The following is a 72,089-nucleotide window of genomic DNA, read 5'->3' on the forward strand; positions in this document are numbered from 1 at the left end:
TTCTTCTGCCTCTTCTATTTCCAAATTTTGTTTGCAAGTACCCTCCCTTTTTTGCAAGTTAATTTGCATCATATGCTGCCATGAAGCACCAAGAAAACTGAAAAATTATATACTCGCCTTTTCCGTAATTTTCCATTCCTGGTGTATTCTTTTGGCAGCATACAGAATACCAACCCTTTTGGTGACAGCTAAAGAGAATGGTGTGTGGCCTGATGGTCTCCAAAATGATAGATAACTGGTCCTCTGAGGTTGAGGGAGCAGAGCCACAATCCATTGTATGCTGTCACGAAGAAGCACCAGGGAAAGAACATTTCAGATGAGTATACAATTTTCCAGTACTCACTAGAACAGGTTTACCTAGTGGAAGATTTCCTCTGATCTCCTGCTTCGATAAAACTCAAACATTTTGAATTTCCTTTTAGTTTCAGTGTCACCAGGGCCAAGAGTGAGAGTGAATCTCCATAGCAGGGAAACAGACAGCAATAAAAACCCAGAAGGGGTTCTATCCAAAATGAAAAAAAAAATGTTTTGGCTTTACACATATGATAAATAATGTGCATTAGAAATGTAACTGGATATTTTGGCCAACTAGCAAAAGAAGAATACTTATACACCGCACTGGTTGGATTAGTTAGTGGGAGTGCATTTGTAATACTTGGTATCTAATTATTAATAATAACGCTATTTAAAAGCTAGAATAGAAATATACCACCAAAATCTAAACCTGCCTAGACTTTTTTTTTATCCTTTCAACTTTCCAAGATATGCCTAAAATGTAGCAGTGTTTTTAGTTTTGTGTAGAATTTTACTTCATCAAGTAAAGTGATTCTGTTCACTATTAAAAAAAAGTCCATGTCCATGTGGCTATGCAGTTTATCTTTATTTGACTTTACTCAAAGAGCTGACTCAATATTTTTTTACAGATTAATAAAATGGATTTGCATTTTCTTTTCATGGATAAAATGACTGAGGCAAACATCATATTGCTGCCAAAGGAAAAGATTTAACTTCACTTGAGAGATACTGCAATATAGCCTTGATAAACATGGATTTAAATATTTACTCCAAAATCCTGGCTCTTAGACTGGAAAAGTATATAACAGTGAAACTCAAGCAAAGTTTAGAAGTGATTGACGCACATTAAACAAAATGATTACCACTCTAAATACATGATAAGTCAAAAGTCTGAAACTTCCCAGTTTTAAGATACTTTGGTCCTTGCAAGCAGATCAATGGCTATGGAATACTTCACCATCCTAAAGGGTCATCCTGAAGTGTATGTCGAGGTGTTACCCTAATTTACCACCAACCTTCCTCTGCCCCTCTAGAGCATGTACTGGGATTTGTTTTTTTCTTTTACCTTGTTCTAGTAGTGAGAAAATGTTTGCTTACTCTATGTGACATTATAACCAGGTTTGAAAAATTCTTGCAGAGACAGCTGTTGAGAGCCCAGTTCCTATTGACATAGGCATGCCCCCCTTCCCCAGAGCTAGATGTCCAAAGAACCCCTTTCATGCACAAAGGCATGGGCAGACTCTTAGGAGTCAAGGCAGTAGCACTATTTTGCTGGTAAAGAAATCAGAGTATGCATGTGGAGTGGGACAGAGTTCTATAGTCCAGCAGGCAGGGCTAACAATGCTGGTTGGGATTTCAATGCAGAAAAGATGTAGGAACACACTGGTTTTCTGGAAGTTTTTAAATTTTTCTGACACACATGTATCCACTCTCACAATTTTCACATTTTTAAATAATTTTAGTAGCAAAGTATTTTTTTTATAAAAATCCTTTGCAATAAAGACCCAGAATGTGAGAGCATAATTAAGGCTTTTGCCAGCAACCAACATCTACACCTGTGCAAAAGTCATGAACAAAATTATTGGCACCCCTACATTTTTTTTAGAAATTTCACCCCTTCACCCAGAAAACTGTTGCAATTACAAATGTTTAGGTATTCTCATTTTTATTTATTTTGTTTGTATTGATATGACACACAAAAAAAGACAAATTTCACACATTCCATGCAAAACTCCAAACAATGGGCTAGACAAAATTATTGGCACCTTCTCAAAAGTGTAAGAAATAATTGCATTCCAAGTCTGTGATTTTATGATGCTCCTGTAATTTGTAATTAAACTCACATGTATCAGTTAAAAGGTGCTGACAATAGGGAAATCACACCAGCAACCAGGTGAAATGGTGAAAAATTGACTCACCCTTTCTGTTGTGTGTCTCCGTGTACCACACGGAGCATGGAGAAGAGAAAGAGCAGCAAAGAATTGTCTGAGGATTTGAGAACAAAAATTGTGGAAAAGCATGGACAATCTCAAGGTTACAAGTCTAACTCCAGAGGTCTTAATGTTTCTGTGTCCACTGTGTGCAACAATGTCAAGAAGTTTACACCTCATGGCACTGTAGCTAATCTCCCTGGACAAAGGAGAAGAAATGATCAAAGAGTCTGCCAAAACTTACTTGAGGGAGCCAAAATCCTTTTAGGAGAATGTACCGTGGACAGACGAAACAAAATTACAGCTTTTTGGTAAAGCCCATGATTCTACTATTTTCAGAAAAATAAATTAGGCCTTTAAAAAGAAATTAGGCCTTTAAAGAAAAGAACACTCAAAAGTCCCTACAGTCAAACATGGTGGAGGTTCACTGATGTTTCGGGGTTGCTGCCTCAGGTACTAGATGTCTCGATCATGTGGATGGCATTATGAGATCTGAAGACTACCAAAGAATTCTGGGGTGCAATGTAGGGCCCAGTGTCAGAAAGTTGGGTCCCCGTCGGAGGTCATGGGTCCTACAGCAGGACAATGACCCAAAACAAATGTCAAAGAGCACCCAGAAATGGTTTACGACAAAGTCCTGGAGAGTACTGAACTGGCCAGCAATGAGTTCAGCTCTAAATTCCATAGAGCACCTGTGGAGTGATCTCAAAACAGCAGTTGGGAAAAGGAGCCCTTCCAATCTGAGAGACCTGGTGCAGTTGGTGAAAAAAGAGTAGTCTGAAATACCAATAGAGAGGTATAAGAATCTTTTTGATGATTACAGGAAGTGATTGCTTTCAGTTATTTTTTCCAAGGTGTGGGCTACCAAAAATTAACTTGAGGTCGCCAATAATTTTGTTCAGTCCATTTTTGGAGTTTTGCATGGAATGTGTCAAATTTGGCTTTTTGTTTCTCCACTTTATGGTGTCATACCAATAACAAACCAAATAAATAAACATGGGAATGCTTAAACATTTGTAATTGCAACAATTTTCTGGTCAAATTGGTGCATTATCTGACAGAAATGCAGGGGTACCAATATTTTTGGCCATGACTGTATGCCTTAACCACTTGCCTACTGGCACTTTCACCCAGGCCAATTATCAGCTTTCAGCGCTGTTTCACTTTGAATGACACTTGCACGCTCATGCAACACTGTACCCAAACTACATACTTTTTTTGGTGGTATTTAATTACCACTGGGTTTTGTATTTTTTGCTAAACAAATGAAAAAAGACTGAAAATTATGAAAAAAAAACGTTTTTCTTAGTTTCTGTTATAAAATGTTGTAAACGGGTAATTGTTCTTCTTTACTGATGTGTGCTGATGAGGCTTTACTGATGGGTGGCACTGATGGGGCTGCACTGATATTCAGGGCACTGATGATCAGTGCCCTGATTATTAATTTAGATGCCCCTGTGTGGATTGCTGCCTACCAGCTCTCCTCACACGGTTAGCATGAGGAGAGGAATTCCGATAACGGGTTGTGATTGGACACAGCTAATCATATGGTAAAGGCCTACTGTGATTGGCCCTTTACACTGATCACAAAGGGCTCCCAAAGCACACTTCCGGGGCGCACAGGGAGGCAGGGTTCTGGGAATGAGGGTAATGAACCAATGTGCTAACCAAAAAAAGGGGTGTAAAGTGTAAACTGTGTATGAAAAACAACAAGAGGTAACAGCAGCCAATTTAAGTAGTGTCACTACATACAACAATTCATTAAAGCATAAAAAATCGGCGCTTAAAAATAAAACAAATAATAAAAATCACAGTTATTCAAAGATCATAAATATGAATCAGCATGAATAATAAAAATCAAGCAAAGTGCATAAAACATGCTAATTGAAGAAATTCACATAATAAAGTGAAATATTCCATAAAGGGGGTAAAAAACCCCCCAAAAAACAGGTGATAGTCCAAATAAGTGAAGAAAGGTGTCACACTTGCTCAAAGTCCACAATGAATCGGTGACAATAAACAGTATTCAAACATTTGTCTTCTGTGCACAATCCCAAGTGTCAAACATACACCAATCCAGCTATAGATGCAATGGCCGCTCACCTTAATGAAGGTGAATAAATCACATTGATAATAATCCCAAGCTGGAAAATGGTTTCTTCACCACAGCAGATCAGCTCATGGAAGGCAAATAAATAACTCTATAGTGTAATAAGTCTCATAAGATATTTAATAAAAATAAGGTAACTTATAATTAAAACACATTAGCAGATGTAAGAGAGGTAAGACCACGGGGTCCCCAGATGCTGTAGGATGAACAGAAATAGAACTTCCGGTCTCGGCCGAAAACCGGAAGTGACATCACCCGGCTCCTTCCGACGCGTTGCGTGACTCACAACGTGACTTTATCAAGGGATCTTTGAATATCTGTAATTTTTATTATTTGTTTCAATTTTTTAGCGCAGATTTTTTATGCTTTAATGAAGGGTTCTGGGAGGACGTCAATAGACAACTTCAAGAGAATATGTGCGACCGCGCTGTAGCTGTCATTCAGCTATAGCGCGGTCAGCAAAAGGTTATAGCGTAGTTCCACCCAAAAGTGAAACTTCTGCTCATTTGCTTCCTCCCACCCTCCGGTGCCACATTTGGTACCCTTCCCCACTTCTGGGAGACAGCGCTGCTGCTCTGTCCCTCGGAAGTTCCATCCAGTTTCTCCTTCCCTCGCCGCAGAGCCAATCAGAATGTGCAGCATGCTGAGTGCATACGCAGTAGGGAGCCAGCTGTGAAGCCGAAAGGCTTCATTGCCGGTTTGAATGGCGGCAGCAGCACCCAGCAGCCGATCCAAAAATCATCTGGGGTGCTGACATCGCGGGCTCCCTGGACAAGTAAGTGTCTATATATAAAATGTCAGCAGCTACAGTATTTAGACTTCTATTTTTTTTTTCCACAGCTGGAACTACTCTTTAAGCTGGCCATACTTTATACAATTTTCTTAATCTATTTTTTTCAGATGTACCTTAAATTATGCAGTGGAGGGGCCTGCCTGATTGCATACAAATTGATTTTGTTTAGGTTTGGCTTCATATTATATGGTTTTGGTAAATCTAAAAGAAAATTGTGTTAGAAAATTGTATAATGTATGGCCAGCCTTACTCAAATTATTTACCATTAGCGCTACCCCCTGTAAAATTAGCTCATTCTATGCCTCTTTCAGTCTTAACACGCATTGTGATGGGCCTGATTTTCATGTAATTTAATTTCATTAAAAAATATTTAAAAAATGTAAAATAACGATGTTATTACTCATGCACTGTATTGTCTCAACAACCCAAATTCATGGCTTATTAAAACATCCATTTCCTTATGATGTTTTCGAAAATGTTTTATTTAATAAAAATTATTAAAAAAAAGAAAAAAAAAACTTAAGATAGGGCAGTGTAGGCTTTTTTTTTTTTTTTTTTTTCTTAGTTTCAATTATGGGATATCTTTAGAAAATACCAGCTAAGTTTTTTTGTTGCCATTTGAAAGGCCCTATGAAAGTGTTAAAACCCATCCTATCAAAATGCCACAAGACAGAGTTGCCTAATTTCACCACCTCCACGTAACCTGTATTGTATTGCAATGTAACATAAAAATGGTATAGTGATAATTAGAGTAGAAATAATAGTTACCTCCTGACTGTTTTTTTTTTTTTTTGTCATGAGAAAGCTATTGAAATTAGTAAAATTGACCTATCATGCCAGTGTTAAAAGTGAAATCAGCACACCCTGAAATCAGCATTATACAAGTGCATCTCATAAAATTAGAATATGATCAAAAAGTTAACTTATTTCACTAATTCAATTCAAAAAGTGAAACTCTTATATTTTATATAGATGCGTTACACACAGAGAGATATATTTCAAGCATTTATTTCTTTTAATTTTCATAATTATGGCTTACAGCTAGTGAAAACCCAAAGTTCAGTATCTCAGAAAATTAGAATATTACATAAGACCAATAAAAAAACGGAAAATTGATATCAAATACTTACCGTAATTTTCCTTTCCTGATGGACTCCATGGCAGCATACGTTTGGGTAGGCCCCGCCTCCTCTCCTACCTCATAGGACCCCACTCCCATAAATCTTTGCTCCCTTTCAGCATCAGTGTTCTGTAACTAGCCTACTCAGGAATCGGGAGGGGACTCCTGCTGCCATGGAGTCCATCAGGAAAGGAAAATTACGGTAAGTATTTGATATCAATTTTCCGTTTTCCTGACAGACTCCATGGCAGCATACGTTTGGGAAATAACTCGCAATACACTCCCGGGTGGGAAGATGCTGAACAAAGAAACTTTAATTGGCACTGTCAACTGACAAGACTTGAACGCCAAAATTAACGGAAGATAAAGCAGCAGGCTCAAAACAATAATGGGAAAGAAAGGTATTAACAGATGACCAAGATGCTGCCTTGCAGATCACGTCAGGTGCGACGTGCTTGGAAGCTGCCCAGGACGTAGCGACGCTTCTAGTAGAGTGAGCTGTAATCGCCTCTGGAGGAGCCAAGCCCTTTGCTCTATACGCCCATTGGATAGCCTGAACGATCCACGCAGCCACTGCTCTGGAAGATGCACGCATTCCCTTCTTTTTGCCATGTAGCAGAACGAAAAGGAAATCCGATTGGCGGAAGGAGGATGTGGCCTCCAAATATTGACTTAGAGTGTTGCCCACGTCTAGAGGATGGATTGAAGAATTCTCATCAGTTCTGAAGGTGGGAAGAACTATCTCAGCATTTTCGTGGAAGACAGAGGTCACTTTTGGATTTGACCCGAGCATAGGGATAAGGACCACCCTGTCTTGAAAAAAGGTCAAAAAAGGTTCTTTGTGACCCAGATTGTGTATCTCGGAGACCCTCTTAGCAGAGGAAATGGCCACCAAAAATGCTGTCTTCAACGTAAGATCCTTGATAGACATGGAAGCAACATCCTTTGAAAAAAAAAAAGTCCAAAACTAAAGGAAGATCCCATTTTGGGAATCTTGGCCTTCTCTGAGGCCTAAGCCTGACTGCTCCCCTAAAAAAATGCTGGATCAGATGATGACTTGCCCACTGAATTCCGATAAAGGCTGAAATGGCGGATACTTGCACCCGGAGAGAACTAACCGAGAGGGGCAGATCCAGACCAGACTGCAAAAAACTTAAAATCTGCTGAACAGTAGGCGTACCTACTGGACCTGACCCCTGGGCCTGATGACTCATGAACCTGGCCCATATCCTTTCATATACCCTGTTGGTGCTGGGCCTTCTTGAACTCATGAGAGTCGGAATCACCTCCTCTGGACATCCGAGAGCTTCCAACCTCCCCCTCTCAAAAACCAAGCCCTGAGGTGCAGCCGTGCAGGGCAAGGGTGCAGAGTAGGACCCTGAGACAGAAGGTCCGACCTGAGAGGTAGAGGGATTGGATCCCTGAAGCTCAGAAGGGACAGCAGGGGAAACCATGGCCTGTTGGGCCAGAAGGGGATTATTGCCACGATCTCTACTTCCTCCATCTTCAGTCTCCGCAGGAATTGGAGTACTATTGGCACTGGTGGAAAGGCATAAGCAGACTGGAAGTTCCACCTGTCCGTGAGGGCATCCACTCCGAAAGCTTGAGGATCTCTGAATCTCGTGTAGTACTTCCGAAGCTTCCTGTTGCGTGGACTCGCAAACAGATCCACTTCGGGTGAAATCCCCAGAGATGACACCCAGTTGAACACCTCTTGGTGGAGGGACCACTCGTTGTTGTCTAGTTGGAAACGAGATAGGAAGTCTGCCTCCACATTCAACACTCCCGGGACAAAGACCGCTGAGAGATTGGCCAGATGATGCTGAGCCCATGTCATGATCGGTTCTGTTTCTTGGAGGAGAGACATACTGCGTGTTCCTCCCTGCCTCTTGACATAAGCCACTGCCGTGGTGTTGTCCATCCTTAACAGCACAGAAGCCCCCTGTGTTAGATGGTGAAAAGCCTGGAGTGCTTTGAGGGCTGCCCGAAGCTCTAGAACGTTGGACACTACTCCGTGACCTGGGAAGTTCCATCTGCCTTGTGCCACTTCGGTCAGACAGTGGGCTCCCCAACCGGTATTGCTGGCATCGGAGGTTATCGTTACCCAGGAAATCGGAGCGATTGAGTGGCAGTTGGTCAGATTTGTACGGCGTAACCCCCAGGGAAGGCATCCCTTCATGAATGGAGTCAGGTGAATAACCTGTGACAAATTCTCCGTCGTCCACTGTTGGAGAAACCCCTTCTGGAAGGGTCTCAGCTTCCACATAGCCCACTTCACCATAGGCGAGGTGGCAACAAGCGTCCCTACTACCTTTAGACACTGGCGAGCAGTGAGACGAGAGGCAGCGAGAGCGTGAGACACCCTGCTCTGGACTACAGGAATTTTCTCTTCTGGCAGGGAAATGGTGCACTCCACCGTGTTGAACAGTGCCCCGAGAAACACCAACGACTGCGTAGGCACCAGATGGCTCTTTTCTAAATTCAGAATCCAACCGAATTCCTGAAGCGTAGATGTCACTTGCTCCAGATGTAAGAGTAACTGATGCTTGTCCTGGGACAGAAGGAGGAGATCGTCCAGATAATGATGCAATCTGATGCCTCTGGTCCTGATGAGAGCAACAACTGCCAGCAAGGTCTTCGAGAACGTGCGAGGCGAAGTTGAGAGCCCGAAGGGAAGACACGTAAATTGCATGTGGGCATGACCTACAGCAAACCGGAGAAACTGATGGTACTCTTTTGCCACAGGAACGTGGAAGTATGCGTCTTTTAGATCGATCGATGCCAACCAATCTCCTGGAAGGATCGAATGTTGAATGGTGACTAGGGACTCCATTTTGAACCTCTCTTGACGGATAGACCTGTTGAGATATGTGAGGTCTATTACCGGACGCCAGGTGCCGTTCTTCTTCTGAACGAGAAACAGAGGTGAATAGACTCCCAACCCTCATTCTGCCTCGGGAACCGGCACAACAGCTTGCTGAACCAGTAAGGAGTCCACGTAGGCGAGAAGAATCTTCTTTTTCTCTGCCGAAAGAGGAAGTGAGGTTGCGACAAACCTGGGTTTGGGAACGTTGTCGAACGCCCACGAATGTCCCTGAGACACGATGTTTAACACCCAGGGATCCTGGATCGAGGCCGCCCAGACCTCCCGAAATTGGAGCAGCCTGGCCCCTACCAGGAAGGCCTGGACGGGCCCAACCTCAAAAGGATTTGGTGGCCTCTCGGTCACCAGACGAAGAGCCTTTAGAGCCTTTCTGGAATGTGGATTGCCTTGACTTCCAACCTCTTCCGTAGGACTTGCCTGGTTTGTAGCTGCGTGCTTCCCTGGCACGATTGGCAGTTTGTCTTCTCGGGAAAGAGCGCTTCTAAGCGCCTGGGCGTTTATCCTGGGGGAGGAAACCAGATTTTCCACCCGTGGCCCGGGTTATGGCTGCATCCAATTTGTTCCCAAAGAGGGAAGAACCCTCAAAGGGAATTCGGCACCATGCCTGTTTGGAAGCAGCATCAGCCACCCAAGGCCTAAGCCAAAGGGCGCGTTAAGCTGTAACTGAAGCCAGCATAACTCGGGCCAAAAGGCGAATAGTGTCTAGAGATGCCTCCCCCAGAAAACCCGCAGCCATCTTCAGCTCCCGGATTGGGGAGCTCTGGAGCACTTCTTCCGAAACTCCTCCAAGCGTGCCCTCGAGGGCATTAATCCAGACTTCCATGGCCTTTGAAATTGTAGCCAAAGTCAAAGCTGGCTTACAGGCCATGCCGGCCGAAAGATACGCTCGTTTAAGATCAGCGTCGATCCTCCTGTCCAACGGATCTCTAAAAGAGGCTGTATCCTCCATTGGAAGGGTGACATGCTTGACCAAACGCATCACAGCTGCATCCACACTTGGGGAAGATTCCAGGTACTTCACCTTTTCTTGTTTGAATGGATACAGCTTCGCCATTTTTGTGGTCAGAGAATTCTTCCTTTCCACTTTACTCCACTCCTCCGTAATTATGTCTCCCAACTCCCCCAAAAATGGAAAGTCTTTACATAGCTGCTTGAAATATTTTCGTTGTTTTGGGGAGGAGACAGCCGGATCTTCCCATTCAAGGGCTTCTCTCACCGCCTTCACTAGAGGGGAGACAAGGCCGAACTCAAATCCTGAACCGGAGTCATCTGAATCAGATTCGGACTCTGACGGAAGGATAGAAGGATGGCTGGGTTGAGAGGATTCAAAAGGATCCTGAACCAAAAGATCTCTTTCCGGAGAGCGGGATGGTCCTGCAGAAGTACTTGGTTTTTGTAATTCAGCCAAAGAGTCTTTGAGGACTCTGCGCACCACCTCCTCAATATGATGATCCGACTTCTCCCTTTCACCCGTGGCTTGGGTATAACAGGGTTTACACAGAGAAGAGCCGTCAGTTACTATGGTACTACAACCCCAGCATTTCTTTCCATGCGGGTGCTCTGAACGGCCATGATGTGTGGAACCAGAAGCATTGCCATCACGTCCCCTATTATGGGGGGAACTGCGCCTGGACCTAGACGAGGAGTGCCGGTGATGCGACTTTGAATGTCTGTCTTCGCTGCGTGCGCTAGGCTGGTGGTCAGACCTGGAAGAGCTGGAGACAGACACATGTAGATATATAAAAGAGAAACACACAAAACCTCCCTCCCCCCCCCTAAATGCCCAGCACATACCTGGTATGAGCGGGCTGGCCACTAGGGGGCGGAGATGTGTCCATAATTGCTAAACAGATGGGCAAAGAAACTCTTCACAGCTGAGTAAAAAGGATACAATATCACTTAGACCTTACCCCAAGTCAAACACAATGCAGAAGAAACGCCTTTAAAAGATAAAACATACCTTCAGAATGCCAGTCAGAGTCTGGGGGAGGCTGTACAACGTGCCGACCTTCCCACCAGCTCTGACACACTAAGGAGTTTAAATACGCCGCCTCGCGGCCGCCGATCGCTACTGCGCATGCGCGAGTGACGTCACGCGTCACCCCCGCGCATGCGCACCGAGTCCAGAGACCGGCAGCAACTGCGCATGCGCAGAAGAACCGCGCAACCCGGAAGTAACGGCCGCAATCGCGGTCGTGACCGTGAGTCACCGGACAGACACACAAGGAGGAACAAATACATGAGAGCCGCAGATAGTAAGTAAAACAGCCCAACAACAAAACTCAGCATTAGTTTGCACAGGAAATAGAAAATGAAAGAAAAAGGTCCCATTACAGGGCTTACCACCCTGCCCAAGCAGAGAAAGGGTCCCAGAGGCACATCACCGGACTGTGTCTCCGGGCAAAATTAGGCCACCCGCGGCAGCAGGGCTCTCTCGGCCAGACCACAGCGATCCTGCTGCGGGTCTCTTCCATTGCCCCTCCATACCCTGCTAATAGCCAGGGCTTATCGGAGTCTCCACGACCCAATCTGCTTCAGGTATAGGACTTGAAAATAGTAGGAACATAACACCGTATGTATAAGGAGGACGAAAAAAGAACACTGATGCTGAAAGGGAGCAAAGATTTATGGGAGTGGGGTCCTATGAGGAAGGAGAGGAGGCGGGGCCTACCCAAACGTATGCTGCCATGGAGTCTGTCAGGAAAAAGGATTTTTAATGCAGAAATGTTGGTTTACTGAAAAGTATGTCCATATACAGTATAGTATGCACTCAATACTTTGTCAGGGCTCCTTTTGCATGAATTACTGCATTAATGTGGCGTGGCATGGAGGCGACCAGCCTGTGGCACTGCTGAGGTGTTATGGAAGCCCAGGTTGCTTTGATAGTGGCCTTCAGCTCATCTGGATTGTTGGGTCTGGTGTCTCATCTTCCTCTTGACAATACCCAAAGATTCTCTATGGGGTTTAGGTCAGGCGAGTTTTTTGGCCAATTAAGCACAGTGATACCATGATCATTAAACCAGGTATTGATACTTTTGGCAGTGTGGGCAGGTGCCAAGTCCTGCTGGGAAATGAAATCAGCATCTCTATAAAGCTGGTCAGCAGAGGGAAGCATGAAGTGCTCTAGAATTCCCTGGTAGAGGGCTGCGCTGACTTTGGACTTGATAAAACACAGTGGACCAACACCAGATGACATTGCTCCCCAAATCATCATGGACTGTGGAAAAATCTGCATTTCATTTGTAAATGAAGGTCCCAGAGTCTGGAGGAAGAGTGGCGAGGCACAGAATCCAAGTTGCATGAGGTCCAGTGTGAAGTTTCCACACTCAGTGATGATTTGATATTTTTTTCAATGAGCCTAATTTACACCATAGTGGTGCTTTCATGTGCATTTATAAAAAGTACAGCATGTAAATGTACTGGCACTTATGTGAATGTACATGAAAGCACTGCAAATGCATGTAAATGCATTTCAGTAAAAAAAATCATAAAAAATGCTAACACACTGCAAATGCGAAACAATTAATTGCAAATGCATTACAACTTATTACCACACATTTTGTTCCTCTTTAATGGCACCCCAACACACCTTGTTAATGCATGGAAGTAAACTTCCATTGATTCTTTGTACCTATAGGTAAGCCTATGATAAGGCTTACCTATAGGTACTGTAAATATCTCCTAAATGTGCAACGTTTAGGAGATATGTACTGTATATGCAGCCAATAATGTCATTGGCACATGAGTTCTAAAGGAATGCCACCCGTGCAGTTTCTTCAGAGCCCTGTGCCGTGACCAGCAGCTCCCGCGTGCATGTGTGGCAGTGACGTCATGTGGCTCCGGCCGGTCACACAACCGGAGTCCGCGGACCCGGACAGAAGACAGGTGAAGATGGATGCAGCCTCCAGCAGTGAATACGAGGGCTTCGTTTGTAGGTAAGTTTCACATGTGATGCATACTAGCACATTATGCCTTTACTTTGAAGATCAGAAAAAAAATAAAAAATTTAAGCCATTTACTTCCTCTTTAAGGCCTCAAGCACACTGGACGTTTTTACAGCGGCTGTTTTTGGCTTCAGGTTTTTTTTCTGCAGCCAGTAAACTCCCCAGCATGTTATCCTATATGTCCATGCGCACATAAGCTTTGATCTGCATTTTTTGGCAGGGGCGTTTTCTGGCTGGAAAAACCTCAGAACTAGTGGGTTTAAAGAGGAGTTTTTCAGCTGTTAAAAAACGCTCCAACTCTAAAAAACTTTATGAGTGTTTTTGAGCCATAAGCTTTTGTGAGAGTATAGTTTTGCTAAAAAAAAGCTAAAGAAAACGCAAAGGCTAAAAAAAAAAAACACTACTGCAAAATTCATTCTACAGCTACAGCTTTCTACAGTAACGCTAATAGCGTTTTCATAATGTCCAGTGTGCATGAGGCCATGCGCCTGCAAAAGGATGCGTGTTTTTTGTGCACTGTAGGAACACACGCGTTGCACAAATGTTAACCACTTGCCGACCGCCCGCCAGCTTTTTACTGCGGCAGGGTGGCTCAGCTGCGTCCAGTCACGTAGTACTACGTGACTGGCGTGCATGTGGTTTAGACACAGCGGGAGGCGGGCCACGGGAGGAGAGGCGGCGATCGCCTTCCTCCCTCGATCGACTGGGAAATGGAGAGAAGACCCACCTGCTTATGAAACTGCGATCTGTCTGTGCCTGTCACAGAACCCCCCCCCACACACACACACACACACACACACACACACACACACACACACACACACACACACAGTCAGTAAGCACAGAGGCATACATTTAACCTCTTTGATCAACCCCCAGTATTAACCCCTTCCCTGCCAGTGTCATTTATACAGTAACAGTGCATATTATTTAGCACTGATTACTGTATTAGTGTCACTGGTCCCCAAAAAGTGTCAAAAATGTCAGTTAGGGGTCCGATCTGTTCGCCGCAAAAATCGCAGATCGCCGTCATTACTAATAAAAAAAATAAATAAATAAAAAGTCCAAAAATCTATCCCGTAGTTTGTAAACGCTATAACTTTTGCGCAAACCAATTAAAATACGCTTTTTGGGATTTTTTTTACCAAAAATATGTAGTAGAATACAAACTAAACTGACCTAAACTGATAGAATAATGACATTTTAAAAAAAAAAATATTGGGAATGTTTTATAGCAGAAAGTAAAAATATAGTGGTTTTTTTTTTGTTTATACCGCAAAAACCGCAGAGGTGATCAAATACCACTAAAAAAATGCTCTATTTGTGGGGAAAAAAAGACATACATTTTATTTGGGTACAGCGTCGCACAATTATCCGTTGGCCTGGTCATTAAGGGGGCACATCCTTCCGGGGCTGAAGTGGTTAACCTAGTCTAAAAGAGCTGTGGTATAAATGCCCTTTCAGTACATAACTCTTGTTCTTACTTGTCCCTGCGTCTTGAGTAAAATAAAGTCATTTCCAGTGGGTATGTGGTTTTGTGGAAAAACATGAGTTTTCAACATTCACTGGGACTGCCTGCCTAAAAGCTTTGTGCAGCTTGCTCAGTTCCACCACTAGATGGAGCCAACAAAAATTCCCTTAAACTCCCTCTAGTGGCTGTTAGGAGTAGCAGCTGTGAGCAGATATAAATATTCTGCTTCTACAGTAGATTGCTGGTCCCTACGTTTGACAGACCCGGTGAATGTTTTAAAAGTCATGCTGATTTGTATAGTTTGTACATGTCATGATTCATTACTACATATGAAGGCTCGGCTTCTTACTTTGCAGTGTCAAACAGCTGTGCTTTACTGCGTCTTCCCATAATGCAAATTTATGCATCAGTTGGTTGTTTGCCTCAGGCAGTTGGGAAAGCAAAACCTGCTAAAAGAAAACAAAAGTCCATCATCATAGACCTCAATTGCACCGAGCCACTGAAAGCTCCATCAAGTGATCTACAAATCCCTCTATCTAAAGAGGAGCTCCACCCAAGAGGGAAAGCTCCACTTGTCTGCCTCCTCCTCCCCCCTGCTGCCACACTTGGCACCTTTGGGGGGGATCGGGTACCTGTTTTGGACAGGTACCCACTCCTACTTCCAGCTCAGTTCGCTGTGGTGAAGTGAGCCGGAAGTTCAAGCCCCCACCCCTATCCACCGCAGCTGGGCCATTAACAAAGCGGTGTGCGATTAGCGCATGCGCAGTAGGAAACCAGCCGTGAAGCTGGTTTCCCTTAGCCAAGAAGGCGGCACCAGCACCCGAGAGCTGATTAAAGAATAGGCTTGGGTGATGACACCGCTGGATGCCTGGACAGCTAAGTTCCCTAATAGTAAAAGTCAGCAGCTACAGTATTTTTAGCTGCTGACTTTTATTTATTTATTTATTTTGGGGGGGGGGGGGGGTGGAACTCCTCTTTAAATTAATAAAAACATAGAAGAGCAAGCTTGTTAAAGTGTGAAAATAAGAAAAAAAAAATGACTTCAGATCAAATATTTTTCAAATTAATTAATTCCTAACAATGCACTCTTAGGGCTCTTTCAGACGGCCGGACCAATGTCCGCCGGTCACTCGCGATCGTTGGTTAAAGCGGGAGAAAGGCAGGCGGCTAATGTAAACAAAGCCGCCTGTCATTCTCCCCTGTGTAAGAACAGAGATCATACGGTCCTGCTATGCAGGATCGTATTTCTCTGTTGTTACACAAACAGCCACATCCCTGCACAGTTAGAAGCACGTCTCCAATAAAGTTAACCCCTTCCCTGCCAGTGTAATTTTTACAGTAACAGTGCACATGTATAGCACTGATTACTGTAGTAATGTCACTGGTACTCAAGTGTCAAAAATGTCAGTCAAGGGTCCGATCTGTCCGTCGCAATGTCGCAGTCCCGCAAAATAAATTGCAGATCGCCGCCATTACTCGTTAAAAAAAAAAATAAAAATGACAAAAATCTTTCCCTTAGTTAGTAAACGCAATAACTTTTGCGCAAACCAATCAAAATACGCTTATTGCGATTTTTTTTTTTACCAAACATATGTAGCAGAAAACAAATTGGCCTAAAAGGTTAAAAAATTTTGATTTTTACATTTACATTTTTTTTGGGGAATTTCATATATAAAAATGTGAAAAATATTGTTATTTTTGCAAAATTGTCGCTCTTTTTTTGTTTATAGCGCATGATCAAAAAATCGCACAGGTGATCAAATACCACCAGAAGAAATCCCTGTTTGTGGGGAAAAAAAAGGACATCAATTCCATTTGGGTACGGTGTCGCACGACTCCGCAATTGTCCGTTAAATTCACGCAGTGCCGAATCGCAAAATAGGCCCTGGTCAGGAAGGGGGTAAAATCTTTCGGGGCTTAAGTGGTTAAATTACCCGTTAAAGGGGAGTTCCACCCTAAAATTATACTTACCTCCATCTTCTCGCTCCGGGTCACCTGAAAAACAAATGGATAATCGCAATTTTTTTTTTTTTTTTTTTTTTTACTTACCTGGTTCAGAAGAAAATATACTTACATTACTTCCTCTTCCTCCCCTCGGCGGCCATGGCGATTCGTCACTTCCTGGCTTGCATTGATTCCTGGGAGCTGAACGTCATCGCTCCCAGGAATCAATGCGCCTGCACCGGCCCCGACGTCAGTTCCGCTGCAGGCGCCGTCATACCTTGCCAAACAGCTTCTGGGCATGCCCAGAAGCTGTGCAGGGATGACGCTGCAGCACCGGAAGTGACGGCGGGGCCGGTGCAGTGCATCGTGGGACCGAAGAAGACGGAAGAGGACACAGAAGAGGATCGCGCTGGCTTCAAGCTGCCCACACCTGATGGAGCGCTGGACAATACATTTTCAAGGTAAGTATTTCTTCTAAAAGGCAAGTGCAACCTGGGACAGATCAGAGGCTAGCCATTGTGGAATGTACTAGCCCTGACTGTCCCGGGGGTATTTTTATTAAAAAAGAATTTCCCAGGGTGGAACTCCGCTTTAAATACACTGCAGCTTCAATTTAATATAATTAGAGATTTTTTTTATAATTACCTGAATGTTAACATAAATATAGCTAAATACATTTTTAAATTAAAACTGTGATCTTTAATATTTAGGCTGGCCATAGACAAGACGAAAACTGAACATTCTGTTGATCAAAAAATGAAAATAGTGCATACGATTGTGCCACCATCTGTTTAGTTCTTCTTATAAAAAAAAAAAATCCAGCATGTTGGATCAGGCACGTTCGATTCCAGCATGAAAATCACATCGCATCTGGCACACTAATGATGCGAAAGCCAAATGACCTAGTGATCTACAAGAATTTTCGGTTTCGACTAGTTTATGGCCTGCTTTAATCCACATGGTAGAATCAGAATAATTAAAAGGTTATTGCTATCTATATATTTAAATACAAATCCTTCTGATGATTGTCCTTGAGGAATTTTTAAACAGCTGAATACCATGAAAGGATTTATACGAGTGGGGAAACAACCAAGAATAATAAAAAAAAAAAAAAAAAAAAAAAAAAAAAAGAAAACAGTATTTGTGAAGACTAAAGGAGAGGGGCAGCTTAGCCATTCCTGACTTTTGAATATATTATCTCTGAGTACAGATCTGCAAAGACTTTCTTTGAAGACGAAAGACCCTTCTTGTGGAATATTAATGGGTTCATTAACGTGTATAAAAACCTTGGATCAATCCTGGCTAACTTTATTAAGCTAGTACAAAATAAATCTATCGCGGATACATGTTAATCTTTAAATTTTACTTATCAGGATTTATTTCTGTATTACTGGATCTTAAATTTAGAATCTGATTCATAAAGAGGGAATTTAGAAGTGCTACATGCATTAAAGCAGAAATTCATTTATTTATTTATTTTTTTAAGCAAACCCTCTTATGAGGTATGGATGCATGCACTATTTTTAACTTGCAATTTAAATTATTAGCACCACTCAATAAGGCTTTTGCAGGTGGACTGAGATCAGAGCTGAGTCTGGACCTGAATAGAGAAAATGTTCACATCAAAGCTGCTCACACTTGTCCTCGTTGTCCAGCCCAAGAATTCTGTTGGGCATGAAGAAACATGGTTTTGGTGTTGGCCGATGGAATGGGTTTGGTGGAAAAGTGCAGACTGGAGAGATAATTAAACAAGCTGCAAAAATAGAACTCTGGGAAGAAAGCGGTCTAACTGTTGACACACTACAGATAATTGGTGAGATAAAATTTGAATTTGTAGGCAGCACTGAGATTTTGGATGTCCGTGTGTTTTTCTTTCAAATCTTTTTTATTGGATTTTTATAAATGCATACATGTAAATAACATATATCGAACTTTGGCTACATAAAGCCGAATACAATTTAAACAAGTAACATAGTCATATAACAAAAAAGGGCATATAAAGTACGACTATTGCAATAAGGAAGTGGGAATCGTACCCTTTGAATGTTTGAAGAACGTACTATAGACCTATTGCGGTTACAAAAATAAAAGGCGAATTTCAACAAGTTTTACCATGTTCATAGGGAGTCAATCCGTGCCGCGGACACCCCCTGGGGGATCAAGCTGTATCCGCATCACAGATCCTCCCCCCGGCATGGGGATAGATCTTTTTCTTAATTAACAGGGTGTTAGAGGGGGGGGGGAACCCGTGTGTTTTTCGAGCAGATTATTTTAAAGGAGAACCAGTTGAAAGTGAAGAAATGAGCCCCCAGTGGTTTCCCCTGGAGAAGATCCCTTTAGAGAGTATGTTTGCCAGATGATATCATTTGGTTATCCCTTTTGCTATAGAAGAAAACATTTCAAGGATACTTCAAGTTTGAGGGTCATAACAAAATCCTAAGCTACACCCTACAACAAGTGGAAGATATATGAAGACAAGAAGAATACAAAACTTTTCAGTAGACTTTGCACTATTAGTTTGATACCTTTTCTAGGTTTAGTGATGTGCAGACATTTTATTTGTTAATAATTTCGTCTTTATCATTTTTTTTTTTAATCATGATGGTGTTCTTCATTGGTTTTACCAGTGCTGGAGTGATTTGACCAAATCTTTTCTTCTCAAACCGGTTTATATTTTTTTCTTATTTATCACTGACTGTTTACATGTTCTGGTAACAAATACCTAGTCTTGTGTCTGCCTTTGTCATTGTATCTATTTTTTATGGCTTAAAAGTTGTGCATGCAAGAGGAGGCATTTCTGATCATAAAGCAGGTGACAGAGTAACCAATCCTTAAAAGACTTGGTGTAAAAACATCGTTCACAACACAGCAGGTAACTGAAATCTGTGCTAAAGTTTTTCAGTGTTAATCATTTTGTTGCCAAAAGCTGAAACCTAATTAAAAGCTGCATTTTATAATTCTAAAAAATAAAAATAAGGTGTCCATGTAGTTGAAAGCCTTGTGCCAAACTCATAAAAAAACACTGCCAACAGTTTCATTTTTTGTACTGACTCGTAAAACAAATTTAATGGTTGCTTTTTTTGCAACACTTTTCCTGTATGGCATCATTGTTTCAACAAATTCATAAAGAAATAGCCATCAGGAGGTTAGACCATTTCCATGTTGGTGTAAATTGTTGAACATGTATTGCTGTGATGCATCTTTCACTGCTCTATGCTCTGCCCCTCTAGAGCTCACCGGAGTGCTGAGCTGGAGAGGGGGTGAGAGTGGCTGGCTCAGGCTTTCAGCGGCATGCCGAGAGGTTGAGTCTGCTACTGAACAGTCATTTAGGTGGATTCAGACATTATTGTCTGGATCTTTCCAGAGCCTGGAGCTGCTCTTTGACATCAGCCTGGAGCTGCTTTGTGATGTCAGCTGTGAGCGGATGGGGTAACATGTGATTGTTATGACCAATCATAGTGATCACATGATTAAATGTAAGCAAAATTGTCATGAACGGCTTCCATTCATGATTGCATGCTTACCATTGTGATGTTGTGATTGGCCCACAGCTATCACATGGTACCTAAGCTAATCACAGCACCTTGTACGAAGTAATTAGCTCTAGCCGATCGCAGCATCACAATAATATGCAAGCCATCATGAATGAAAGCCATTAATTTCAGGTAAAATTATTGCTTATAACAGTGATCACTGTTATAAAGAATAAGAGTGTAAAAAAATGGATCACCCCCTCTAGTAGTACAGTGTCGCTGTGGTGAAAAAAAGTTAGTGAAAAAAAACAAATTGTATTTCAATTTCTTCATAGAAAAAAAAATAATTATGACAAAAACAAAGACAACGTCAAATACCTTGGACTGTCTACTTTCAAAAAAGGGGTCATTTGGGGGTATTTGTACTGTCCTGACATTTTAGGGTTTCAAGAAATGAGATAGGCAGTCAGTACAACAGGATTGATCAATTTTCAAATAAATATATTATATATACATATACACATACAGTGCCTTGCGAAAGTATTCGGTCCCCTTGAACTTTTCGACCTTTTGCCACATTTCAGGCTTCAAACATAAAGATATAAATATGTAATTTTTTGTGAAGTATCAACAAGTGGGACACAATCATGAAGTGGAACGAAATTTATTGGATATTTTAAACTTTTTTAACAAATAAAAAACTGAAAAATTGGGCGTGCAAAATTATTCAGCCCCCTTAAGTTAATACTTTGTAGCGCCACCTTTTTCTGCGATTACAGCTGTAAGTCGCTTGGGGTATGTCTCTATCAGTTTTGCACATCGAGAGACTGACATTTTTGCCCATTCCTCCTTGCAAAACAGCTCAAGCTCAGTGGAGATGGAGAGCGTTTGTGAACAGCAGTTTTCAGTTCTTTCCACAGATTCTCGATTGGATTCAGGTCTGGACTTTGACTTGGCCATTCTAACACCTGGATATGTTTATTTGTGAACCATCCCATTGTAGATTTTGCTTTATGTTTTGGATCATTGTCTTATTGGAAGACAAAGCTCTGTCCCAGTCTCTGGTCTTTTGCAGACTACATCAGGTTTTCCTCCAGAATGGTCCTGTATTTGGCTCCATCCATCTTCCCATCAATTTTAACCATCTTCCCTGTCAAAGCTGAAGAAAAGCAGGCCCAAACCATGATGCTGCCACCACCATGTTTGACAGTGGGGATGGTGTGTTCAGGGTGATGAGCTGTGTTGCTTTTACGCCAAACATAACATTTTGCATTGTTGCCAAAAAGTTTGATTTTGGTTTCATCTGACCAGAGCACCTTCTTCCACATGTTTAGTGTGTCTCCCAGGTGGCTTGTGGCAAACTTTAAACGACACTTTTTATGGATATCTTTAAGAAATGGCTTTCTTCTTGCCACTCTTCCATAAAGGCCAGATTTGTGCAGTATACGACTGATTGTTGTCCTATGGACAGAGTCTCCCACCTCAGCTGTAGATCTCTGCAGTTCATCCAGAGTGATCATGGGCCTCCTTGTATGAGCTGAAAGTTTAGAGGGACGGCCAGGTCTTCGTAGATTTGCATTGGTCTGATACTCCTTCCATTTCAATATTATCGCTTGCACAGTGCTCCTTGGGATGTTTAAAGCTTGGGAAATCTTTTTGTATCCAAATCCGGCTTTAAACTTCTCCACAACAGTATCTCGGACCTGCCTGGTGTGTTCCTTGTTCTTCATGATGCTCTCTGCGCTTTAAACGGACCTCTGAGACTATCACAGTGCAGGTGCATTTATACGGAGACTTGATTACACACAGGTGGATTCTATTTATCATCATTAGTCATTTAGGTCAACATTGGATCATCCAGAGATCCTCACTGAGCTTCTGGAGAGAGTTTGCTGCACTGAAAGTAAAGGGGCTGAATAATTTTGCACGCCCAATTTTTCAGTTTTTTATTTGTTAAAAAAGTTTGAAATATCCAATAAATTTCGTTCCACTTCATGATTGTGTCCCACTTGTTGTTGATTCTTTACAAAAAATTACAGTTTTATATCTTTATGTTTGAAGCCTGAAATGTGGCAAAAGGTCGCAAAGTTCAAGGGGGCCGAATACTTTTGCAAGGCACATATATATATATATTTATTTATTTATTACACACACACACACACACACACACACACACACACACACACACATATATATATATATATATCATAGTTTGTAGCCTCTAATTTGACACAGACTATTTACACTATATTTGGGTTATTTTTTTACAAAAGAAATGTAGCAGACTAAATTTTGGCTTCAATTTATAAAGAATAATTATTTGTTAGCAAAATGATATTACAGAGACTAAGAGAAAAAGATTTTTTCAACCTTTTCGGTTATATAGCAAAAAAAAAAAAAAAAACGCCCTGTGGCGATTAAATGCCACCAAAAGAAAGCTCTATTTGTGTAAAAAAATTATATAAAATTAGTTTGCATACATTGTTGCATGACCAAGTAATTGCCAGTTAAAATAGCACAGTGCTGAATAACAAAAAATGCCCTGGTCACGAAGGAGCAAGTGGTCCTGGAGGTCAAGTGGTTAATTAGGAATACATTTTATTTAAAAACGTTTTGCTGGTAAGGTTTTAATAACTTTTGCAGATTAAAGATCACATTCTAAATATGAATCAAATAGTAAATAAAATGTAACACTGCATTGTTACACTGCATTGCTCAGGGTACCTACAAGTGTTATTTTACATAGGAGCTGTCACATTTGATTACTGTTCATGCTATGTAATACAGTACATAACAATTCCCAGCTGTCACTTTCACAGCTAATAATTGCCAGTAATGGTGGCGGGGAACCATAACAGGGAGAGGGAGGGGATACACCATACCAACTTTGTTGGAAGTTTTTATGGAGTACTGTATATCTTATGATTAAAGTTCTAAAATTGTTAATTGGTTTAAAAATTACAATTCATCTGCCCAATATAGTAATAAGAATAGATTAAATTATGTACAGCTATGAGAATAGAGTGAGTGTAATTGTGTAGATTGAGTTTCCAAGGGTTATGGTAAAATCCCCATTGGTTGAAATAAGCTAAATTTAATTTACATTTTTGTGTCTATATTTTTTGTAGATTTTGAGCTGTTTTATAACTCTTTTTTTTTTTTTAACTATGTAATATTTGTTTTACAAATAAACATTTAATCTGCAACTATGAATTTTCAGAGCAATATAGGATAACTAAAGAGACAGCAGAGCAGATGGTGCCCACTTTGAGGCTGTGGTTTGTCTGGCTAAAACTCTGGACTGGCCAACCAAAATGGAATGGGTAAATGTGATAAATTACTGCTCTAATTGATGTTTGTAAAATGTTTCTGAGCTACTGAGCTCTATAAACAGTGAGCTTTATATCAGATTATGAAAATGTGAACTCTATTTACATTTCAATTTGTATTCCTTGAATATAGTATAGAAATTATGGACAAAATGTTGCTTATCAACTGGTACATGGGTAACTTGTGTTGGAAATGACAATTTGAGCTAGTGCCCTGGTCATTGTGAAAGTTTATACAATGAGATAACCATAACCTCATAATACAGTACCTGTGATTACATTATAAGTGCTTTGTGAAGTAATGCCACTGCACAGTGAAAATATTAGGGATCGACCGATTATCGGTGGGGCGATATTAATTTGCAGCTACAGGCATCATCCTGGTACCGTTTTTTTTTAGAGCCGACAGTCGGCTTTTTTTATAATGACAACCAATGCGGATAAGCAGCTGCAAAGCTGTTATTACAAGCAGTGGGAGGGCATGTCCCCTGCTCCGCTCGGGTCTTCCTTCCATTCAGGAGGCCCGAACGACCATGTCCACCGGCTGGCAGAAGACCCAAACCAAGCCGTCATGACATCACTTCCGGTTACTGGAGCAGATTAAAAAAAAAAATCAGTTTTCAAAACAGCCAAACTTGGCATTTTGAATGCTTTTAAGTTCAGAAGAGGGGTTTGGGGTCTTATAGACCCCAAGTCTCTCCATAAAGAGTACCTGTCACTGCCTATTACTGTCACAAGGGATGTTTACATTCCTTGTGACAGCAATAAAAGTAATCCAAAAAAAAAAAAAAAAAACTTTAAATGTACAGAATATGGGCACCTAATATCGGCTCTTGGCCTGAAGGGTAGCCAGAAAAACAGTATCAGCACTGAAAAATCAATATTGGTTGATCCCTAGAAAATATGCACAGTCAATGGTAACTGCTTGACATAAAACTAAAATCTGCTTAGCTTTGTAAGGTGTTTGAAAGAGACCCTGTCACTGACGGCCAGTAATAACTCAGAAAAATAAAATATTTTAATTTCTTACTTGCAGGGTTTTCCTTCACATAAATTATTTTTGTTTTTCCTTGTAATGTGCCTTTGAACTTGCTAGAAAGTTTTACTATTCCAGAAGGGTCAATTGCCTAGCACAGCTCATTCCGTCCTCCTCATCTTGGTCCTCTCACTTTCTGGGAGTGTAATCAAATTTATAACTTCCCCTTTAGTTTGTACACGCCAGCTCTTAGACCTGAAGAAGGGGTTTTACCCTGAAACATGTAGTCGGCATTATCTTGTTCTTCTACAGCAGCTGGCTGCCCTTTGCCCTTACTTCTTACACACTTGTCAGTGCCTTGCCCATCCGGTAACGTCATTTCCGGGCGCCGACATGGGCTCCCCTGCAGGAGGAAGCGGTCGATACTGTGCCCCTTGTGGCCGCTGCTGGGATATCCTTTTGACGTGGCCAGTGCCTCTTCACCATAGTGGGGGACTACTCTCTTGGCGCCCCCCCCCCTTCTTCCATTGCGGAACCTTCCCATCTGGTTCACTACCTTCCATCTGGCTGTCCTGCCCATCCACCATCACATCCCCATCCCGGGATTTTGGAGCTGTCTTTCACCTGCACTGGCTCCACTCAAGGTACTCTTTCCTTCCATTTGTGCTATTATACATGGGGGCCAGCATCCATTATGTTTTAGATCATCTACTATGAAGTTTTCACTTGCCAATAAACTAAGACTTTTGTATTTTATTCATGCAACTAATTTTTTTAATTATTATTTTTTGTTTGGCTTGGGTTTGCGCTTTTTATCCTACTTTGTTGCTTATGTAATTACATTCTGTGATGACCCACCATCTCCTTCGCCCCTCCTCTCTGCTGACATGACATCCAAAATAGAGTGCCAGCAGTAGTCTCACGGCTTTTGGATGTCTACACAAGGGAGGCTTTTGCGCCGAAAAAAAAATAAATGTGCATAAAATACTTTGAATGCACACATTTAATTATTTTATGTGAAGATTTTTGATGAACTGAATGGCACAGTCTCTTTACGCTCATCTCTTTCGATCTGAAAATGTTTGCCCTCAATGGAGAGCAGTATAGCTGGCCATAAATGACCCACTAAATAACAGCATTAACTAATATCACTACCCTGCAAATATAAAAATAGGATTTAGAGATTATATCCATGAGATTTGTGTATGGACTACAAGGAAACAGACAGTCTGACACACAGAATGTTCCATAGAGCTTTCATTTATTTTACGTATCACAGCTGTACAATCTTCATACATACAGAGAAAAATGCACACTGCTTATACAGTGGCATTTGTCAGCATTTCCAATTATAATACATCAAGTGCAAATCCACTTATGAAATGTACATTTATACAAATTAGGATTGCTTTACTATTACCTGTGACTGTATAAAGCTGGATTTGTGTGTTGAAATTACTAAACCACTGGCCAGATAAATAAAAATAAAAAAAAAAAGTTTTAAAATGGTCCCCTTATTATGGACCAAGAAACCGTATAAAACGTCTGCCATGTAAAATGCATTCATTTGAATCGCTATAAAATAAGCTACAAAATTTAAACTGCTGGAATAATAATGTTATGGGCAAACAACAGGATTCTTCTTTATCCAGGGTCAATATGTTTGAACTGAAAAACATAGCAGTGGTTACTAAGTCAAATACAGGATTTAAAATAATCTGATATAACAATAAGCCATGGAGAGTGAAAAATATTGATGAGTTCAAAGTGACAAAATGTATGAGAACTAGTGGATGGACACAGTGCTTTAAGAAGTTTAGAAGTGCCTTAAATATCCACCACAAGTACTAGGTTTTCAGTTCTTTTATGCTATTGGTGGGGCCTGGAACACTGAGCTTTAGAAGACATACATGGCATGGATGTTTAACCAGCTCACTAGGTAGGGTTATAGACAATCAACGCTATATAAAAAGTGATGTTATTGCTGTCTCTACAAAGGAAATAGATACATTCCTAAACTTACTGAAAAATATACAAATTGCAATCCATATTACCTTCATTAAGTGTGCTGGGACAATAAATACAACATATTACCCTCCCCCCATCCCCCCAAGGTAAGTTTATGTAAACTACCTATTATATGCCCTGTCTTTTTTAGATTTTTCAAGTGCTTTGCCCATGGTTTTCTCATTTTCACCTCTGCATTCGGGACAGTACCATTTACCTTTTGGTTTATGATTGAGTCCCACACAAGAAAAGTGAAACCACTCTATTGGGCATTCCTCGTTATCACAGCCAATCATTTCCCCATAGGACACTTGATTACATAGGCAATAGGTGGGCTCATTGGGGTCTATAGGAAGATCTGCAGGAGAGGCTTCTCTCTCAGCCTTAGCTTTGGATCGCTTTTTCTTCTTTGATGTTTTTGGCTTCTTCTCTTTGGGGGTTCCTGTAGTAAGGTCATCATGGTCATGATTAATAGTTGAATTTTCACGATTCTCATTGTTCCTCTGCCTTCTCGATCTCTTATTGCTGGATTTTTCAGTCTGAGAGATTGTTTCACTTTTTGACTTATCCTGGTTACTCTTGCTGCTATTACTTGTACTGTCATTTAAATCTTGGCATGTTTCAAAAAGTTCTACATGACTGTCTACTTGCCTTGTTCTGTTTTCAACCAACTCCACCATCTGGCTTACTATTTGGATCTTGTCATCACCCAGCTCTTGACTCCGAATAAGAGCTCTCTGGATGAACTGCAAAAGTCGTCTCTTTTGTATTGCATCGGATTCACGTCTGAACTTTTCGTAATAGTCATCCAATTCCTTCAGGATCTCTGCAATGATATCAAAAGGATAAGTCAAAGGGAAAAACAAAAGGATCTAGAATGAACTCTAGCTTCAAAAAAATTATCTATACAGCAATCGTCATGACATGGCATGAGAAAAATAATAAATAGGATAGTGTTTTAAAAGTATGTACTAGGATCATAAAGCTGCAATAAGAATTGAATTAGTATAGTTTTAAAGAAGCTAGATGCTCCTATAGAAAGTTAAACAAGCGTATTCTATCCTGGCAAATGGTATTGGTAAAATAATTTACAAATAAGCCAAAGTCACAAGAATATGTGAAAAAACTAAAATAAAACAAAAAAATAAGTAATTGACAAGCCAAGTGGTCAAATAAACTTTTATAATACAGTTGAAGTAGATAAAATTTTAAACTGTAGAAGAGAGAAACATCAAAGTATTACGCCTCTATGTTGATATTTAAAGTGCTGTGATACTGATTAAGTAGAGCAACCCAACATAGTGCTGCTTCTTTTTGTTATTTCACTGCAGTAAGAAGGACTTTGTCTATGAGGGTAAAAATGGCCCTATTGAAGTTCAAGAGGTAGAGTATAGACAAATTGCTACAAACATATGAAAAGTAGCAACATTTCTGCATGTTAATTTACACCAGGCAAGCTCTTTACAGGGGATGCTCAGCGCAGAAATGTGAACTCTTTTCTACGAAGAAGTATATTCTTTCAGCAAATGCCAGGCGCCTCTCGGTAGAGAAGCTTATGACATTGCTTTTACCACTGGCCAGGCCACCAAATGCAAATCCAACAGAAAACTAGCTCTCACTGTCAATATTTCTGAAGTTCAGATAAATAAGTTTGTACAGTATATGCTTATATTTAGGTTTAGTGATCAAAAATTCATATTAGATATTTTTTTGTTAAAAAAACAGGTTTAGCTAATCAGAAAGATTTTGGTTAAACCATAGTAGAGACAAAGTGAAGCCTTTCATAACCTTTATACCCCAGAGAAATTCATTCTTATGTCCCAGGGAAACCTTACTAAAACCACTTCATTGTGGGTCAATGGCAAAAATGCCCCATACATAGGTGGTCAGAAGAAAGAATGCAACCCTGATGAGGCTACATTCACAACACATTTTCAAGTGTTTTTTTAAGTTTTTTTTGCTTCTTTTGGAGCAGACTTACATGTTTTTTGCCGCTTTTGTCTGGCATTTTTCAAGGCATGGGATGGGGGGGGGGGGATGTTGAAAAAGGGGCAGAGAGTTGCTGTTTGAGCAGAAAACACGCAACAAAATGCTTGAAAAAGGCTCACGTCACACTTCTCAGGCATTTCTATTGAAGTCCATGGGGACATAAATGCTCCATTCTGCCTGAAAAGTAGCCCATGTACTTTTTTGAGCATTAGGCGTTTTGCTACAAGTGTCAGGACGCTCAGATGTGAACAGGTTTTTTCTTGTTTAGCCTTTTTGAGATTTTGAGCTTCGAGCTACAAAACACTCAAGTGTGAACAGGGCCTTAAAGTGGTTCACATTAGAGGATACATAGTAGAGACAGGGCTTTTTTTCAGCAGGAATGTGGGGGAACTCAGTTCCGGCACCTCCAGCACTGAATGTATGTAATGAGAAGGAGTGTTTGTGTATGCTGAAGGGTCTATTCGTGCTGGCTGCTGTTGGATCTATTGTCACTTAGGGCATCTACTGATGCTGGTGGGGGGGATCATTTTTTTGTGGGGTCAATTTTTGATGGAAGAGATCTACTGTTGAGGGAGGGGTCTATTGTTGTTGACCAGATGGTCAAGGGACTCGTGGACATCGATGGGGCTGGGGTAAGTATTAGGGTGTGCTGGGGAGGCTGCTTTTCACAGAAGGCTTTTTATCTTAATGCAGGACTTTACAACTCCTTTAAACTTTTTTTTTTTTTTTTTTACATTTCAGTGAATTCCTGGTTTCTTGCCAAGGCAAATGATGTCTTATGTCCCAGGGGTCTTCAGGAGGGAAGGAGAGGAGGAGGGGTTTTCTCAGCTAAGCACACTCTCCTGCATGCACGCTTAAGCTAATGGCAGATGTATTCCAGGAAGTAAAAGCTACATGAATCAGCCGCCCTTACTCAAGATGACCACAGCCCAAAATGCTAGGGGGTTTTTCTCAACAAAATAAAGCATGGAGACATAGATGGATGGGGGAGTTTTCTTTGAACATTAAAAACAAATTAAAATTCTGTTTTTGGTTTGTGGTGCTCAGATACAGTGAAGATCCGCTTTAACTCTACCTGTTAAATTAATCAAACAAAACTACTGCTTACTTTCGAGAGCTGGTACCTCCTGATGCCTGCACGTCTGTCCCCCTTTCCACAGTGCCCTAAGAGCCTCAAACCCAGTGGGCTTAATTTAAAAAACAGCAAATTAATATAAGAAGCTGGTGTTTTGTGTCTCTCCCTCCTGCCTCCAAAGCCTCCTCTTTGGTCTGTGAGGGAGCCCATCATGTTACTGGATGAACAGTGAGGTTCAGGAAGCAGGGACAAGCTTCCTAAATAATATCTGCATTACTGAGTGCTCCTGCAGCAGTCATTCATTAAAGAAGCATATCACCCTGACATATAAAGGAGTTACCAGGAGAGTACAGTCTGGATGTAAAATTCTATCAAAGTATGGCATGGCAAGAAAGAATTATAATGAAAAAAATACTTTCAGATCTATAAATTCCAAAGGAATACATAATAAAAAAAAAACAGCCGCATTGTTACACTGCTTGCATTATTATTTCCTGATCAGCACAACATGACTTGCTATACAGTGATCAGGTTAGTTGCTGCTGCTTTGGTCTACACTTGAATGGCAAAAAAAAAAAAACAAATGGGTGAAAGAAAAGGGGTATTAAACCCAAAAATGTTATATTTTGCAGCTTACCAATCATTGGCTGCGGTGGTTACATTAGATTGTTTTTTAGGTTTTTTCCCTCTGTTTTTACCTGGTGATCTAGCTAGCAACACACCTCCTGTATTAGAGTGCCCCCACTTTGGAGGAAGAAGCACAGGGGGCACACCTTTAGACATGCATCCTTGTCAGTCTGGGGGGGAAGGTTTGTTGGACTTGCAGATCACTTTATAATCAGTTACAGCAAACAGTGTTTTTCCTTTTGGGATTAAGGATTTATATAAAGAAAAAAGAAGCCAATCATAGTAAACACTGTCTGTGGTAACTGGTTTGTCTCAACCCTGTAACTGCTACATTCTCTGCTGGGGAACTTGTTCTGTTAAAAAATAACAGACTTACATGCCAGATCATCATGTGAAAATAAAAGAGAGAAGACCCAACAAAAAAAACTAAAGCTGCAAATAAATGAATTATTGCTTTGGAGTTTAAAACTGCTTTAAGCTGCAATCAGTTGTAGGGGATTTCAGGGTGATTTCTGATGCATGGCTGTTATAAATGAAAATCTCTGATGAAAAACAAAAAACTGTTCCAGTTACCACGAGTGACCAATAAGCTCCCTCACTGTCTGAGATACAAATCGCTGCTTTGGGAACTGACATGAATCAGATTCTGTTTGTAATAGATAGATACAGACATTAGGGGACAGGTCCACTTTATTAGAGTAGTGTATGAATATAGACATTAGGGGACAGGTCCTCTTTATAATAGAAGTGTATGAATACAGACATTAGGGGGAAGGTCCTCTTTATAATAGAAGTGTATGAATATAGACATTAGGGGACAGGTCCTCTTTATAAGAGAAGTGTATGAATATAGACATTAGGGGGAAGGTTCTCTTTATAAGAGTAGTGTATGAATATAGACATTAGGGACAGGTCCTCTTTATAATAGAAGTGTATGAATATAGACATTAGGGGACAGGTCCTCTTTATAAGAGAAGTGTATGAATATAGACATTAGGGGACATGTCCTCTTTATAAGAGAAGTGTATGAATATAGACATTAGGGGGAAGGTCCTCTTTATAAGAGTAGTGTATGAATATAGACATTAGGGGACAGGTCCTCTTTATAATAGAAGTGTATGAATATAGACATTAGGGGACAGGTCCACTTTATTAGAGTAGTGTATGAATATAGACATTAGGGGACAGGTCCTCTTTATAATAGAAGTGTATGAATATAGACATTAGGGGACAGGTCCTCTTTATTAGAGTAGTGTATGAATATAGACATTAGGGGGAAGGTCCTCTTTATAAGAGTAGTGTATGAATATAGACATTAGGGGACAGGTCCTCTTTATAAGAGAAGTGTATGAATATAGACATTAGGGGACAGGTCCACTTTATTAGAGTAGTGTATGAATATAGACATTAGGGGACAGGTCCTCTTTATTAGAGTAGTGTATGAATATAGACATTAGGGGACAGGTCCTCTTTATTAGAGTAGTGTATGAATATAGACATTAGGGGACAGGTCCTCTTTATAAGAGTAGTGTATGAATATAGACATTAGGGGACAGGTCCTCTTTATAAGAGAAGTGTATGAATATAGACATTAGGGGACAGGTCCACTTTATTAGAGTAGTGTATGAATATAGAAAATAGGGGACAGGTCCTCTTTATTAGAGTAGTGTATGAATATAGACATTAGGGGACAGGTCCTCTTTATAAGAGAAGTGTATGAATATAGACATTAGTGGACATGTCCTCTTTATAAGAGAAGTGTATGAATATAGACATTAGGGGACAGGTCCTCTTTATAAGAGAAGTGTATAAATATAGACATTAGGGGGAAGGTCCTCTTTATAAGAGTAGTGTATGAATATAGACATTAGGGACAGGTCCTCTTTATAAGAGAAGTGTATGAATATAGACATTAGGGGACAGGTCCTCTTTATAAAAGAGTAGTGTATGAATATAGACATTAGGGGACAGGTCCTCTTTATAAGAGTAGTGTATGAATATAGACATTAGGGACAGGTCCTCTTTATTAGAGAAGTGTATGAATATAGACATTAGGGGACAGGTCCTCTTTATAAGAGAAGTGTATAAATATAGACATTAGGGGGAAGGTCCTCTTTATAAAAGAGTAGTGTATGAATATAGACATTAGGGGACAGGTCCACTTTATTAGAGTAGTGTATGAATATAGACATTAGGGGACAGGTCCTCTTTATAATAGAAGTGTATGAATATAGACATTAGGGGACAGGTCCTCTTTATAAGAGAAGTGTATAAATATAGACATTAGGGGGAAGGTCCTCTTTATAAGAGTAATGTATGAATATAGACATTAGGGGACAGGTCCACTTTATTAGAGTAGTGTATGAATATAGAAAATAGGGGACAGGTCCTCTTTATAAGAGTAGTGTATGAATATAGACATTAGGGGGAAGGTCCTCTTTATAATAGAAGTGTATGAATATAGACATTAGGGGACAGGTCCACTTTATTAGAGTAGTGTATGAATATAGAAAATAGGGGACAGGTCCTCTTTATAAGAGTAGTGTATGAATATAGACATTAGGGGGAAGGTCCTCTTTATAATAGAAGTGTATGAATATAGACATTAGGGGACAGGTCCTCTTTATTAGAGTAGTGTATGAATATAGACATTAGGGGGAAGGTCCTCATTGTAATAGAAGTGTATGAATATTAGGGCTGAAACAACTAATCGATTAATCGATTATAATCGTCAACTAATCGATTATGAAAATAGTTGTCAACTATTTTCGTAATCGATTAATCGTCAGCCGATTAGTTGTCCTTCATACAGAATGCATTATTTTTTTACATATCAGAAAATACAGTGCAACGCACATACAGCTCAGTAAACCATCCTTACATGTCAGTAGATGACAGAGAACTTGTGAATGTGTGAGGAGCAATGCCTCATGGGAAATGTAGTCCTGGGCAAGAGAAGGAACCAAGTGATTCTAAAGGCAGAGGTTTTTTAACCTTGCTATAGGGACACTCTGTACAGTACTATACTTTGCTGCTTCCTATAGGGACACTTTGAAGGCAGAAGGGGCTGGAAGTGCCATGGGGGGGGGGGGGGGGCAGCAGAGGAGAATCAGTGCTGCTCTGTGAAAAATCATTACACAGAGGATAAGTATGACAAGATTGTTGTTAAAAAGAAAAGAATCCAACGTTTACAATCACTGTAAGGGCTCTGTGCTGGGAAGATCAGCATCTGAACCCAGAGAAGGTGGAGGCCGATAGACTAGAGGTGATATAAGGCATTACAATTACATTTAAAGTAAAAGTTTATTAGTATTGTGCATTATACTGTATTTAAAATTATTATATCCATGAAAAAAAAAAAAAAAAGTCTCCGCTTTTAGTAGTACTTTAATATATAAATGTTATTTTCCCCCCTCCACCCTTCATATAGCTTCATGTCTTACTCCCAGTTAAAATATCCTGCATATCCGACTTCTGGGCATATTTTTTTTATATACATACACATGAAAAAAAAAAGCATGCTGCTGCTACTAAAGGTCTTCTGCTTCCCATACATGTATTGGATTTTTGGACAAAAATATTTGCATCTATATTTGTTCAAAAATGATTTGTAAATTTGTTGAATGGATGAGTGTTTGAAAATTCCACTTGCTTTTAACAATAAATTTTAAAATGAATAAAACTTCTGAGCAAAAACCACATACACTATTTGAATATTTGTTTGATCGAGAAGTTTTCTATTCTGCTCCTTCAAATTTTCCTGTCACTGTGGTTGACACCGGACACCAATATACACTGATGGTTAGAAAAATTGGATTGAATGTTTTTAAAAATTTTCTAAAAAAAATTTAGTTTGTGTATTACCAGCATAACAGTGACAGCAGGCACAGGGAGCTTGTATCAAACTACCTGACTATTAATAAGGGAGTCTATCATTATTATATACCAATCCGGTCTGAAAATTTGCAAAAAAGTGTTTTAGGTCTTTTAAAAATATTGATCTCGGAGTCTGATATGTACCACATTTAAACCTCTAATAATACATATATCTGTTTCAGAGTGGATTAAATATCCAACTATATAGCTGGATAGTTATATTTACCACTGCATATAGATATTCAAGAATATTAACTAAATTATACACTTTTTTTTTTTTTTTTTAGGTTTTTATCCGATTAGTCGATTAATCGAAGCAATAATCGGCCAACTAATCGATTATGAAAATAATCGTTAGTTGCAGCCCTAATGAATATAGACATTAGGGGACAGGTCCTCTTTATAAGAGAAGTGTATAAATATAGACATTAGGGGACAGGTCCTCTTTATTAGAGTAGTGTATGAATATAGACATTAGGGGACAGGTCCTCTTTATTAGAGTAGTGTATGAATATAGACATTAGGGGACAGGTCCTCTTGATAAGAGAAGTGTATGAATATAGACATTAGGGGACGGGTCCTCTTTATAAGAGTAGTGTATGAATATAGACATTAGGGGACAGGTCCTCTTTATAAGAGTAGTGTATGAATATAGACATTAGGGGGAAGGTCCTCATTATTAGAGTAGTGTATGAATATAGACATTAGGGGACAGGTCCTCTTTATAAGAGTAGTGTATGAATATAGACATTAGGGGACAGGTCCTCTTTATAAGAGTAGTGTATGAATATAGACATTAGGGGACAGGTCCTCTTTATAAGAGTAGTGTATGAATATAGACATTAGGGGACAGGTCCTCTTTATAATAGAAGTGTATGAATATAGACATTAGGGGACAGGTCCTCTTTATAAGAGTAGTGTATGAATATAGACATTAGGGGGAAGGTCCTCATTATTAGAGTAGTGTATGAATATAGACATTAGGGGACAGGTCCTCTTTATAAGAGAAGTGTATGAATATAGACATTAGGGGGGGGAAGGTCCTCTTTATAAGAGTAGTGTATGAATATAGACATTAGGGGGAAGGTCCTCATTATTAGAGTAGTGTATGAATATAGACATTAGGGGACAGGTCCTCTTTATAAGAGAAGTGTATGAATATAGACATTAGGGGGGGGAAGGTCCTCTTTATAAGAGTAATGTATGAATATAGACATTAGGGGGAAGGTCCTCATTATTAGAGTAGTGTATGAATATAGACATTAGGGGACAGGTCCTCTTTATAAGAGAAGTGTATGAATATAGACATTAGGGGGGGGAAGGTCCTCTTTATAAGAGTAGTGTATGAATATAGACATTAGGGGGAAGGTCCTCATTATTAGAGTAGTGTATGAATATAGACATTAGGGGACAGGTCCTCTTTATAAGAGAAGTGTATGAATATAGACATTAGGGGGGGGAAGGTCCTCTTTATAAGAGTAGTGTATGAATATAGACATTAGGGGGAAGGTCCTCATTATTAGAGTAGTGTATGAATATAGACATTAGGGGACAGGTCCTCTTTATAAAAGAGTAGTGTATGAATATAGACATTAGGGGGAAGGTCCTCATTATTAGAGTAGTGTATGAATACAGACATTAGGGGGAAGGTCCTCTTTATAATAGAAGTGTATGAATATAGAAAATAGGGGACAGGTCCTCTTTATAAGAGAAGTGTATGAATATAGACATTACGGGACAGGTCCTCTTTATAAGAGAAGTGTATGAATATAGACATTACGGGACAGGTCCTCTTTATAATAGAAGTGTATGAATATAGACATTAGGGGACAGGTCTTCATTATAAGAGTAGTGTATGAATATAGACATTAGGGGGAAGGTCCTCATTATTAGAGTAGTGTATGAATATAGACATTAGGGGACAGGTCCTTTTTATAATAGAAGTGTATGAATATAGACATTAGGGGACAGGTCCTCTTTATAAGAGAAGTGTATGAATATAGACATTAGGGGGAAGGTCCTCATTATTGGAGTAGTGTATGAATATAGACATTAGGGGGAAGGTCCTCATTATTAGAGTAGTGTATGAATATAGACATTAGGGGGAAGGTCCTCTTTATAAGAGAAGTGTATGAATATAGACATTAGGGGGGAAGGTCCTCTTTATAAGAGAAGTGTATGAATATAGACATTAGGGGACGGGTCCTCTTTATAAGAGTAGTGTATGAATATAGAAAATAGGGGACAGGTCTTCATTATAAGAGTAGTGTATGAATATAGACATTAGGGGGAAGGTCCTCTTTATTAGAGTAGTGTATGAATATAGACATTAGGGGGAAGGTCCTCTTTATTAGAGTAGTGTATGAATATAGACATTAGGGGACAGGTCCTCTTTATAAGAGAAGTGTATGAATATAGACATTAGAGGGAAGGTCCTCTTTATAAGAGTAGTGTATGAATATAGACATTAGGGGGAAGGTCCTCTTTATAATAGAAGTGTATGAATATAGACATTAGGGGACAGGTCCTCATTATAAGAGTAGTGTATGAATAAAGATATGAATATATCTAAGAATAGTATCTAAGAGTAGTGTATGAGTATAGACATAAGGGGACAGGGCCTCTTTATTGGAGTAGATCGGGGTTTCTCAACCAGGGTCCCTCTTGAGGTTTCTAGGGGTTCCTTGAGCAATAGGCAATTTCTGCCTCTCAGATAGATTTCCAATGACACCATTGTTCCTTTTAGCTATCTGTAAGGTGATAATTCTTCCCAATGATGACAGAGTAAGGAGCTTTCTTCCCACTGACTGTCACACCAATCTGTCATAAGTTGTAGATTTTTAATTTTTAGCAAAGGTTCCCCGACACCAGAAATTTATTTTAAGGGTTCCTCTGTGTTGAAAAGATTGAGAAAGGTTGGAGTAGTGTATGGATGTAGACATTAGGGGACAGGTCCTCTTTATAAGTGTATGAATACAGACATTAGGGGGCAGGCTGTCTTTATTAGAGTAGTGTATGGATACAGACATTAGGGGGACAGGTCCTCTTTATTAGAGTAGTATATAGATAGACAAATAGTGTACAGTAGAATGGACTTTCACTGTAGCAGTCAGTGGGAGAGATTTACTAAAACCGGTGCACTCACAATCTGGTGCAGCTCTGCATAGAAGCCAATCAGCTTCAGGTTTTTATCGTCAAAGCTTAATTGAACAAGCTGAAGTTAGAAGCTGATTGGTTTTTAATCAATCCCCCAAGTGTTCCCCCTGCAGACCCCTATGGAGGAAGGTAAACAAAGGCTATGTACAGAGATGTGACATGAGGATGTACGATCGCATGACTTTGTGAACTTCTGCAGATAGATGGATGCAGTGTGGATCCCTCCAGGATATCCCTATGAGCCAGCATTGTCTGGGATCCCCCGTGTGTCTGCACATAGGGAACAATGACTACAAAGATGTCATCGCTCAGCACTCATTCAATCCTCAAAGCAGATAAAATAATCTACTCCATCCAATCTGCCCCAGAAAGCCCCTGCCTCCTTCTCCCATCCTTCCAAGGCATAGAGACGATAGGCACACACTGTGTACAGAAGGAGATACAATGCAGCGAGGCGCTACAAAGCCTGCAGATCTACACACACACAGCTGACTGTAAAAATAATATTCACATTCAATGGCACTTCATCACTTTCCCACATTAAAGATGGCCGCCCAACACTTGCCTACGTTCCTTCTATTTGTGTCTAGAATAGATCAGATTGTCTTTTAGGAAAGCAAAAAACCTGAAAACTCCCATCGATCGACTGACAGCCAATGCGGTCACGCGGGGCGGGCACACGGATTTAAATGAACATAGAGGTGTCAAACTAAAGAGAGACCAGGAGGGCGGAACTAAGAGGCGAAGGGTGGGGCGAACTAGGCAGCAAATAACATGATAGGCAGTCCCTGGGACGGGCTAAACTACAAAGCTTAAACCAATAAGCAGGAGGGGGTGGGGGATTTAGAACGACGTTTACGAGGCCCCCATTATAAAAAGCTAGTGTGCAAGCTAGCCAGGTTAAAGCGCGGCTGGCGCTGTGAAAGGAAGTAGGGGGTGCGTTTGTCTAGCATTCCTCTTCTTCGTTTAATTTTCCTCTTATCGGTTCCTAAGACACGTACAAATCACTGCTTCTCTACCCATCTCAGTGTGCCTTCACCTTCCACGCTTTAGCACGGCTGTCCTATGTGAATGTCCGCACTTTTCTGCCATGGCAGGTCCTCGGAAATATCGCCACATATGGCGTTACGGTGCAGACATAAAGTGAGGAAGGTGGGGGGAGAGGCAGCGATCGGCGCAGTGCGGCCCCGGCACAGTAAACACAGCCATAGATAAAGTGTCAGTCAGCCCGCCGCACGCATCAATGTCATTCCCCATAAAGTCCCGACATGTCCATCCCCAACTTCCCACCGAGGACAATGCAGAGGGTGAGCACTGCGGCCAATGAGGGGGGGATCGGGCTGCGGCTCCATAAAACAAGTGATGGGGGGGTGATAAACAAGACTGGGAGATGATCGCTAAGAACACAATGAACAAAATGAAGCAGAGGAAACCCTGCCCACCACTACTGCACAGCCTCAGCTCTTTTTTTCCTCTCTCTAGTAGCTGCACTTACTACTCCAGCCATCCTGATCTCACCCTGTACAGTGCTGTAATCCTCCTTCTCCTCCTCCTCATCACTGTCCCCCCATCTCCAGGTGACTTTCCATGGCTGATCCCACAATAACAGGGGACCTTTTGTTCCGCCCTATGACACAAGTGTGTGTAAAGTCCCCTCTATGTACACGGAGGAGTCATACACAATGCAGCATGGACAGATCTAAGGAAGGGGGGGGGTGATAAAAGTTGGAGCACCTTACCTTGGTATTTGGCATCGATCTCCCTCATCAGAGAGACATTTCTTTGTAGATCGAAGGGCAGGGATTCGATGGAATCCAGGTAATCCTCTACATAGTTCACCATGTGGCTCTGATCGCCGTTGGTAGGGTTCAACATCCTGTAGCGATCCAGCGTCCAGCCCCCGGGCAGCAGCCTCCTGCCAGCTCCAGGATCCAGCCTGCTTCCCCGGTACCGGGAGGAGGAGGAAAGGAGGAAGAGATCCGGGCAGGCACCCCCAGCTCCAGGAGCGCGACACACAAAGGAGACCTGTGCCTGGGCATCAACCTGAGCCTGGCATCCAGGGGGGAGTTCGGCGGGCAAAGTGCGGTGCAGCTGATTGCACGGTTTGTCTTTTCTGCTGGACAACTCAGTGAAGAAGAAGACAGTGGAAGGAGGTTGTGGGGTGTGTGTGTGTGTGTAGAGGGGGTGGAGAAAGAGGTGGGGGCTGGAGGACAGAATATAGCAGGCAGGAAGATGAAGCCTGCGAGCCCGATGGTGGCTATGAAGAAGAAAAGTGTGTGGAGAGCAGAGCTGTGCCCGCCTGCTCGCTGCCCGGGGTTGTACAAGGTGATTGTGTCTGGAAGGGAGGAGGAGAGGGGGTACTCAGCCAGGGCACAACTCCTCCGTATAGCCCGGCTATGACTGCTGCTCACCTCCCTCCATCACACAGCACACAGGTAGCGCCAGTTGTACACACTTGGGAAACATTCAGCCCCCCTACTCTTCCTCATGAAAATGGCGAGCATGCGCAGTGTGCCCTCAGCTAGTTCTCTTCACCGTTCTAGCGGCTCCTTTAGTTTATATTCAACACAAGGCTGCCCTGCCTGCTCCTACTAACCCCACACCGGGCACCTGCCAGCCGCGCGGGGGGCAGCTACGCCAGGCGAACACACACAAAGTTACACTACAGTCAATGGTACTCGTGCACTGTTCCTCATGAGGGAACGAGCATGACATTATGACAGCGCAGCTTCTTGTCACTGGAAAACTACCCATCCCATCAGCCACCGGTTTCACGCCGCTAACCAATCGCTGGGAATCTTTGCCGCTGGTAGGTGGGGTATGCGGCGCGCGCTGCCGCAAATCCCCATTGCCACAGAGTTGTCTGGTGGCGCGCGGCGCGTTCCCGCGGTGGGCAGAACGAAGTGAAGAAGGACGGAAGTTGCTATAGTAAAGCGGGGCGTGTACTTGCGGGGAGTGGGCGGTGATTCGCCAACCTTAGTAACCATGACAACAACGCCAACAGCCCGGCCTGACTGCTTCAGCTGTGTGTTGGGAGGACGCGAGAAGGAGGGGTTTATTATGCAGAGTGGGCGAGGTTTCTGAATTAAAGTAGGAGGGGGTGGGCTTGCTGAGACGGAAGAGGGCTGTGGGATGGTTGGTTGTCGAGTGTGAGGGGCTTAGGTGCCTGGTCATATAGTATAGAATCTTGTACTTGATGGCGAATTCATGTGGTGAGTGACGGTAGTGTAGAAGTGTATGGTGCGCGGTGTAAGCAGCTCTCCTGTAAAACATCCAATTTGTATGGCACTCACTATCAGAGAACGTGTGATAATGGGATTCACCTCAGAATTTGGTGCTCGGTGTAAGCCGCTCTCCCTCAACCTATAAAGCATTCACATTTATGGTATATTGCACTCACTATCAGAGAACGTGTGATAATGGGATTCACCTCAGAATTTGGTGCACTGTGTAAGCCACTCTTCCGTAAAACATCCAATTTGTATGGCACTCACTATCAGAGAACGTGTGATAATGGGATTCACCTCAGAATTTGGTGCTCGGTGTAAGCCGCTCTCCCTCAAGCTATAAAGCATTCACATTTATGGTATATTGCACTCACTATCAGAGAACGTGTGATAATGGGATTCACCTCAGAATTTGGTGCACTGTGTAAGCCACTCTTCCGTAAAACATCCAATTTGTATGGCACTCACTATCAGAGAACGTGTGATAATGGGATTCACCTCAGAATTTGGTGCACGGTGTAAGCAGCTCTCCTGTAAAACATCCAATTTGTATGGCACTCACTATCTGAGAACGTGTGATAATGGGATTCACCTCAGAACTTGGTGCTCGGTGTAAGCCACTCTTCCGTAAAACATCCAATTTGTATGGCACTCACTATCAGAGAACGTGTGATAATGGGATTCACCTCAGAATTTGGTGCACGGTGTAAGCAGCTCTCCTGTAAAACATCCAATTTGTATGGCACTCACTATCAGAGAACGTGTAATAATGGGATTCACCTCAGAATTTGGTGCACAGTGTAAGCCACTCTTCCGTAAAACATCCAATTTGTATGGCACTCACTATCAGAGAACGTGTGATAATGGGATTCACCTCAGAATTTGGTGCTCGGTGTAAGCCGCTCTCCCTCAACCTATAAAGCATTCACATTTATGGTATATTGCACTCACTATCAGAGAACGTGTGATAATGGGATTCACCTCAGAATTTGGTGCACTGTGTAAGCCACTCTTCCGTAAAACATCCAATTTGTATGGCACTCACTATCAGAGAACGTGTGATAATGGGATTCACCTCAGAATTTGGTGCTCGGTGTAAGCCGCTCTCCCTCAAGCTATAAAGCATTCACATTTATGGTATATTGCACTCACTATCAGAGAACGTGTGATAATGGGATTCACCTCAGAATTTGGTGCACTGTGTAAGCCACTCTTCCGTAAAACATCCAATTTGTATGGCACTCACTATCAGAGAACGTGTGATAATGGGATTCACCTCAGAATTTGGTGCACGGTGTAAGCAGCTCTCCTGTAAAACATCCAATTTGTATGGCACTCACTATCAGAGAACGTGTGATAATGGCATTCACCTCAGAATTTGGTGCACGGTGTAAGCAGCTCTCCTGTAAAACATCCAATTTGTATGGCACTCACTATCAGAGGACGTGTGATAATGGGATTCACCTCAGAATTTGGTGCACGGTGTAAGCCACTCTTCCGTAAAACATCCAATTTGTATGGCACTCACTATCAGAGAACGTGTGATAATGGGATTCACCTCAGAATTTGGTGCTCGGTGTAAGCCGCTCTCCCTCAACCTATAAAGCATTCACATTTATGGTATATTGCACTCACTATCAGAGAACGTGTGATAATGGGATTCACCTCAGAACTTGGTGCTCGGTGTAAGCCACTCTTCCGTAAAACATCCAATTTGTATGGCACTCACTATCAGAGAACGTGTGATAATGGGATTCACCTCAGAATTTGGTGCACGGTGTAAGCAGCTCTCCTGTAAAACATCCAATTTGTATGGCACTCACTATCAGAGAACGTGTGATAATGGCATTCACCTCAGAATTTGGTGCACGGTGTAAGCCACTCTTACGTAAAACATCCAATTTGTATGGCACTCACTATCAGAGAACGTGTGATAATGGGATTCACCTCAGAATTTGGTGCTCGGTGTAAGCCGCTCTCCCTCAACCTATAAAGAATTCACATTTATGGTATATTGCACTCACTATCAGAGAACGTGTGATAATGGGATTCACCTCAGAATTTGGTGCACTGTGTAAGCCACTCTTCCGTAAAACATCCAATTTGTATGGCACTCACTATCAGAGAACGTGTGATAATGGGATTCACCTCAGAATTTGGTGCACGGTGTAAGCAGCTCTCCTGTAAAACATCCAATTTGTATGGCACTCACTATCAGAGAACGTGTGATAATGGCATTCACCTCAGAATTTGGTGCACGGTGTAAGCAGCTCTCCTGTAAAACATCCAATTTGTATGGCACTCACTATCAGAGGACGTGTGATAATGGGATTCACCTCAGAATTTGGTGCACGGTGTAAGCCACTCTTCCGTAAAACATCCAATTTGTATGGCACTCACTATCAGAGAACGTGTGATAATGGGATTCACCTCAGAATTTGGTGCTCGGTGTAAGCCGCTCTCCCTCAACCTATAAAGCATTCACATTTATGGTATATTGCACTCACTATCAGAGAACGTGTGATAATGGGATTCACCTCAGAACTTGGTGCTCGGTGTAAGCCACTCTTCCGTAAAACATCCAATTTGTATGGCACTCACTATCAGAGAACGTGTGATAATGGGATTCACCTCAGAATTTGGTGCACGGTGTAAGCAGCTCTCCTGTAAAACATCCAATTTGTATGGCACTCACTATCAGAGAACGTGTGATAATGGCATTCACCTCAGAATTTGGTGCACGGTGTAAGCCACTCTTACGTAAAACATCCAATTTGTATGGCACTCACTATCAGAGAACGTGTGATAATGGGATTCACCTCAGAATTTGGTGCTCGGTGTAAGCCGCTCTCCCTCAACCTATAAAGCATTCACATTTATGGTATATTGCACTCACTATCAGAGAACGTGTGATAATGGGATTCACCTCAGAATTTGGTGCACGGTGTAAGCAGCTCTCCTGTAAAACATCCAATTTGTATGGCACTCACTATCAGAGAACGTGTGATAATGGGATTCACCTCAGAATTTGGTGCACGGTGTAAGCCACTCTTCCGTAAAACATCCAATTTGTATGGCACTCACTATCAGAGAACGTGTGATAATGGGATTCACCTCAGAATTTGGTGCACGGTGTAAGCAGCTCTCCTGTAAAACATCCAATTTGTATGGCACTCACTATCAGAGAACGTGTGATAATGGGATTCACCTCAGAATTTGGTGCATGGTGTAAGCCACTCTTCCGTAAAACATCCAATTTGTATGGCACTCACTATCAGAGAACGTGTGATAATGGGATTCACCTCAGAATTTGGTGCTCGGTGTAAGCCGCTCTCCCTCAACCTATAAAGCATTCACATTTATGGTATATTGCACTCACTATCAGAGAACGTGTGATAATGGGATTCACCTCAGAATTTGGTGCACTGTGTAAGCCACTCTTCCGTAAAACATCCAATTTGTATGGCACTCACTATCAGAGAACGTGTGATAATGGGATTCACCTCAGAATTTGGTGCTCGGTGTAAGCCGCTCTCCCTCAACCTATAAAGCATTCACATTTATGGTATATTGCACTCACTATCAGAGAACGTGTGATAATGGGATTCACCTCAGAATTTGGTGCACTGTGTAAGCCACTCTTCCGTAAAACATCCAATTTGTATGGCACTCACTATCAGAGAACGTGTGATAATGGGATTCACCTCAGAATTTGGTGCACGGTGTAAGCAGCTCTCCTGTAAAACATCCAATTTGTATGGCACTCACTATCAGAGAACGTGTGATAATGGCATTCACCTCAGAATTTGGTGCACGGTGTAAGCAGCTCTCCTGTAAAACATCCAATTTGTATGGCACTCACTATCAGAGGACGTGTGATAATGGGATTCACCTCAGAATTTGGTGCACGGTGTAAGCCACTCTTCCGTAAAACATCCAATTTGTATGGCACTCACTATCAGAGAATGTGTGATAATGGGATTCACCTCAGAATTTGGTGCTCGGTGTAAGCCGCTCTCCCTCAACCTATAAAGCATTCACATTTATGGTATATTGCACTCACTATCAGAGAACGTGTGATAATGGGATTCACCTCAGAACTTGGTGCTCGGTGTAAGCCACTCTTCCGTAAAACATCCAATTTGTATGGCACTCACTATCAGAGAACGTGTGATAATGGGATTCACCTCAGAATTTGGTGCACGGTGTAAGCAGCTCTCCTGTAAAACATCCAATTTGTATGGCACTCACTATCAGAGAACGTGTGATAATGGCATTCACCTCAGAATTTGGTGCACGGTGTAAGCCACTCTTACGTAAAACATCCAATTTGTATGGCACTCACTATCAGAGAACGTGTGATAATGGGATTCACCTCAGAATTTGGTGCTCGGTGTAAGCCGCTCTCCCTCAACCTATAAAGCATTCACATTTATGGTATATTGCACTCACTATCAGAGAACGTGTGATAATGGGATTCACCTCAGAATTTGGTGCACGGTGTAAGCAGCTCTCCTGTAAAACATCCAATTTGTATGGCACTCACTATCTGAGAACGTGTGATAATGGGATTCACCTCAGAATTTGGTGCACGGTGTAAGCCACTCTTCCGTAAAACATCCAATTTGTATGGCACTCAGTATCAGAGAACGTGTGATAATGGGATTCACCTCAGAATTTGGTGCACGGTGTAAGCAGCTCTCCTGTAAAACATCCAATTTGTATGGCACTCACTATCAGAGAACGTGTGATAATGGGATTCACCTCAGAATTTGGTGCATGGTGTAAGCCACTCTTCCGTAAAACATCCAATTTGTATGGCACTCACTATCAGAGAACGTGTGATAATGGGATTCACCTCAGAATTTGGTGCTCGGTGTAAGCAGCTCTCCTGTAAAACATCCAATTTGTATGGCACTCACTATCAGAGAACGTGTGATAATGGCATTCACCTCAGAATTTGGTGCACGGTGTAAGCAGCTCTCCTGTAAAACATCCAATTTGTATGGCACTCACTATCAGAGAACGTGTGATAATGGGATTCACCTCAGAATTTGGTGCACGGTGTAAGCCACTCTTCCGTAAAACATCCAATTTGTATGGCACTCACTATCAGAGAACGTGTGATAATGGGATTTACCTCAGAATTTGGTGCTCGGTGTAAGCCGCTCTCCCTCAACCTATAAAGCATTCACATTTATGGTATATTGCACTCACTATCAGAGAACGTGTGATAATGGGATTCACCTCAGAATTTGGTGCTCGGTGTAAGCCACTCTTCCGTAAAACATCCAATTTGTATGGCACTCACTATCAGAGAACGTGTGATAATGGGATTTACCTCCGAATTTGGTGCTCGGTGTAAGCCGCTCTCCCTCAACCTATAAAGCATTCACATTTATGGTATATTGCTCTCACTATCAGAGAACGTGTGATAATGGGATTCACCTCAGAATTTGGTGCTCGGTGTAAGCCACTCTTCCGTAAAACATCCAATTTGTATGGCACTCACTATCAGAGAACGTGTGATAATGGGATTCACCTCAGAATTTGGTGCTCTGTGTAAGCCGCTCTCCCTCAACCTATAAAGCATTCACATTTATGGTATATTGCACTCACTATCAGAGAACGTGTGATAATGGGATTCACCTCAGAATTTGGTGCACGGTGTAAGCCACTCTTCCGTAAAACATCCAATTTGTATGGCACTCACTATCAGAGAACGTGTGATAATGGGATTCACCTCAGAATTTGGTGCACGGTGTAAGCAGCTCTCCTGTAAAACATCCAATTTGTATGGCACTCACTATCAGAGAACGTGTGATAATGGCATTCACCTCAGAATTTGGTGCACTGTGTAAGCAGCTCTCCTGTAAAACATCCAATTTGTATGGCACTCACTATCAGAGGACGTGTAATAATGGGATTCACCTCAGAATTTGGTGCACGGTGTAAGCCACTCTTCCGTAAAACATCCAATTTGTATGGCACTCACTATCAGAGAACGTGTGATAATGGGATTCACCTCAGAATTTGGTGCTCGGTGTAAGCCGCTCTCCCTCAACCTATAAAGCATTCACATTTATGGTATATTGCACTCACTATCAGAGAACGTGTGATAATGGGATTCACCTCAGAATTTAGTGCTCGGTGTAAGCCACTCTTCCGTAAAATATCCAATTTGTATGGCACTCACTATCAGAGAACGTGTGATAATGGGATTCACCTCAGAATTTGGTGCACGGTGTAAGCAGCTCTCCTGTAAAACATCCAATTTCTTTTGGCACTCACTATCAGAGAACGTGTGATAATGGCATTCACCTCAGAATTTGGTGCACGGTGTAAGCCACTCTTCCGTAAAACATCCAATTTGTATGGCACTCACTATCAGAGAACGTGTGATAATGGGATTCACCTCAGAATTTGGTGCACGGTGTAAGCAGCTCTCCTGTAAAACATCCAATTTGTATGGCACTCACTATCAGAGAACGTGTGATAATGGGATTCACCTCAGAATTTGGTGCACGGTGTAAGCCACTCTTCCGTAAAACATCCAATTTGTATGGCACTCACTATCAGAGAACGTGTGATAATGGGATTCACCTCAGAATTTGGTGCACGGTGTAAGCAGCTCTCCTGTAAAACATCCAATTTGTATGGCACTCACTATCAGAGAACGTGTGATAATGGCATTCACCTCAGAATTTGGTGCACGGTGTAAGCCACTCTTCCGTAAAACATCCAATTTGTATGGCACTCACTATCAGAGAACGTGTGATAATGGGATTCACCTCAGAATTTGGTGCACGGTGTAAGCAGCTCTCCTGTAAAACATCCAATTTGTATGGCACTCACTATCAGAGAACGTGTGATAATGGGATTCACCTCAGAATTTGGTGCACGGTGTAAGCCACTCTTCCGTAAAACATCCAATTTGTATGGCACTCACTATCAGAGAACGTGTAATAATGGGATTCACCTCAGAATTTGGTGCTCGGTGTAAGCCGCTCTCCCTCAACCTATAAAGCATTCACATTTATGGTATATTGCACTCATTATCAGAGAACGTGTGATAATGGGATTCACCTCAGAATTTGGTGCTCGGTGTAAGCCACTCTTCCGTAAAACATCCAATTTGTATGGCACTCACTATCAGAGAACGTGTGATAATGGGATTCACCTCAGAATTTGGTGCACGGTGTAAGCAGCTCTCCTGTAAAACATCCAATTTGTATGGCACTCACTATCAGAGAACGTGTGATAATGGCATTCACCTCAGAATTTGGTGCACGGTGTAAGCCACTCTTCCGTAAAACATCCAATTTGTATGACACTCACTATCAGAGAACGTGTGATAATGGGATTAACCTCAGAATTTGGTGCACGGTGTAAGCAGCTCTCCTGTAAAACATCCAATTTGTATGGCACTCACTATCAGAGAACTTGTGATAATGGGATTCACCTCAGAATTTGGTGCACGGTGTAAGCCACTCTTCCGTAAAACATCCAATTTGTATGGCACTCACTATCAGAGAACGTGTGATAATGGGATTCACCTCAGAATTTGGTGCTCGGTGTAAGCCGCTCTCCCTCAACCTATAAAGCTTTCACATTTATGGTATATTGCACTCACTATCAGAGAACGTGTGATAATGGGATTCACCTCAGAATTTGGTGCTCGGTGTAAGCCGCTCTCCCTCAACCTATAAAGCATTCACATTTATGGTATATTGCACTCACTATCAGAGAACGTGTGATAATGGGATTCACCTCAGAATTTGGTGCACGGTGTAAGCCACTCTTCCGTAAAACATCCAATTTGTATGGCACTCACTATCAGAGAACGTGTGATAATGGGATTCACCTCAGAATTTGGTACACGGTGTAAGCAGCTCTCCTGTAAAACATCCAATTTGTATGGCACTCACTATCAGAGAACGTGTGATAATGGCATTCACCTCAGAATTTGGTGCACGGTGTAAGGAGCTCTCCTGTAAAACATCCAATTTGTATGGCACTCACTATCAGAGAACGTGTGATAATGGGATTCACCTCAGAATTTGGTGCACGGTGTAAGCCGCTCTCCCTCAACCTATAAAGCATTCACATTTATGGTATATTGCACTCACTATCAGAGAATGTGTGATAATGGGATTCACCTCAGAATTTGGTGCACGGTGTAAGCCACTCTTCCGTAAAACATCCAATTTGTATGGCACTCACTATCAGAGAACGTGTGATGATGGGATTCACCTCAGAATTTAGTGCTCGGTGTAAGCAGCTCTCCTGTAAAACATCCAATTTGTATGGCACTCACTATCAGAGAACGTGTGATAATGGCATTCACCTCAGAATTTGGTGCTCGGTGTATGCAGCTCTTCTGTAAAACATCCAATTTGTATGGCACTCACTATCAGAGAACGTGTGATAATGGGATTCACCTCAGAATTTGATGCACGGTGTAAGCCACTCTTCCGTAAAACATCCAATTTGTATGGCACTCACTATCAGAGAACGTGTGATAATGGGATTCACCTCAGAATTTGGTGCTCGGTGTAAGCCGCTCTCCTGTAAAACATCCAATTTGTATGGCACTCACTATCAGAGAACGTGTGATAAAGGCATTCACCTCAGAATTTGGTGCACGGTGTAAGCCGCTCTCCTGTAAAACATCCAATTTGTATGGCACTCACTATCAGAGAACGTGTGATAAAGGCATTCACCTCACAATTTTGTGCACGGTGTAAGCAGCTCTCCTGTAAAACATCCAATTTGTATGGCACTCACTATCAGAGGACGTGTGATAATGGGATTCACCTCAGAATTTGGTGCACGGTGTAAGCCACTCTTCAGTAAAACATCCAATTTGTATGGCACTCACTATCAGAGAACGTGTGATAATGGGATTCACCTCAGAATTTGGTGCTCGGTGTAAGCCGCTCTCCCTCAACCTATAAAGCATTCACATTTATGGTATATTGCACTCACTATCAGAGAACGTGTGATAATGGGATTCACCTCAGAACTTGGTGCTCGGTGTAAGCCACTCTTCCGTAAAACATCCAATTTGTATGGCACTCACTATCAGAGAACGTGTGATAATGGGATTCACCTCAGAATTTGGTGCACGGTGTAAGCAGCTCTCCTGTAAAACATCCAATTTGTATGGCACTCACTATCAGAGAACGTGTGATAATGGCATTCACCTCAGAATTTGGTGCACGGTGTAAGCCACTCTTACGTAAAACATCCAATTTGTATGGCACTCACTATCAGAGAACGTGTGATAATGGGATTCACCTCAGAATTTGGTGCTCGGTGTAAGCCGCTCTCCCTCAACCTATAAAGCATTCACATTTATGGTATATTGCACTCACTATCAGAGAACGTGTGATAATGGGATTCACCTCAGAATTTGGTGCACGGTGTAAGCAGCTCTCCTGTAAAACATCCAATTTGTATGGCACTCACTATCAGAGAACGTGTGATAATGGGATTCACCTCAGAATTTGGTGCACGGTGTAAGCCACTCTTCCGTAAAACATCCAATTTGTATGGCACTCACTATCAGAGAACGTGTGATAATGGGATTCACCTCAGAATTTGGTGCACGGTGTAAGCAGCTCTCCTGTAAAACATCCAATTTGTATGGCACTCACTATCAGAGAACGTGTGATAATGGGATTCACCTCAGAATTTGGTGCATGGTGTAAGCCACTCTTCCGTAAAACATCCAATTTGTATGGCACTCACTATCAGAGAACGTGTGATAATGGGATTCACCTCAGAATTTGGTGCTCGGTGTAAGCCGCTCTCCCTCAACCTATAAAGCATTCACATTTATGGTATATTGCACTCACTATCAGAGAACGTGTGATAATGGGATTCACCTCAGAATTTGGTGCACTGTGTAAGCCACTCTTCCGTAAAACATCCAATTTGTATGGCACTCACTATCAGAGAACGTGTGATAATGGGATTCACCTCAGAATTTGGTGCTCGGTGTAAGCCGCTCTCCCTCAACCTATAAAGCATTCACATTTATGGTATATTGCACTCACTATCAGAGAACGTGTGATAATGGGATTCACCTCAGAATTTGGTGCACTGTGTAAGCCACTCTTCCGTAAAACATCCAATTTGTATGGCACTCACTATCAGAGAACGTGTGATAATGGGATTCACCTCAGAATTTGGTGCACGGTGTAAGCAGCTCTCCTGTAAAACATCCAATTTGTATGGCACTCACTATCAGAGAACGTGTGATAATGGCATTCACCTCAGAATTTGGTGCACGGTGTAAGCAGCTCTCCTGTAAAACATCCAATTTGTATGGCACTCACTATCAGAGGACGTGTGATAATGGGATTCACCTCAGAATTTGGTGCACGGTGTAAGCCACTCTTCCGTAAAACATCCAATTTGTATGGCACTCACTATCAGAGAATGTGTGATAATGGGATTCACCTCAGAATTTGGTGCTCGGTGTAAGCCGCTCTCCCTCAACCTATAAAGCATTCACATTTATGGTATATTGCACTCACTATCAGAGAACGTGTGATAATGGGATTCACCTCAGAACTTGGTGCTCGGTGTAAGCCACTCTTCCGTAAAACATCCAATTTGTATGGCACTCACTATCAGAGAACGTGTGATAATGGGATTCACCTCAGAATTTGGTGCACGGTGTAAGCAGCTCTCCTGTAAAACATCCAATTTGTATGGCACTCACTATCAGAGAACGTGTGATAATGGCATTCACCTCAGAATTTGGTGCACGGTGTAAGCCACTCTTACGTAAAACATCCAATTTGTATGGCACTCACTATCAGAGAACGTGTGATAATGGGATTCACCTCAGAATTTGGTGCTCGGTGTAAGCCGCTCTCCCTCAACCTATAAAGCATTCACATTTATGGTATATTGCACTCACTATCAGAGAACGTGTGATAATGGGATTCACCTCAGAATTTGGTGCACGGTGTAAGCAGCTCTCCTGTAAAACATCCAATTTGTATGGCACTCACTATCTGAGAACGTGTGATAATGGGATTCACCTCAGAATTTGGTGCACGGTGTAAGCCACTCTTCCGTAAAACATCCAATTTGTATGGCACTCACTATCAGAGAACGTGTGATAATGGGATTCACCTCAGAATTTGGTGCACGGTGTAAGCAGCTCTCCTGTAAAACATCCAATTTGTATGGCACTCACTATCAGAGAACGTGTGATAATGGGATTCACCTCAGAATTTGGTGCATGGTGTAAGCCACTCTTCCGTAAAACATCCAATTTGTATGGCACTCACTATCAGAGAACGTGTGATAATGGGATTCACCTCAGAATTTGGTGCTCGGTGTAAGCAGCTCTCCTGTAAAACATCCAATTTGTATGGCACTCACTATCAGAGAACGTGTGATAATGGCATTCACCTCAGAATTTGGTGCACGGTGTAAGCAGCTCTCCTGTAAAACATCCAATTTGTATGGCACTCACTATCAGAGAACGTGTGATAATGGGATTCACCTCAGAATTTGGTGCACGGTGTAAGCCACTCTTCCGTAAAACATCCAATTTGTATGGCACTCACTATCAGAGAACGTGTGATAATGGGATTTACCTCAGAATTTGGTGCTCGGTGTAAGCCGCTCTCCCTCAACCTATAAAGCATTCACATTTATGGTATATTGCACTCACTATCAGAGAACGTGTGATAATGGGATTCACCTCAGAATTTGGTGCTCGGTGTAAGCCACTCTTCCGTAAAACATCCAATTTGTATGGCACTCACTATCAGAGAACGTGTGATAATGGGATTTACCTCCGAATTTGGTGCTCGGTGTAAGCCGCTCTCCCTCAACCTATAAAGCATTCACATTTATGGTATATTGCTCTCACTATCAGAGAACGTGTGATAATGGGATTCACCTCAGAATTTGGTGCTCGGTGTAAGCCACTCTTCCGTAAAACATCCAATTTGTATGGCACTCACTATCAGAGAACGTGTGATAATGGGATTCACCTCAGAATTTGGTGCTCTGTGTAAGCCGCTCTCCCTCAACCTATAAAGCATTCACATTTATGGTATATTGCACTCACTATCAGAGAACGTGTGATAATGGGATTCACCTCAGAATTTGGTGCACGGTGTAAGCCACTCTTCCGTAAAACATCCAATTTGTATGGCACTCACTATCAGAGAACGTGTGATAATGGGATTCACCTCAGAATTTGGTGCACGGTGTAAGCAGCTCTCCTGTAAAACATCCAATTTGTATGGCACTCACTATCAGAGAACGTGTGATAATGGCATTCACCTCAGAATTTGGTGCACTGTGTAAGCAGCTCTCCTGTAAAACATCCAATTTGTATGGCACTCACTATCAGAGGACGTGTAATAATGGGATTCACCTCAGAATTTGGTGCACGGTGTAAGCCACTCTTCCGTAAAACATCCAATTTGTATGGCACTCACTATCAGAGAACGTGTGATAATGGGATTCACCTCAGAATTTGGTGCTCGGTGTAAGCCGCTCTCCCTCAACCTATAAAGCATTCACATTTATGGTATATTGCACTCACTATCAGAGAACGTGTGATAATGGGATTCACCTCAGAATTTAGTGCTCGGTGTAAGCCACTCTTCCGTAAAATATCCAATTTGTATGGCACTCACTATCAGAGAACGTGTGATAATGGGATTCACCTCAGAATTTGGTGCACGGTGTAAGCAGCTCTCCTGTAAAACATCCAATTTCTTTTGGCACTCACTATCAGAGAACGTGTGATAATGGCATTCACCTCAGAATTTGGTGCACGGTGTAAGCCACTCTTCCGTAAAACATCCAATTTGTATGGCACTCACTATCAGAGAACGTGTGATAATGGGATTCACCTCAGAATTTGGTGCACGGTGTAAGCAGCTCTCCTGTAAAACATCCAATTTGTATGGCACTCACTATCAGAGAACGTGTGATAATGGGATTCACCTCAGAATTTGGTGCACGGTGTAAGCCACTCTTCCGTAAAACATCCAATTTGTATGGCACTCACTATCAGAGAACGTGTGATAATGGGATTCACCTCAGAATTTGGTGCACGGTGTAAGCAGCTCTCCTGTAAAACATCCAATTTGTATGGCACTCACTATCAGAGAACGTGTGATAATGGCATTCACCTCAGAATTTGGTGCACGGTGTAAGCCACTCTTCCGTAAAACATCCAATTTGTATGGCACTCACTATCAGAGAACGTGTGATAATGGGATTCACCTCAGAATTTGGTGCACGGTGTAAGCAGCTCTCCTGTAAAACATCCAATTTGTATGGCACTCACTATCAGAGAACGTGTGATAATGGGATTCACCTCAGAATTTGGTGCACGGTGTAAGCCACTCTTCCGTAAAACATCCAATTTGTATGGCACTCACTATCAGAGAACGTGTAATAATGGGATTCACCTCAGAATTTGGTGCTCGGTGTAAGCCGCTCTCCCTCAACCTATAAAGCATTCACATTTATGGTATATTGCACTCATTATCAGAGAACGTGTGATAATGGGATTCACCTCAGAATTTGGTGCTCGGTGTAAGCCACTCTTCCGTAAAACATCCAATTTGTATGGCACTCACTATCAGAGAACGTGTGATAATGGGATTCACCTCAGAATTTGGTGCACGGTGTAAGCAGCTCTCCTGTAAAACATCCAATTTGTATGGCACTCACTATCAGAGAACGTGTGATAATGGCATTCACCTCAGAATTTGGTGCACGGTGTAAGCCACTCTTCCGTAAAACATCCAATTTGTATGACACTCACTATCAGAGAACGTGTGATAATGGGATTAACCTCAGAATTTGGTGCACGGTGTAAGCAGCTCTCCTGTAAAACATCCAATTTGTATGGCACTCACTATCAGAGAACTTGTGATAATGGGATTCACCTCAGAATTTGGTGCACGGTGTAAGCCACTCTTCCGTAAAACATCCAATTTGTATGGCACTCACTATCAGAGAACGTGTGATAATGGGATTCACCTCAGAATTTGGTGCTCGGTGTAAGCCGCTCTCCCTCAACCTATAAAGCTTTCACATTTATGGTATATTGCACTCACTATCAGAGAACGTGTGATAATGGGATTCACCTCAGAATTTGGTGCTCGGTGTAAGCCGCTCTCCCTCAACCTATAAAGCATTCACATTTATGGTATATTGCACTCACTATCAGAGAACGTGTGATAATGGGATTCACCTCAGAATTTGGTGCACGGTGTAAGCCACTCTTCCGTAAAACATCCAATTTGTATGGCACTCACTATCAGAGAACGTGTGATAATGGGATTCACCTCAGAATTTGGTACACGGTGTAAGCAGCTCTCCTGTAAAACATCCAATTTGTATGGCACTCACTATCAGAGAACGTGTGATAATGGCATTCACCTCAGAATTTGGTGCACGGTGTAAGGAGCTCTCCTGTAAAACATCCAATTTGTATGGCACTCACTATCAGAGAACGTGTGATAATGGGATTCACCTCAGAATTTGGTGCACGGTGTAAGCCGCTCTCCCTCAACCTATAAAGCATTCACATTTATGGTATATTGCACTCACTATCAGAGAATGTGTGATAATGGGATTCACCTCAGAATTTGGTGCACGGTGTAAGCCACTCTTCCGTAAAACATCCAATTTGTATGGCACTCACTATCAGAGAACGTGTGATGATGGGATTCACCTCAGAATTTAGTGCTCGGTGTAAGCAGCTCTCCTGTAAAACATCCAATTTGTATGGCACTCACTATCAGAGAACGTGTGATAATGGCATTCACCTCAGAATTTGGTGCTCGGTGTATGCAGCTCTTCTGTAAAACATCCAATTTGTATGGCACTCACTATCAGAGAACGTGTGATAATGGGATTCACCTCAGAATTTGATGCACGGTGTAAGCCACTCTTCCGTAAAACATCCAATTTGTATGGCACTCACTATCAGAGAACGTGTGATAATGGGATTCACCTCAGAATTTGGTGCTCGGTGTAAGCCGCTCTCCTGTAAAACATCCAATTTGTATGGCACTCACTATCAGAGAACGTGTGATAAAGGCATTCACCTCAGAATTTGGTGCACGGTGTAAGCCGCTCTCCTGTAAAACATCCAATTTGTATGGCACTCACTATCAGAGAACGTGTGATAAAGGCATTCACCTCACAATTTTGTGCACGGTGTAAGCAGCTCTCCTGTAAAACATCCAATTTGTATGGCACTCACTATCAGAGAACGTGTGATAATGGCATTCACCTCAGAATTTGGTGCTCGGTGTAAGCCGCTCTCCCTCAACCTATAAAGCATTCACATTTATGGTATATTGCACTCACTATCAGAGAACGTGTGATAATGGGATTCACCTCAGAATTTGGTGCACGGTGTAAGCCACTCTTCCGTAAAACATCCAATTTGTATGGCACTCACTATCAGAGAACGTGTGATAATGGGATTCACCTCAGAATTTGGTGCACGGTGTAAGCAGCTCTCCTGTAAAACATCCAATTTGTATGACACTCACTATCAGAGAACGTGTGATAATGGCATTCACCTCAGAATTTGGTGCACGGTGTAAGGAGCTCTCCTGTAAAACATCCAATTTGTATGGCACTCACTATCAGAGAACGTGTGATAATGGGATTCACCTCAGAATTTTGTGCACGGTGTAAGCCGCTCTCCCTCAACCTATAAAGCATTCACATTTATGGTATATTGCACTCACTATCAGAGAATGTGTGATAATGGGATTCACCTCAGAATTTGGTGCACGGTGTAAGCCACTCTTCCGTAAAATATCCAATTTGTATGGCACTCACTATCAGAGAACGTGTGATGATGGGATTCACCTCAGAATTTGGTGCTCGGTGTAAGCAGCTCTCCTATAAAACATCCAATTTGTATGGCACTCACTATCAGAGAACGTGTGATAATGGCATTCACCTCAGAATTTGGTGCTCGGTGTATGCAGCTCTCCTGTAAAACATCCAATTTGTATGACACTCACTATCAGAGAACGTGTGATAATGGCATTCACCTCAGAATTTGGTGCACGGTGTAAGCAGCTCTCCTGTAAAACATCCAATTTGTATGGCACTCACTATCAGAGAACGTGTGATGATGGGATTCACCTCAGAATTTGGTGCACGGTGTAAGCCGCTCTCCTGTAAAACATCCAATTTGTATGGCACTCACTATCAGAGAACGTGTGATAAAGGCATTCACCTCAGAATTTGGTGCACGGTGTAAGCAGCTCTCCTTTAAAACATCCAATTTGTATGGCACTTACTATCAGAGAACGTGTGATAATGGCATTCACCTCAGAATTTGGTGCACGGTGTAAGCAGCTCTTCTGTAAAACATCCAATTTGTATGGCACTCACTATCAGAGAACGTGTGATAATGGGATTCACCTCAGAATTTGGTGCTCGGTGTAAGCCGCTCTCCTGTTAAACATCCAATTTGTATGGCACTCACTATCAGAGAACGTGTGATAAAGGCATTCACCTCAGAATTTGGTGCACGGTGTAAGCCGCTCTCCTGTAAAACATCCAATTTGTATGGCACTCACTATCAGAGAACGTGTGATAAAGGCATTCACCTCAGAATTTGGTGCACGGTGTAAGCAGCTCTCCTGTAAAACATCCAATTTGTATGGCACTCACTATCAGAGAACGTGTGATAATGGCATTCACCTCAGAATTTGGTGCTCGGTGTAAGCAGCTCTCCTGTAAAACATCCAATTTGTATGGCACTCACTATCAGAGAACGTGTGATAATGGCATTCACCTCAGAATTTGGTGCACGGTGTAAGCAGCTCTCCTGTAAAACATCCAATTTGTATGGCACTCACTATCAGAGAACGTGTGATAATGGCATTCACCTCAGAATTTGGTGCCCGGTGTAAGCAGCTCTCCTGTAAAACATCCAATTTGTATGGCACTCACTATCAGAGAACGTGTGATGATGGGATTCACCTCAGAATTTGGTGCACGGTGTAAGCCGCTCTCCTGTAAAATATCCAATTTGTATGGCACTCACTATCAGAGAACGTGTGATAAAGGCATTCACCTCAGAATTTGGTGCACGGTGTAAGCAGCTCTCCTGTAAAACATCCAATTTGTATGGCACTCACTATCAGAGAACGTGTGATAATGGCATTCACCTCAGAATTTGGTGCACGGTGTAAGCAGCTCTTCTGTAAAACATCCAATTTGTATGGCACTCACTATCAGAGAACGTGTGATAATGGGATTCACCTCAGAATTTGGTGCACGGTGTAAGCCACTCTTCCGTAAAACATCCAATTTGTATGGCACTCACTATCAGAGAACGTGTGATAATGGGATTCACCTCAGAATTTGGTGCTCGGTGTAAGCCGCTCTCCTGTTAAACATCCAATTTGTATGGCACTCACTATCAGAGAACGTGTGATAAAGGCATTCAGCTCAGAATTTGGTGCACGGTGTAAGCCGCTCTCCTGTAAAACATCCAATTTGTATGGCACTCACTATCAGAGAACGTGTGATAAAGGCATTCACCTCAGAATTTGGTGCACGGTGTAAGCAGCTCTCCTGTAAAACATCCAATTTGTATGGCACTCACTATCAGAGAACGTGTGATAATGGCATTCACCTCAGAATTTGCTGCTCGGTGTAAGCCGCTCTCCCTCAACCTATAAAGCATTCACATTTATGGTATATTGCACTCACTATCAGAGAACGTGTGATAATGGGATTCACCTCAGAATTTGGTGCACGGTGTAAGCCACTCTTCCGTAAAACATCCAATTTGTATGGCACTCACTATCAGAGAACGTGTGATAATGGGATTCACCTCAGAATTTGGTGCACGGTGTAAGCAGCTCTCCTGTAAAACATCCAATTTGTATGGCACTCACTATCAGAGAACGTGTGATAATGGGATTCACCTCAGAATTTGGTGCACGGTGTAAGCCGCTCTCCCTCAACCTATAAAGCATTCACATTTATGGTATATTGCACTCACTATCAGAGAATGTGTGATAATGGGATTCACCTCAGAATTTGGTGCACGGTGTAAGCCACTCTTCCGTAAAATATCCAATTTGTATGGCACTCACTATCAGAGAACGTGTGATGATGGGATTCACCTCAGAATTTGGTGCTCGGTGTAAGCAGCTCTCCTATAAAACATCCAATTTGTATGGCACTCACTATCAGAGAACGTGTGATAATGGCATTCACCTCAGAATTTGGTGCTCGGTGTATGCAGCTCTCCTGTAAAACATCCAATTTGTATGACACTCACTATCAGAGAACGTGTGATAATGGCATTCACCTCAGAATTTGGTGCACGGTGTAAGCAGCTCTCCTGTAAAACATCCAATTTGTATGGCACTCACTATCAGAGAACGTGTGATGATGGGATTCACCTCAGAATTTGGTGCACGGTGTAAGCCGCTCTCCTGTAAAACATCCAATTTGTATGGCACTCACTATCAGAGAACGTGTGATAAAGGCATTCACCTCAGAATTTGGTGCACGGTGTAAGCAGCTCTCCTTTAAAACATCCAATTTGTATGGCACTTACTATCAGAGAACGTGTGATAATGGCATTCACCTCAGAATTTGGTGCACGGTGTAAGCAGCTCTTCTGTAAAACATCCAATTTGTATGGCACTCACTATCAGAGAACGTGTGATAATGGGATTCACCTCAGAATTTGGTGCACGGTGTAAGCCGCTCTCCCTCAACCTATAAAGCATTCACATTTATGGTATATTGCACTCACTATCAGAGAATGTGTGATAATGGGATTCACCTCAGAATTTGGTGCACGGTGTAAGCCACTCTTCCGTAAAATATCCAATTTGTATGGCACTCACTATCAGAGAACGTGTGATGATGGGATTCACCTCAGAATTTGGTGCTCGGTGTAAGCAGCTCTCCTATAAAACATCCAATTTGTATGGCACTCACTATCAGAGAACGTGTGATAATGGCATTCACCTCAGAATTTGGTGCTCGGTGTATGCAGCTCTCCTGTAAAACATCCAATTTGTATGACACTCACTATCAGAGAACGTGTGATAATGGCATTCACCTCAGAATTTGGTGCACGGTGTAAGCAGCTCTCCTGTAAAACATCCAATTTGTATGGCACTCACTATCAGAGAACGTGTGATGATGGGATTCACCTCAGAATTTGGTGCACGGTGTAAGCCGCTCTCCTGTAAAACATCCAATTTGTATGGCACTCACTATCAGAGAACGTGTGATAAAGGCATTCACCTCAGAATTTGGTGCACGGTGTAAGCAGCTCTCCTTTAAAACATCCAATTTGTATGGCACTTACTATCAGAGAACGTGTGATAATGGCATTCACCTCAGAATTTGGTGCACGGTGTAAGCAGCTCTTCTGTAAAACATCCAATTTGTATGGCACTTACTATCAGAGAACGTGTGATAATGGGATTCACCTCAGAATTTGGTGCACGGTGTAAGCCACTCTTCCGTAAAACATCCAATTTGTATGGCACTCACTATCAGAGAACGTGTGATAATGGGATTCACCTCAGAATTTGGTGCACGGTGTAAGCAGCTCTTCTGTAAAACATCCAATTTGTATGGCACTCACTATCAGAGAACGTGTGATAATGGGATTCACCTCAGAATTTGGTGCACGGTGTAAGCCACTCTTCCGTAAAACATCCAATTTGTATGGCACTCACTATCAGAGAACGTGTGATAATGGGATTCACCTCAGAATTTGGTGCTCGGTGTAAGCCGCTCTCCTGTTAAACATCCAATTTGTATGGCACTCACTATCAGAGAACGTGTGATAAAGGCATTCACCTCAGAATTTGGTGCACGGTGTAAGCCGCTCTCCTGTAAAACATCCAATTTGTATGGCACTCACTATCAGAGAACGTGTGATAAAGGCATTCACCTCAGAATTTGGTGCACGGTGTAAGCAGCTCTCCTGTAAAACATCCAATTTGTATGGCACTCACTATCAGAGAACGTGTGATAATGGCATTCACCTCAGAATTTGGTGCTCGGTGTAAGCAGCTCTCCTGTAAAACATCCAATTTGTATGGCACTCACTATCAGAGAACGTGTGATAATGGCATTCACCTCAGAATTTGGTGCACGGTGTAAGCAGCTCTCCTGTAAAACATCCAATTTGTATGGCACTCACTATCAGAGAACGTGTGATAATGGCATTCACCTCAGAATTTGGTGCCCGGTGTAAGCAGCTCTCCTGTAAAACATCCAATTTGTATGGCACTCACTATCAGAGAACGTGTGATGATGGGATTCACCTCAGAATTTGGTGCACGGTGTAAGCCGCTCTCCTGTAAAATATCCAATTTGTATGGCACTCACTATCAGAGAACGTGTGATAAAGGCATTCACCTCAGAATTTGGTGCACGGTGTAAGCAGCTCTCCTGTAAAACATCCAATTTGTATGGCACTCACTATCAGAGAACGTGTGATAATGGCATTCACCTCAGAATTTGGTGCACGGTGTAAGCAGCTCTTCTGTAAAACATCCAATTTGTATGGCACTCACTATCAGAGAACGTGTGATAATGGGATTCACCTCAGAATTTGGTGCACGGTGTAAGCCACTCTTCCGTAAAACATCCAATTTGTATGGCACTCACTATCAGAGAACGTGTGATAATGGGATTCACCTCAGAATTTGGTGCTCGGTGTAAGCCGCTCTCCTGTTAAACATCCAATTTGTATGGCACTCACTATCAGAGAACGTGTGATAAAGGCATTCAGCTCAGAATTTGGTGCACGGTGTAAGCCGCTCTCCTGTAAAACATCCAATTTGTATGGCACTCACTATCAGAGAACGTGTGATAAAGGCATTCACCTCAGAATTTGGTGCACGGTGTAAGCAGCTCTCCTGTAAAACATCCAATTTGTATGGCACTCACTATCAGAGAACGTGTGATAATGGCATTCACCTCAGAATTTGGTGCTCGGTGTAAGCAGCTCTCCTGTAAAACATCCAATTTGTATGGCACTCACTATCAGAGAACGTGTGATAATGGCATTCACCTCAGAATTTGGTGCACGGTGTAAGCAGCTCTCCTGTAAAACATCCAATTTGTATGGCACTCACTATCAGAGAACGTGTGATAATGGCATTCACCTCAGAATTTGGTGCCCGGTATAAGCAGCTCTCCTGTAAAACATCCAATTTGTATGGCACTCACTATCAGAGAACGTGTGATAATGGCATTCACCTCAGAATTTAGTGCTCAGTCTAAGCAGCTCTCCTGTAAAACATCCAATTTGTATGGCACTCACTATCAGAGAACGTGTGATAATGGCATTCACCTCAGAATTTGGTGCACGGTGTAAGCAGCTCTCCTATAAAACATCCAATTTGTATGGCACTCACTATCAGAGAACGTGTGATAATGGCATTCACCTCAGAATTTGGTGCACGGTGTAAGCCGCTCTCCCTCGACCTATAAAGCATCCACATTTATGGTGTATTGCACTCACTATCAGAGAACGTGTGATAATGGCATTCACCTCAGAATTTGGTGCACGGTGTAAGCCGCTCTCCCTCGACCTATAAAGCATCCACATTTATGGTGTATTGCACTCACTATCAGAGAACGTGTGATAATGGGATTCACCTCAGAATTTGGTGCACAGTGTAAGCCGCTCTCCCTCGACCTATAAAGCATCCACATTTATGGTATATTGCACTCACTATCAGAGAACTTGTGATAATGGGATTCACCTCAGAATTTGGTGCACGGTGTAAGCCGCTCTCCCTCGACCTATAAAGCATCCACATTTATGGTATATTGCACTCACTGAGAAATATACTTCACCTCAGAATTGTCTCCCTTGTTAGGCCAGGTTTGGAAAGATGTTGCTTCCTGGTTAGGCATCATACTGTAGAGTGAATATATTTATTGTGGTATTAGAACTGTATTGTAGTGTATTCTTGTGCTGCGTTGCTGTACAAGGTGGAATGTATCCTGATTAACCAGTTCCAGACCGCCCGCTGCAGATTTACTGTGGCAGGCAGCCCCTCCTGCGCGAACCAATGTAACTGTACATCAGTTGCGCGCCTACAGCGGCGCGCTCCTGCTCGGTAGCAGGGACTCCGATGCACGGGGCAGTCTGCTCAGATTGCCGCCGCCCACCTGCGATCGCTCCCTGCTGAGAGAGAAGAACGGTCAGCTGTTGTAAACACAGCTGATCTTTCTCTCTGGAATGATCACAGAGCCTCTGTGATCCTTCTATATAGGATCACAGGTGTCTGTGATTATTTCAAAAGCCCAACCCCCCCCCTTCCCCCACAGTTAGAAAACACTCCCCTAGTCTTACATTTAACCCCTTCCCTGCCAGTGTCATTATTACAGTAACAGTGCACAGGGCCGTCTTTAGGGCAGGGCAAAAGGGGGCACCTCCCCAGGGCCCTGTCAATGTTGAGGGGCCCAACATCCTAACAATCCATCCCTGTTACATAGTGCAGATGCAGGGAAAGGGAATTAGTAAGCGCCAGTGTCTTTGGCTGACAGCGGGAGCTGGCAGAGTGGAGAGACATACTGACAAGCAGTGGAAAGTTGGTGGGCGGCAGGAGTTACATCTGAATGAGAACGTGTGCTTGCCATTTCATCACCTTTCTCTGCCCCTCTGCTTGCTGTTAACATTACCAGCCCCGCATGTACATAACACCGATGAGTCGGCCGGCACGGATGAGCGGACAGCTGGTATGTTTTGTGATTACCAATCTGAATGAGCTAGTTTGCCCTGCTGTATTGAATCTTCACTGCTTTAGCCACTAAATTATCACTTATCTGCTTGCTATGCTCATTGACAGTACTGTTTTGAATGTTTTCCTTGTCGGCTTCATTAACCCCATCTTTTCTGCCATATAATACATTCTGCTGCAAAGGAAAACCTCTACTTTGTCAAGGGGACTGTTGTGTGTTTGTAGCATATTCTATCTAGCAACCAGTTAGTTAGCAGTAATGATGTGCAGTAACCTGTAGCAACCAATCAGCAGTAATGATGTATAGTAACCTCTAGCCACCAATTAGCACAGTACTGATATGTAGTAACCTCTAGCAACCTATCAGTGAGTGGTAATAATATGCAGTAATCTCTAGCAGCCAATCATTTTGCAGTAATGATGTGCAGTGGCCACTAGCAACCAATCAATGAGCAATCGCTGCCTTATCTGCTGCAGTAAACCGATTTTGAGTTTAGCTGCTATTTATTGTACGTATCTCTCAGAGCAGGTGGAGAGCAAAATTGCATGGTGGCATGGTGGGAGCTGGGGGGGGGGGGGGGGTGGGACTACCCATTAAATTGCTTGCCCAGGGTCCAATTAATGTTAAAGACGGGCCTGACAGTGCATATTTTTAGCACTGATTACTGTAGTAATGTCACTGGTCCCCCCCCCAAAAGTATCAAAAATGTCAGCTAGGGGTCCGATCTGTCCACCGCAATGTCGCAGTCCCGCTAAAAATCGCAGATCGCTGCCATTACTAGTAAGAAAAAAAATAAATCTTTTCTGTAGTTTCTAGACGCGATAACTTTTGTGCAAACCAATCAAAATACGCTTTTTGCAATATTTTTAGTAAAAAAAAAAAAAATGTAGCACAAAACAAATTGGCCTAAAATGTTAAAACATTTTGATTTTTTAATTTTTTTTTTTGGGAATGTTATATTGCAGAATGTGAAAAAATAAATATTTGTTTTTGTCAGAATTGTCGCTCTTTTTTTGTTTATAGCGCAAAAAATAAAAATCGCATAGGTGATCAAATACCACCAAAAGAAAGCTCTATTTGTGGGATAAAAAGGACATCAGTTTTATTTAGGTACAGCGTCGCATGACCACGCAATTGTCCCATAAATTAACACAGTGCCGAATCGCAAAAAGTGGCCTGGTCATTAAAGGGGCAAATCCTTCCGTTCCAGAAGTGGTTAAGTATTATGGTTTTTATATAAAATCCCAGTTTTTTTTATTTATAAAAACCTCTAAAGTGGATCATAAAAGGAGAGGTTCTATCAGAATACCGCTACCTATCAGATTCTGCAACCGGAAGTTACAATCGGACGAGAACAACTTACTGCGCATGCGCCATGCATTCTACTAAGTTTCTTAATGTGACAACATGAAGCAGTGGCGGACATCTTCTTACACTCACGCAATTCTTTAATTTTACATTTATTTTAGCAGTAAACTCACCTTATTGACTGAATACCAGTATTATATTTCTATTATTATTGTAATATAGTAAATATAGTGAGAAACCCGCAGGCAGAAGGTGGCGACGGCCATCTTGGTACACCCCACACTGCTCAGCGACAAACTGATTATATCGTGAAATAGACTATTTCACTTGGTCACGGTGAAATAGTCTGTTTCAGTATATGACGTGAGTTTACTGCTAAAATCTGATAGGTAGCGGTATTCTGATAAAACAGAGGCAGCAGAACTGGGCTTCAGAAGGTGACAACCTCAAAGCTCTTTTTTTTGCGGGAATGCGACATTGCGGCGAACAGATTGGACCCTTGACTGACATTTTTGACACTTTTGGGGGTACCAGTGACATTACTAGTTTACTAGAGTAATCAGTGCTATACATATGCACTGTTACTGTAAAAATGACACTGGCGGGGAAGGGGTTAACTTTATTGGAGAAGGAGGGGTTAAGTGTGTCCCTAGGGGCGTGCTTCTAACTGTGCAGGGATGTGGCTTTTCATGTAACAGCAGAGATCAACGGTCCTACATAGCAGGACCGTATGATCCGTGCTGTTACACAAGGGAGAGTGACAGGCGGCTTTGTTTACATTAGCAGCCTGCCTTTCTCCCTCTGTAACCGACGATCGCGAGTGACCGACGGACATCGAGTCCGCCGGTCACACACGCGGGGATCAGAGTGAGCGAGCAGGGGCGCGCTCGCCCCTTATTGGCTTTCAGGCAAGTGACATACCGGTACGTCACTTTGCCTGGCCGGGGCTGACCGCCGCAGTATATGTACTTGCGGCGTTCGGCAACCGGTTAAAGTCTACTTCCAATCCCACCTTCATTCTAAGACTATTCTATCTACCCTGTAGAAAAGATGTCTATATTTACTTATTCTGAAGCCACTCTGGTCCGGTATATGATCTGATCTCAGCACCGGCTTAAGTGTAGAGCAGACGCAGCGACAATGGCTGCAGAGCCTGGGTAATGACTTCACCCATAGGCTTACTATGGGGCAGCAGATGTCAGCTGTGCCTCCTCTACAATGGAGCCAGTGCTAGAAGCTGGTCATGTGACCAAACCATAGTGGCTACCCTTTTGCAGGGTAGGTAGAATAGTCTTAGAATGGGGGTGGGAGTAGATTTTGGCATAGTTAGAATTTTACTGGAAATACACTTTAAGTATAGAAGCATCATTCAGCTAGAACATCTATATTCCTCTAATTGTTTTATGCAAGAAAATCCACTGTATTTGGAATTTCTCTGAAGCCATTTCTCTAGAGTTCTAGAAGTTGTTAATTAATACTACACTGCCCTTCTGCAAAGCAAGATATGAATCCAGGGGTTGCATAGAGAAATTGGGACCTCTGGACCAACTCTAATGATATGAATGTACTATAGCCATGTGATTGTCTAGATTTGGTGTGGTTCCTCCCTTAGTTCTGATAGAGGGTATGTCCTATTGCTTGCTCCAGCAGTGGTTTGGGCTTATATCTACTGCCTGTGCTGATCTGTAGATTATCCTTGCTGTAACTTAATAAAACAATTGTTTTATGCGGTTATTTTGAAGGGTTGTGGGTAGGCAGGAATGTGGAATCTGAATGTTTCTTATATCCATATCTATAATGAAGATCCTCTGTTCTGTGGGAAGGCCGCCATGAGAATCAAGTGCAGCTGACTTCTTTTTTGTAATTTACAAAAAATTGCATTTCAATTTTTTTTGTAATGCCCAGGCAGGAAATGTCCCAATGGCTTTGGTTTGTAACTTTCTTAATTACAAACTAAAATATAAGTTAAAAAAAAATGAAAGGAACAGTGGAATTAAAAATAAATAAAATTTGGGAACATTCTGGTCTAACACCCCATGTAAGGGTCTTACTACTTCTTCTTTTTTAATAGTTTTTGGTCCTGTGAAAAGTTTAAAAGTCTTAAACAAAATACTCAGAGGAGCTGGGAACTAGACTGACACATGTAGTCAGATGAAGGAAAACTTCAAACAAGTTCAATAGCTCGGGTGAGGCAGCTCTCACACAGCATGGCTTCCCTCAATGGGCAGCCCACAGTAGCTCAAACCATAGACATACAGAAATGAATCCACACCAAAGCAGAGTGAAAGTGTTGAAGATAATTTTAATTGTTGGTAGAAAAAGTCATATGAAGTTGTTAAAAAAAAGTCTATAATATTTATATGACATTTTAACTGACAATTAAAATAATATTGGACTCTTTTATCCCAATTTGGTCTGGAGCTCCCTTCTGTATTTCTGGGATTATAACTATTTATTGCTGTCTCTATCCCTGCAAGTTAGATTAACCCTCCTCTTTTGACCATTAACACAAAAAAACAACAACAAAGTGAATGGAAATCTTGTTCCCAGAGCAGATGAGTGAAAATCTTAAACTGGGTGCACCTGTTTCAGTAACAACCTTATCTAGATTTTCTATTGCTTTTAAATCTGAGGGAAAGGAAGTGATGGGAAAAATAAACTAACCATTTCCTGCTTATCCAAAACTAAAAGTAAAACATTTTGGCTGTACAATAAAAAAAACTGTTCTTTACATCTGCATGCACTAACATTGTGACCATACATGCTGTACACATGCAGACTGTTCAGGTGCTGAGCTAATAAAAAATGTTGTGCCAACAATGTGCATGCATTTTCTGCCTTAAACCTGGTTGAAGTATGCTAACTCAGATTCCAGGCCAAATACCTAACATGCCCCCTACTAAGTCAGACAAAAGTAAGTAAACCCCTCACATTTTTGTAAATATTTTATTATATATTTTCATTTGAAAATACTGAAGCAATGACACTTTGCTACAATGTAAAGTAGTGAGTGTACAGCTTGTATAACAGTGTAAATTTGCTGTCCCCTCAAAATAACTTAACACACAGCCATTAATGTCTAAACTGCTGGCAACAAAAGTGTGTACACCCTTAAGTGAAAATGTCCAAATTGGGCTCAATTAGCCATTTTCCCTCCTCTGTGTCATGTGACTTGTTAGTTTTAGTCTCAGGTGTGAATGGGGAGCAGGTGTGTTAAATTTGGTGTTATCGCTCTCACTCATATTAGTCACTGGAAGTTCAACATGGTACCTCATGGAAAAGAACTCTCTGAGCATATGAAAAAAATAATTGTTGCTCTACATAAAAATGACCTAGGCTATAAGAAGATTGCCAAGACCCTGAAACTGAGCTACAGCACGGTGGCCAAGACCATACAGCGGTTTAACAGGAAAGTTTCCACTCGGAACAGACCTCGCCATGGTCGACCAAAGAAGTTGAGTGCACGTGCTCAGTGTCATATCCAGAGGTTGTCTTTGGGAAATAGATGTATAAGTGCTGCCAGCATTGCTGCAGAGGTTGAAGTGGTGGGAGGTCAGTCTGTTAATGCTCAGATCATACGCCACACACTGCATCAAATTGGTCTGCGTGGCTGTCGTCCCAGAAGGAAGCCTCTTCTAAAGATGATGGACAAGAAAGCCCACAAACAGTTTGCTGAAGACAAGCAGACTAAGGACATGGATTACTGGAACCATGTCCTGTGGTCTGATGAAACCAAGATAATCTTATTTGGTTCAGATGGTGTCAAGCGTGTGTGACAGCAACCAGGTGAGGAGTACAAAGACAGGTGTGTCTTGTTTACAGTGAAGCATGGTAGTGGGAATGTCATGGCTTGGGGCTGCATGAGTGCTGCCGACACTGGGGAGCTACAGTTCATTGAGGGAACCATGAATGCCAACATGTACTGTGACATACTGAAGCAGAGCACGATCCCCTCCCTTCGGAGACTGGGCCGCAGGGCAGCATTCCAACATAGCAACCCCAAACACACATTCAAGACCACTGCTGCCTTGCTAAAGAAGCTGAGAGTAAAGGTAAAGGACTGTTTCCAGATCTAAACCCTATTGAGCATCTATGGGGGCATCTTCAAACGGAAGGTGGAGGAGCACAAGGTCTCTAACTTCCACCAGCTCTGTGATGTCATCATGGAGGAGTGCTGGAAAATAATGGTGGCCACACAAAATACTGACACTTTGGGATCAATTTGAAAATTTTTTCCTTAGGAATGTACTCACTTTTGTTGCCAGCGGTTTAGACATTAATAGCTGTGTGTGGGGTTATTTTGAGGGGACAGCAAATTTACACTGTTATACAAGCTGTGCACTCACTACTTTACATTGTAGCAAAGTGTCATTTCTTCGAAGTTGTCACATGAAAAGTAAGTGAGTTAGTGAACACTTCTCCTTTGCCGAGATAATCCATCCACCTCACAGGTGTGGCACATCAAGATACTGATTAGACAGCATGATTATTACAAAGGGGTGCCTTAGGCTGTCCACAGTAAAAGGCCAATTTAAAATGTGCAAATTTATCACACAGCACAATGCCACAGATGTCGCAAGTTTTGAGGGAGCGTGCATTTGGCATGCTGACTGCAGGAATGTCCACCAGAGCTGTTGCCCGTGAATTGAATGTTCATTTCTCTACCATAAGCCGTCTCCAAAGGCATTTCAGAGAATTTGGCAGTACATCCAACCGGCCTCATGACCGCAGACCACGTGTAACCACACCAGCCCAGGACCTCCACATCCAGCATCTTCACCTCCAAGATCGTCTGAGACCAGCCACCCGAACAGCTGCTGCAACAATCTGTTTGCATACCCAATGAATTTCTGCACAAACTGTCAGAAACTGTCTCAGGGAAGCTCATCTGCATGTTCGTCGTCCTCCTCGGGGTCTCGACCTGACTGCAGTTCGTCATCGTAACCGACTTGAGTGGGCAAATGCTCACATTTGATGGTGTCTGGCACTTTGTAGAGGTGTTCTCTTCACGGATGAATCCTGGTTTTCTTAGATTCTTGAGTTCAGCTCATGAAAAATGGGGTCATAAACAAGTGTTGCATTTATAATTTTGTTCAGTATAATATTTAAAAAATGTGTGTACACACTTTTGTGAGATGCTATAGCTCTACAATCAGCAAAGCAGGGATGTGAAGACCCCTGCTGTAAGACTTTGCATACCTTTTTGTATAGATAAACCTAAAATGTATGAGGTGTGACAATTCCCGGAATGCCTGCGGCGTAGCACTATGGTGGTGAGTCACTCACAATCGAGCATATGCTGACATGATCTAACTTGCACTCATCTGGTTCTCAGACCAATTGACTCAATCTTTACGGAGTAGTAAAAAAAATAAGACGTGTTTGCGTCGCGCTGTTGGTGGTAAATGGGTGACAGGAATCTGGAGCAGCAGATTCTCATCAAATTTTGCATGAAAATTGGCAAAAGTGTGAGTGAACTTTATGGTGAACATTCCATGGAGAAGTCAAGTGTTTTTGAATGGCATAGGCGGTTTATAGAGGTGTGGGAAGATGTCCACAAAGGCGCAAGAAGCAGACAGCTAAAAATGCAAAGGACGAATCCAAATGTGGATAGAGTGCGAACCCTCGTACACTCGGATCGAAGATTGAGTGTGCATATAATGGCAGAAGACCTGAACATGAACAGAAAGGACATCGCCTTCCATTTTAATTGATCTTTTGAAGAAGGCAGAGGTGTTTGAATGAGTTATTACTGGTTATGAAACATGAGTGGGGCTTTACTAAAACTGGAGTGTGCCTAATCTGGTGCAGCTCTGCATAGAAATCAATCAGATTCCAGGTTTTATTGTCAAAGCCTAATTAAACAAGGTAAAGTTAGAAGCTGATTGGCTACAATGGACAGCTGCTCCCGATTTTGAATGCTCCAGCATAAGCGTAACTCCAATTTTGAGAAAAAAGCATTCCCCTCTGGATGATCTCTGTACATTGCAGGGATTTTAACAAACTTTGTTGCAGATTCTTACCTTTTGTTATTCTGAAGAAATCATTGTATGTTCCTCTGTGCTGAGTGGGTCAAATGGGAGTGGTTTCATAATTATCTATCAGCTGTGGCAGCTGCAGGGCTCTAATGAGGAAAGCTGCTGGGCCTGCATCCCCTTAGACGTGTTCTTATTTTGAGTATCTCACCAAAAATGACATTTTTGTTGCAGGGGATGCCAGAAATCTGACTAGTATCTTAGGCGGACTTCTGGGAAATCTGGTGACCCAATCACACAATCAGGAAATCATGTTTCTGGGGTGTGGTCAGTACACATTCTGTGTACAGAACAGCTCCAGGTAGCTATATTGCATTGCATTCTCAGAAAATTACAACAGCTACAGATTAAAAAGGAAAGGACATTTTTTAATAACATTCAATCACAATATGATTTGTGTTGCAATTGTATTCGCTATATTGTTTTTTTCTTTATTTGCTGATTTTTTCCGCACTAAAGTGGAGTTATTCTTTAAGTAAATCCTGCCCAATGTTACATCGTTACATAGTAGTTGAGGTTGAATAAAGACAACAGTCCATCCAGTTAAACCTGTGCAGATATGTGTGTGTGTGTGTGTCAGTGACGTGATCATTTCCCATAACCCTGAATGTTGTGATCTGTGAGATGCATGTCCAAGAGTCTTTTAAAAGACGTCATACTCCCCGCAGCTACCACCAATTGTGAAGAGAGTTCCACATTCTCACCGCCCTTACAGTGAAGAACCCCTTACGCAGCTTAAGGTTAAACCACCTCTCCTCTAATCTCATTGTGTGGCCACCTGTCCTCTTGCACTCCTTGAGATTAAATAGTTTTTTTCCTATGCTGGGATCACCATTAAGATATTTGTAAATCGCTATCATGTCCCCTCTCAGGCGACTCCTCTCCAGGGAGAATAAATTAAGTGCTTGTAATCGCTCCTCATAATTAAGGTCCTTCAATCTAGGGATCGACCGATATGAGTTTTTCCGTTGCTGATACCGATATTTTGGCCATTGCATATCGGTATCGGCCAATATGGGCCGATATTTTGAACATTTAAAGTTTTGTAAAATAAACACAATTTTCGTCAGAAATCTGTTACTGAACATGTTAATGTTTGTTTATTAACATTTTTAACATTAAGGGCTCGTTCTTCACACCTTAACTGCATGAAAACTGATAGGAAAACTGCACTTGCAGGGACATCAGTTTCACATCATCTGATTGTGAATGATGCATAAACTGCTGCAGTATTGCACTCACTCACTGCAATAATTTTAAATCCCTACTGCAGTGCAGTCAGTGCAAAACTGCTAGAAAAAAAGCTAGACAAACAGCTAGACAGTGGATTGGAGTCAGTGGACTACCGCTGCAGTAGTGCACTCACTGCAATCATTTTAAATCACTACTACAGTCAGTGCAAATTAAACTGCTAGAAATAAAGCAAGACAACAACAAACAGCTAGACAGTGGATTGGAGGAGTCAGTGGACTACTGCTGCAGTAGTGCTCTCACTGCAATAATTTTAAATCACTGCTGCAGTCAGTGCAAATTAAACTGCTAGAAAAAAAAAGCTAGACAACAACAAATAGCTAGACAGTGAATTGGAGGAGTCAGTGGTGCGCTCACTGCAATGATTTTAAATCACTAACTGCAGTCAGTGCAAAACTGCTAAAAAAAAGCTAGATAGTGGGGAATCAGTGGGCTACTGCTGCAGTAGTACTCACTCACTGCAATAATTTTAAATCACTACTGCAGTGAC

General features: G+C 42.0%; 1 protein-coding gene and 1 pseudogene across 2 annotated transcripts; one reads left to right on the forward strand and one right to left on the reverse strand.

The window, feature by feature from the left end:
* Positions 1–18,104: 18,104 nt before the first annotated feature.
* On the forward strand, positions 18,105–18,963 carry LOC309545478 (oxidized purine nucleoside triphosphate hydrolase-like; annotated as a pseudogene). The gene is made up of 2 exons: positions 18,105–18,352; positions 18,724–18,963. The product of its transcript is annotated as an oxidized purine nucleoside triphosphate hydrolase-like (transcript).
* Positions 18,964–25,513: 6,550 nt separating this feature from the next.
* Positions 25,514–39,706, reverse strand: ING1 (inhibitor of growth family member 1). Its single transcript, XM_082245617.1, has 2 exons — positions 38,739–39,706; positions 25,514–27,102 (listed from the first exon to the last, which is right to left on the reverse strand). Exons 1-2 carry the CDS (start codon positions 38,872–38,874, stop codon positions 26,399–26,401), a joined length of 840 nt encoding a protein of 279 aa, XP_082101743.1. The 5' UTR covers positions 38,875–39,706; the 3' UTR covers positions 25,514–26,398.
* Between the last annotated feature and the right edge of the window lie 32,383 nt (positions 39,707–72,089).

This window comes from Pelophylax lessonae, assembly GCF_965119305.1.
Source record: "Pelophylax lessonae genome assembly, chromosome: 2".
In the NCBI taxonomy this organism is placed as follows: Eukaryota; Metazoa; Chordata; class Amphibia; order Anura; family Ranidae; genus Pelophylax; species Pelophylax lessonae.

Coding starts and splice junctions, on each gene's coding strand:
- ING1 (XM_082245617.1), bottom strand. CDS start 38,874: ATGTTGAACCCTACCAACGGCGATCAGAGCCACATGGTGAACTATGTA. Junction 27,103..38,738: donor GATCGATGCCAAATACCAAG/GTAAGGTGCTCC, acceptor ATATCATTGCAG/AGATCCTGAAGGAATTGGAT.